The sequence below is a fragment of the Antechinus flavipes genome, chromosome 2 (genome assembly GCF_016432865.1).
Source record: "Antechinus flavipes isolate AdamAnt ecotype Samford, QLD, Australia chromosome 2, AdamAnt_v2, whole genome shotgun sequence".
Classification (NCBI taxonomy): Eukaryota; Metazoa; Chordata; class Mammalia; order Dasyuromorphia; family Dasyuridae; genus Antechinus; species Antechinus flavipes.
In genome coordinates, this window is record NC_067399.1 from 410552301 (window position 1) to 410624389 (window position 72089).

General features: G+C 35.8%; 1 protein-coding gene across 3 annotated transcripts; it reads right to left on the reverse strand.

The window, feature by feature from the left end:
* Positions 1-11727: 11727 nt before the first annotated feature.
* Positions 11728-33460, reverse strand: SLU7 (SLU7 homolog, splicing factor). Of its 3 annotated transcripts, XM_051978834.1 has the most exons (17): positions 33370-33460; positions 33038-33238; positions 25669-25850; positions 25421-25574; positions 24919-24999; positions 24441-24605; positions 23903-23971; positions 22283-22330; positions 19371-19502; positions 18431-18528; positions 18177-18244; positions 17666-17805; positions 17155-17316; positions 13932-14036; positions 12953-13024; positions 12549-12662; positions 11728-12030 (listed from the first exon to the last, which is right to left on the reverse strand). In XM_051978834.1, the coding sequence occupies exons 3-17, from the start codon at positions 25836-25838 to the stop codon at positions 11851-11853; spliced, it is 1758 nt and encodes a 585-aa protein (XP_051834794.1). In that variant the 5' UTR covers positions 25839-25850; positions 33038-33238; positions 33370-33460; the 3' UTR covers positions 11728-11850. The 3 variants fall into 3 exon arrangements, with proteins under 3 accessions (XP_051834794.1, XP_051834795.1, XP_051834793.1); XM_051978835.1 differs by lacking the exon at positions 33038-33238 and having other exon boundaries at positions 33370-33456; XM_051978833.1 differs by lacking the exon at positions 33370-33460 and having other exon boundaries at positions 33038-33353.
* Between the last annotated feature and the right edge of the window lie 38629 nt (positions 33461-72089).

The window sequence follows — 72089 nt, forward strand, 5'->3', positions numbered from 1 at the left end:
AAAGGGCTGCTACAAACATTTTTGCACATATGGATCCTTTCCCATTTTTTATGATCTCTTTGGGATTCAGGCCCAATAGAGACATTACTAGATCAAAGAGTATCCACAGATTGCTCTCCAGAATGGTTGGATCAGTTCACAATTCCACCAACAATGTATTAGTGTCTCAGTTTTCCCCCTTCCCCTCCAACATTCATCATTACCTTTTCATGTCATTTTAGCCAGTCTGAGAGATGTGTAGTGGTACTTCAGAGTTGTCTTAATTTGATTTCTCCAATCAATAGTGATTTAGAGCACGTTTTCATATGATAGAAATGGTTTTAATTTAGTCATCTAAAAATTGTCTGTTTATATCCTTTGACAATTTATCAATTGGAGAATGGCTTGAATTCTTATAAATCTGAGACAATTCTCTATGTATTTTAGAAATGAGGCCTGCAAAATTCTTTTAATGACTTCAAACTTCTTTCTGAAACAAAGGCCTGTTTTTTTAAATACCAATCTTCTATCTATATACCAGTAGTTATATGACATAGAACCCTACAGAGTTTGAATTATTAAAAATGCTCACCAAAAGCTCAGTGGAATGGTGGGTACACAGTGAGGATGAACAGGCTACAACACATTATAAACAAGCAGCTCCATAAGAAAAATCAAAAGCAAAGTTGGAGAAAGGTGATTGAGACTCAATCTTTAGAAGAGCAGTCCATGATAATAAAAATCAAATAATTCTATAATACTAGTTTTTCTCATCTATTTATCATTCCATTTAACCTTTAAGTAATGTTTAGTATGGGAACAGCTAGATGGAACAGTGGATAGAACACTGGCCTTGGTGACAGGAGGACCTGAGTTCAAATCCAGATTCAGATACTTAATGCTTATTAGGGCTTCTGCTAGGGAAAGATATATTAGTAGGAAGTGTTATAGATATAAAAGAAAAGTGTATAAAATATACCTAAAACAAACAAAAGCCAAAAGTTCAGAGGGTACCACAAATAGCAATTTTGTTATAATCTTGTTATTTAAAAACATGCTTTTTAAAAAAAAAAGCAAACTGTATATAATACAACTTCACAGTTTTACTGTATGATTCACTTTTTTTGTTCCTCTTTGGAATGTTTGTGTTTGCTGATGACTGTTAAGATCACAATAAAAAAAGATTTTTAAAAAATAAAAGGTGTTGAATCTCTAAAGTCTCTTTCAGCTTTGACATTGTACTATAAAACAATGACATGAACTTCTGGGTCTATTTTCCCTTTGGGCATCATAGCTGGTTTCTTTCCAGGGACAGATGGTAGAGTGTGGTGTGTTAGTTGTTCTGAAAGAACATGAACCATTGGAAAGAGTACAGGTACATACAGAGGCAAATATATTGTTCATCCTATGTATAATGAAACACAATATACAAATACCCAATACATAAATACCCCCATGAAGCACATCCATATTCATCCATGTATCATCCACATATCATCCATCCATACAAATGCACGGTCATCTTTGTTCTTCTTTTCATCAGAATCTCTATCACTTTCCATCTCCCTGATCTGGGCACACAATTAGCATAGAGCAATAAAAGGACCAAGAATTTATCTGGATTTTGAAAGCATTATTGCATCATGATGTTAACAGTATCCGGCTGCCCTGATTGGGAAGCAAGGGCTGGATGGGTGTCTGTGCTGGACAGTTCCTTTTCTTTTTTGAGAGGCTCCCATGGTGTAGAATGGGCTGATACTGAATTTCACAAGATGGCTGCACAACAGATGTTAGCCAGATGGCTTTGTTTGGCAGCCAGGGAGAATGGAATGCTGGTTGTAGGGGAACAGAGTGTAGGGGCAAAGGCCAGCTCCTGTTACAAGATTTTTTTCCTTTTTCTCTTCTCTGCCATCAAATTAACCATTACTCTAACCATTACTTGTCAGACTAAGAGACTCCTCAAATCATATCTGATAGTTTTACAAGAAAACATGCAATGATAGTGGACAGATAATTAGACTTGGACTTGGGTTTGGGTTAAAATCCTGATTATTATTTACTAGATGTATCTCTTTGGGCAAGTCATTTATTTTGGGGTTCAATTTCCCTATTTGCAAACTGAAGGAGTAGACTCAATGTAAGTCATTCAATAAACATTTAAGATGCCTACTATGTGTAGTATGATGTAGTCTCATCATATGTGCCAGTCCTTGGGTTAAGTTCTGAGGATATACAGAAAGGTGAGAAAAAGTCCTCCTAAAGAATATCATAGAATTACATAAACTCAACATTATATTACATCAGAAATCATCTAGTATAGCCTTATTTGATTAGGAATCTCCACATTATAGAATTATAGAAATCTTTGAATCATTGATATAGACTTGAAGACAATCCAGTTCAATCTCTTTATTTTAGATATGAGGAAAAATGAGGACCAGAAAGTTGAAGTGATACATGATACAGATATAGTCATACAGACTGTAAACATCAGAGGCAGGATTTGAACTCGGATCCCCTGACTCCAGAATCATTCCTCTAGCCTTCAGAAGTTATCTAGTTCAACTTCTAAATGAGCTATTAGTGGCCAAAAAGTCTCTTCTAAAAGACTTTGAGAAATGGAAAACCTTTACCTATCAAAAGAGTCATTTTCAATTTTAGAACAGTCCTAATTATTGTGAGTGGGGCAAATAGGTGATATATAGTTGATAGAGAACTCAGTCTGGAGTCGGAGAGATCTGAGTTCACATATGGCCTCAGATACTTACTAGAAAATCACCTAAACCCTCAGTTTCATCATCTATAAAATGGGGACATAATGCAGAAGGAAATGGCAAATCACTCCAGTATCTTTGCCAAGAAGACTCCAGATGGAGTCATGTAGAATTAGACATGACTGATCAACAACAAATTATTGTGAAGTTCTTTATAGTTAGCTAAAGTCTATCTCCATGGAAATCTACCCATTATTTCTAAGGACAGTCCTTTCAGGCCAAGTGGATCAAGCCTGATTTCCCTGTAATTGCAGTTAAAATGCTTGAGTATTGCCCTCAGTTTCCTGTTAAGGAAGTTATCTCTTTAGTCTAATACATTCCCAGCAGCTACTGTTGATTCTTCTATATTATGATCTCTAGTTCTATCTTCCTGGTTATTCTCAGGATGTATTTCAGATTGTCAATATCTCCTTCAAAATGTGATAACTAAATAGCATTACTATTTGAACATGCCTAGTTTGTTTAACATGGATCTTTCTGCAATCCCTAGCACATGGGTCAAAGTAGTCTTCTTGATGAATTTTCTGTGTTTTTAAAAGTAGTGCCACAGAGCTGTTTGCTCTCTTTCCATCATCTTTTTCAGCTATGTTCCTGGCTGCTGTGCTCAGAGTGGATATGCATGCCATGAACTGAGCCAGTGACTTTAGCTCCCAGAAGAAGGACTGGAGGGATTTGTTCCTGCTTTGTGTTTTATTTGTCTTCAGTTTCAGATGCTGGAGGTGCTCCTTACTGTACCAGGAGTTTGAGCCATGGAGCCAGATTTTAAGCAACATGGTGCAGCAGCCAGCCATCTCAGCAAGGAAGCCCTGAAAAGTCAAAATGCCTAGGATTCAAATCCCAGAGGAAGCTTCAGACTTGGAATTGAGACTGTGCTGTATACAGATAAGGAAATTGAGCCCCCCCAAAAGATAAGTTACTGACTTGCCCATGTTCATACAGTTGGTTAAGTATCAGAGATGGGATATGAATCTAGAGACAGTGTTCTTCTCAATTTTTATAAGCGACCAAGTTAAATAATCTGCCCAATTTAAAAGGGTAGTAAGCAATTTGAATTTTGCCCTCCGATCTTCCAGTTCCAGTGCCTATTCCACTATACCATTTTGCCTTAGATGGGCTTTCACGTGACAGGTAGGATTTTTTTAGGTATAGATTAGTTCTCCCCTTTGCCTTCCTTCAGCTCCAATTTTATTTTTCTCAAAAAACTTCAGTTCTTTTTTTCCAGACAGCTGTGACTAAGACCAGTGTTTTCAAAGACTTGCTTTTCAATATGAGCCTTTGATGCTGCAGTGTTCTCCAGAATGAGATCATTCCAGATGTAATCTCATGGATGTGGCAACACTGGGGAGTATGAGAAAAGCCATGCAGCTGTTCAGGCTTCTCTGCCCAAGCCTGACAAGTTTCAAAGCTGAGAGTCAGTAGAGGAAACTGGTAATTTCAATACCATTAGGGAGAAGGGACTACAAGGCCCTTTTAGTTATGTCACAGGGAAAACAGTGAATTTATGATTTATCTTCATTGAGGTCAGGATAACCTACGTCTTTTGTTAAGGATCTCTAAGCAACAGGTAGAAGTGACTCAGCTTCTTAGCCATGTAGGGCTAGGTTCAAATGATGTAATAAAGTTTTCAATTTCCATGATTAAGAAAAGTTTTCTCACAAGACATAAATTGGACTAGGCCAGTTTTTGGAAAAAAAGGGAATTAAATTAGATCCAAAATTGAATCACAATATGGCGTCAATGGGGTTCACTTAATTCCCACAATTCCCTCCCATAATAGCTTACTTAGGCACTTACCATATGATTCTTGAAGTTGTCAAATTAATCATTCTAAAGCACAGATCACATTATGTCACACACACTTCCTCTCTCTCTGCACTCCCTAAGCATCACACCCCCTAAGCAATGAGAAGAAACTAACAAGGACCAGTATGGAATTTCTGGGAATTGTGTCTGAAGCAGAGAAATAGTCCTGATTTCTATTATCTTCATCCCCAACTTATGTTTGAGTGATATTTACTGTTTTGTTCTAGGTAGTACATATGATCCAAAAGGAAATGAATAAAATCTTGTTTTCATTGAGATCTCCATAGAATTGGAAAATATACCAGAAATAATTTTTTTCAATTCTTATTTTGCAGATGAGGAACCAAGGTCCCAGAGAGATACAATGTTTAGCTAGGATTCACAGAGAAAGTTAATCAATTTTAAACTTGTATGCAAAATTCAAATGAATACCTAATTTCTCATTTAATATCCCTTCCACTAAATTTCATAACTCCACCATATGTCATTGACACCCAATACTAGCAAAAGGAATACAAATCAGAATGAGGGTTTGTAATCGCTGAATTGAATCCCTGCTTAATATTTTTGGTAAAAGGTAAGGAGGATTTCTTTGGCCAAGACTTGTGAGCCATAGCATTCATTTGGTTGAGAAGTGGGAGTGGTTAAGGTTGAGCCTACAGGGAAACATTATTCCTGTTGCAGAGACCTCTAGACCCAGCCTTCAAAGGAGATGAGATGTTTATAGTGCTTGCAAATGCTGTCTAACTTCAGATTTGAACATGCCCAGGCTCCAAAGTACAGACACTCTCCTTGAGAAATCACAAAGACCACTTTTTGGCAATAAGTCCTTTGTAAGTAAATTAGCTTTTGTAAAAGGCAAATCCTGCTTTTAATCTTTCTTTGATTTTTATTCTCTGTAGATGTCATTACATTTGTCTACTAATAAATCAAAGAAATCTTTTTAAAATGACATTTTATAATAAACTTAACCAGATTAAGAAATGGAATCAAGTAAACATAACAAGGAAGAGAATCATGCATGAAACTACAAATTCTAAACCATTTAGCTGATAAAAGGAATATTTGAATGGAAAGTTTTAAAAAATATATCTTAACTCCTTGTCCTTATCTCTTTTCTTTCTGTATCTTTATCAAATTTTGATTTTATTTTTATGTGATCATAATTAGCATATACATTGCTCTGTTTTGCTGTCTTGGTTTTGCATCAATTTAGATAGTTTTGTTTTCTTCATATCTGCCATTTATGGAACAATCATGTCCCATTACATTCATATGTCATGATACATTAACTGCTCTACAATTGTTGGACACAGAGGCAAGTTCTAGGATTGTGTGTGTGTGAGAGAGAGATTACAAATAGGGTCACTTTAAATATTTTTACAAAAATGGGAGGATCATAGGTTACAACTGGAAGAGATCTAGAGGTTAAATTTGCTTCCTCTCAATTTACAGATAAGGAAACTGAGGCACAGAGTTTGTGACTAGCTAGTAATAGTCTGAGGCATGATTTGAACCCACTTTTTCCAGAGTCCAGTTGCAGAGCTCTATTCTGTTATGCTATGCTGATTTTCTAAAGGTCTCTTTTTTCTCCTACTTCCCCGAAACTCTGTCTCCCCACCCCCCTTTAATAACATCCTTAGGATGATGTTCCAGCAGTAGGATTTATGCCTGGGAGGATATGTATGGCCAGTTTTATAACTTATTGCATGTGTTGTCATTGTTCTTCAGTGTTTTAGGCATGTACAACTCTTTGTGACCCCTTTTGGAGTTTATTTAGCAAAGATAATGGAGTGCTCTTTCCTTCTCCAGTTTATTTTACAGAAAACTGAGGCAAACAGGATGAAATGACTTGCCCAGTATCACACAGCTAGTGTTCAAAGGCCAGATTTGAATGAATGAATCTTGCTGACTCCAGAGCTGGCATTCAATCCACTGCCACCTCTCTGCTCTGCCCTCCAATAAAGTCCTCTTATAGATTCTGGAAAATCTTTGAATATTGGTTTATTGACCGATGGTATATCTGTTTTTCAAATCTACCTGGCTATGTCTGGAGAGTCTCACTAGTAAGCTGAATGGAGGATCATGACTTGTTTTACCATAGCTTTCTTGAAGATCATCTGCTAACTTAAAAGAGCTGCTGATGAATTCATAAACACTGAGAAATGTTGCCTGGGATTATTTTCCATAATTAAAAAATCTATATATCTATTCCTTTTAGAAAATTGTATATAAACTCTGTGTTCGTCATGTAGATTATGTGTATGTCCACATAGATTTATCTAAATGTGGCTTGTAGGAAGGCAGGGAGAATTTGGGACTATTAATCTGACTTTTTTTATGTACAGGAAGAAGTGCTGGATAATAATTATATCTATCTATGTCCCTAAATACAAGGGGAAATCATTTTATTCTTAGGTTCAAGTTGCTTTCCTGGTTGTTATCCCTTAAAAGGAGATGCAGTCTATAGTCCAAGTCTTGGTCCCTTCCAGCAATGGCTAATTACATACAAAATCATTCTAATAGTGATGAGCATACCAACAGAAATTAGAATTTTTTATAGATTAGGATATAACAGAAAATTCATAGATTCAATTAACTCTCCCATTGGTATTGAGATATATCAGCTTCACCAGGAGAATTCCTAACCTCACCCAAAGGGGAAATTCCCTCACTTCTCTCTGGAGGCAAATTGATGTGGTTTAAGTAATGAATTATAACGGGGGAGAAGGCAAGAAGTCTTGTGAAGCAGCTAGTGAAAAAGTTCAGGTGTCTGATGTTTATTTTAGTGATGAGACAGCAAGAATAAAAAGGGGATGGATTAAAGGGCCTGTTTCACATGTTGGATCAGCATCACTTCATAACTCATTAGGTATAAGAAGTGAGGGAGAAGATAAAGGATACATCTGGGGTTTACAAATGGGAAAGCAGCTGACAGAAATGTCAAGGCTAATGGAAAGATAATGAGCATGGTTTTGAACATGTTGAGTTTGAGATGCAAGTTGAGATGCTCATACAAGTGCATATATCCTAAGGTCGTGGTTGTGTTCTGCATATTTTGTTACACCCAAGGAATTTGATATTTTTTAAGGAAACATTTATTGAATATTTAATCATAAAAGACATTTTTATTTACCAAATTTAAGAAACAGAAACCTAAACTTAACACACAAATTTTACTTTTAAAATGAAGCCACAGCACACACATTTGAGACCTTAGCTATTTTTAGCCAAATGTCATCTCTAGTAATTGGAGCTCAAAATCTAAATTTTATAAACTAAGTTGGAATTGATGATATAAATTTGATGCTACAAGTATTAGGTATTTCTATTCCAGCCTATTTTTGATCTCTTATGTAAATCTGATACCTTTAAAAATTCATTTTGATTAATTTAAAACAATGAGCTATTGCTATCATTTTCCACTTAACTCAGAATTTGATTGGAAAAATAGTCGTTTTTTAAAAAGTGCACTTGTCTATATTAGTTTCTGAACATTTTTGTCTTATCTCTGTTCAAATCTTTATTTATTTGAATGATAGCTGTAACACTTTCCATTAGGCTGCTACTTGAGGCTTGGGGATGCTCATGATTTCAGCTTGACATCTTCAAGGGGCTGTTTAAATTTACAGGCTGACTGCACACCTGTTAGATTGGCTAAAATGACAGGAAATGATGGATGTTGGAGGGGATGTGGGAAAACTGGGATAATGATACATTGGTGGTGGAATTGTGAATAGGTCCAACCATTTGGAGAGCAGTTTGGAACTATCTCAAAAAGTTATCAAACTGTGCATATCCTTTGATCCAGCAGCGTTTCTATTGGGCTTATATCCCAAAGAAATCATAAAGGAGGGAAAGGGATCCATATGTGCCAAAATGTTTATGGCAGCCCTTTTTGTAGTGCCAAGAAACTGGAAAATGAATACATGCCCATCAGTTGGAGAACGACTAAATAAGTTATGGTATATGAATGTTATGGAATATTATTGTTCTGAAAGAACTGCTCAGTAGGATGATTTCAGAAATGCTTGGAAAGACTTACATGAACTGATGCTAAGTGAAATGAGAACAACCAGATCATCATACACAGCAACAAGACTATACGATGATCAGTTCTGATGTGTTAGGATTCTTACAAGGTGCTAAGTAGGTTGTCTAATTTTAGCATGGTGCTTAGCAATTCTCTGGTTCACTAATGTGCTTAGTACTTGTTAGAGTTCTGCAAGAATTCACACCTCCAAAAGAACATATAAAAGGACGAGCCCACTGGACGTTTCGAGAGATTCAGAGCCAGGATTCAGTATGAGATTCACAAGTCCAGGAGAGTCACAGGTCAGAAGAACAAACCCACTAGAGGAGGAGGAGCCCACTCTTAGAGGCAAGACAGATTCATTCCATATTCCACTTTTGTGCTGGCTGGAGGCTTTGGATTCGGAGGGAGCTAGAAGCTGAAGCTGAAGAGACAAAGGATTAGCAGCTTGAGCTCTCAGAACCAAGGAGAGAGACAGGCCTCTAAGAAAGCTAACTGGGTCCCAGGAAGGAGACAAGACTTAAAAGGAAACAATAAAAGATATGGACTTTAACTCCTGGCTGAATTTGAGGTGATTATTACTCTGAACTGAAACTAAGGCTGCCTCCAGAAGCCCCCCAAGAAACCTGCTCCCAGAGAACATGATATTTTAGAGAAGAGAACATTATACTGATGGACATGGCTCTCTTCAGCAATGAGATGATTCAAACCAATTCCAATTGTTTAGTGATGAAGAGAGCCTCTACATTCAGAGAGGCCTGTGGGAACTGAATGTGGTTCACAACATAGCCTTTTCACTCTTTTTGTTGTCATTTTCTTGCATTTTATTTTCTCATTTTTTTCTGGTTTGATTTGATTTTTCTTATGCAACACAGTAATTGTATAAATATATATGCATACATTATATTTAACATATATTTCTACCATGTTTAACATATGTTGGACTACTTGCCATCTAGGGAAGGGCGTGGGGAGAGGGAAAATTGGAACACAAGGTTTTGCCAGGCTAATGTTGAAGCATTGCCCACACACGGTTTGAAAAATAAAAAGCTTTAAAAAAAATAATAAACTTACAGGCTGGCTATCCTCAGGGTTCTTTGAGGAATGTTTCAAAAGAAGCCCTGATTTTTTGCAAATTTACCAAAAAAGTGACACCTGCTGGCCAAAAAGATTAGGTGCAATTGATAACAGTCTAATAAAATTTAATTCATGAAATCATAGGTTTGAAACTGAAAGGCACCTTAGAGATCATGTAGTCAAATGCCCTCATTTTGCAAATGAGGAAACTAAAGCTCAGAGAAATTAAATTAATTATTGATCAACATATAATTTAGTTCATTGCCAATTAAAATTCATTGTCTAAAAATCACTTTAACTATACTTAGAGGATAAAGATTTTAAAAGCTGAAAGTCTCAAGCCCAGATGATGGATAAGAGAATCAAATTTGGAGTAAGATCTGAGCACAAATTTCAGTTCTGCTACTTTAAATTATATGGCTATATAACTGGGGCTCTGCCTATTCAAGAAAAGTGAATCAAATGTTAGAGCTCCATTGTTCAGAGTCTCTGCTTACTTAAAATCTTACCATCAGGAAAGTCAGGAACTATCTTTATTGCTATAATTTAATTATCAGAATCATCAATAAACAATCATTTCTTGATTACCTACTTAGTGCCAGATTCTTGTTGATTTCTAGGTTAAAAAGTGACCTCCAAATTAATTTTTAGGTTTAAAATACCAGATTAAAAAATTCCTGAAAAGGTAAAGTCATAAAACAATTACAAAGTTCTTTATTTTTTGGGGAGAAAACCCCCAACAAATTCACAACACATATTTATTTGTTATTATTGGTTAACAGACTTAGATACACTGTTGGTAGAACTGTGAATTGGTCTAACCATTCTGGAAAATATTTTAGCTTTATTGACTCGTTCATATCCTTTGACTAGACATTCTACTATTTGAAATATATTCCAAGGAAGATAGAAATATATCCAAATATTCTCAGCAACATTTTGAATGTTAACAAAGAAGTAGGAGAATAGATGCTCTTCAATTTGGGAATGATTGTAGAAACCCTGACATGAATGTTAATGGAATATTATTACATCATAAAAAATGAAGATGAATTTAGATAAACATGGAATATTTGCATAAATTTATGTTAAACTAAAATATATAGGACAAAGAAAGCAATATGCTTAGTGACTATATTGTAAATTTTTTTAAAAAGGAAGCTGAATTCTAAATAACTACAATTAAAAAATGCTGGTTCCATGGTTCCAAAGAACTGATAACAAAACATACTTCTTTTAGAGAAGTGGGAATCTATGGGGACCAAGTTTCATTCACCTACATGTGATCAATGTATTGCTGTTTTGGCTTAACTTTTTAAATTCTGTAATGGGGGGAGGGGGAGTGGTTTCATGCTATGGTGAAGGGAGGTTCTACCTGGAAATGTGGTAAAGAAAAAAAAAAGGCATCAATAAAATTGTTTTTTCAAAAGGTGTAGCTAGGCTTAGGGCCTGGGAAAGGATACTTAGGTCCACCCAAGACAAGAGTATAGTGGAAAAGACCTTGGATTCGGAACTTAAAGGATTGAAGTTTGAACTTGAGCTCTGCAGCTCTCTAGCTGTGTGACCACAGACAAATCAATGAACTTTTCTGAGCTTCAATTTCTTTCTCTGTAAAAGGGACGGGATTGGACCAGATGATCTCTTGGGTGTTGCTACTGTACATGATGACCAACCACAATTTCAAAGGACTCATGATCATACATGCTCTCCACCTTAATACAGAGAGCTAGTGGACTCAAGTTTCTTTCTTCCTGCACATGACTAATGCAGGAATTCATTTGGCTTGATATATTTATTTGTTACAAGCCTTTTCTTGCCTTCTGAATGGATGGAACAGAGGGAAGAAGTAGAAAGAAAAAAATTCAGAACTGAAACAAAAATAACACTGAAATTATAAACACTAAGCCTTTAAAATAAATAACTTCCAAGGGGAAAAAAAATCCACGCCTACTGATTTCTCTGAAAACAGCTTGCAGTGAATGTAAGTTCTAGTAAACACCTCCATCATATTCTGTTTGCTGGTTTTTCTCTCTAGAACAGAAGAGGTAATGGACTCATGAAAGAGGTCCAGAAATTTATTTAAAAGATAGTAAGGAAAACAAATGAAGTTTTTTCCATCACTGTTTATCAAGAGAATAAAAAGAATATATACAATTTGGGTGAATTTTCTTTCAACTCATATTATTATTGTCCAAGAAAAGAAGCCATGGGGTCATCCGGCCTCTGACGTTTCATCCTATAGGCCTCCATTTCCTCTTCAGTAGGCTCTCGAGTCTCATGCATGCTATTGTAGGGCCTCTTCCTCTCATCTACTTGCATGATTTCCTTGACATGGAGAAGGCGGGCCTCCTCAGCATTTAATGCCTATAGGGAAAAATAAAATAATAAATACTGGCATTTTTAGCATAAATCTATTTGCCTAGTAGTGGCAGCGCAGAATGGCTGCAGCACTGGGCACTGTGACATCAGAAACCACTCTGCTGGCAGAGCTGAAGGAATTCTTCAAATTCTAATTGGAACCAATTATTATTCAGCTTGCCCCATTGTTTTAGTTTGTAAAAGTTGATTCTCATTATGAATTTTTTCATTTGTTTTAACCCTTTTAGTTAATTTTAATGTATTTTTATTAAATGACAAAGACTAAACAGAATTTGTTTCTCTGATATGTTTTCCTAGGCTTGGCTTCGGATAGAAAATTACACTTCAGAAGTACTTACTTCAAGGCCAACAAATGAGATTTTTTTTAGACAGTTTGGAGAGATTGGGAGAATTTCATTTGTAAACATTCTAAAATTTCAGAAGTTAGACCTTCACAAAAAGCACACTCCTTAGGAATGAAGTTTAGGAGTTGCTTCATGGGCAGTTATGCAAAGGCACTGTACCTTTTTCAGTTTTTCATGTTTCTTCTTTTCTTCACCCTCACTATCAGAACTACTCTTCCTATGCTTCTTCTTCTTTTTCTTCTTCTTCTCCTCTTTCTGCTTCTCTTGGTGAAGCTTTGAGAAAGGATTAAGAAGTAGGGTTAATAGTATACTGAAAAAACACATGATGAAGCCAAATAATTTTGGTTTGAATCAAGTTGAGGAGGTTCCTTAATCTTTCATGAATATTTATATGAATTACTGCACATATCTGCTTTGAGAAAAGTGTTTTGTAAATTTTAAATTGCTGTATTAATGTGAACTGTTATCATATGCTCAAGAGAATTAAATGTTCACTTCTACCATTTATTTACAGATTGTAAAGAACATTTTTACCCTGTAAAATGAACAGAGCCATGACCTACCTCCATTAGAGTTTTTGGTCTGCTTGTTTGCTCTTCTCCTACAGTATCATCAGGAATATATTCATCTGCATTCTGTTTAATTAAAAAGGAAAACAAACTGCATTCAACTGGTATATCCTAATGAACAAACATCATGAGAAAAAGGAACTACCCACATCACTGTCCATCTAAGGATTATGTTTTTGATATGTCTGACTTATAGCTATTTACCATGAAATAAGCTGGGACTATAGCCTGGGTGGACATACATTATTGAGCAGAGGGATCAAACTCCTGCCTGTGTGTGGCTGTAATCAAATGAAAATATATCCAGGAAATTTTTAACAAAATAAAAAAATATATAATACAAGACAGAAAATGTTGGTTTGTGGTTTTCTAAGTCTATATGGAATCTACAGGAATCCAGATCATTCTATTTGAGCTTGATACCTCTGTGTTAGGACTGACCCTGCCTCTTGTATATATGACTGCAGCAAAGTTACAAATACTTTCATAGCTTCATAGCTGTAAAGTATGGACACTAACACTCATATCAATATGTTTTGGAACTGCAAAATATTAATCATGCCATTACAATCTTAGCTAATTGTATATTATATAGCCTTAGATCAGGAGAGAGACAGGGATTGCACTTGTTTCAGTGGCATAAAGAATTACTAGGTGAGGAAATGCCTTCTATCAATCCAAGTTGGTTTTGTCTTTACAATTTAATAGTCTGAGAGAGTTGCTTATGGGCACTGAGAGGTTAAACTTGCTTAGGATCACACAGTCAGCATATTTCAGAGGTAGGACCTGAACCTAAGTGTTCCCTGCTTCAGACTTGACTCTTTGTCCACTAATATCAATCTGCTTCTTTTTTAAGCTCATAAAGTAATTTTCTAGAAAAAAAAATCTAGAAAATGTAAAGACAGGCAATAAGAAGAGTGACCCTAACATTTAGTAATCAATCTGTAGTATTTCTAGAAAAAGGGATACTCACAGCGATTTCCTTCCCAGCTTCTCCAGTACAGTAGGAAAACTTAACAAAGGAATGACAGCACTTATATCCCCATCTACCTTCTTTCCAATAGGAACCCCAGATATGCTGTAGATGAGAAAAGACATTATTGAAAAACAAATGTATCATCTAATAAAACTTCATTAACTTGGGCTGGACTAAAATTAACTTATGCTTAGCAAACTGTTTCTATACCCGTGGGAAAAAGTAATAATATAATCAAGATTTTACTGAATATCTGAAATAGCACCAATATTGAAAATATTCTCAAATACTTATAAAGCATTCATTCTAACTTCTGTGAACCTTAGTTTCTCCATCTATGTCTCTGCCATCATAATCACTGCTAAAATCCCATGATTACTGTTTTGGCTCTCATCCTCCTTGACTGTTCTACAGCATTTGATATTACTGGATCACTTCTTCCTTCTCTATACCCTCTCTTCTCTAATCTTCTGTGACAATACATTCTCATGATATTTTTTTCCTTTCTTCTACTTTGACCATTGCTGGCTCTCCATCTTTTTAATTCCTCTTAAATGTGGGTACCCTCAAGGTTCTGTTGTTAGCCCTCTTTTCCACTCTCTAGATGATTTCATCCATTTCCATGGTTTCCATGAACAGTTCTATACAGATGACTTTCACAGAAATCACAGACTTTTGGAGTTGAATGGGATCACAAGAGATATATCTCCTAGCCCAAATCACATCAGAAAAGAAAAATACTATTTTGCCAAGTAGTCACCCAGCCTCTGCTTAACTAGATCTAATGAAGAGGAATTCCACTTTCATTTCATTTTTCAATCATGCTCATCATTAGCATGTTTTTCCTTATATCAAGGCAAAATCTGCTTCCTGGTACTGCTTATATCTCTATCATTTATAGCCAAGGAAATAAATCTAATTTCTCATCTATGTGATAGTTCTTCTTATCCTTGAACACGATTATGTCCTCCAAATTTCCTGTCAGTTCTCAACCTCAAGTACCATTTTTCAAGTCCCCATCTATCTCCAGGTTACTAAAATAGATTTCTAACTGGTCTTGTATATCACCTTTCCAATACATCCTTCACACTGCTGTCAAATAACCTTCCTAATGTATCACTTTGAACACATTACTCCTCTATTCAAAGATCTTTCCTGGCTCCCCATTTTTTCGAAAAGGAAATGATAAAAGAAGATAATTAAGATAATAAGATGACTAGAGATGGCTGCATAAGAATTGGAAAAGGATGTTTGCTTTGGAGAAAAAAAGATGTACAGGGACTATGATAACTGTGTCCAAATATTAGAAAATCATGATTTAAAACAGAGAATGGATTTGTTTTGATTCTCTATAAAAGAACAAACCAGGAGCAATGAGCAGAAGTTGCAGAGAAATAGGCTGTGTGGCCTGATATAAGTAAAAATCTCCACTGATTAGCTAAGATTAGAGATGTCTAAAAATGTAATGAATTGCTTGGGGAGATTCAGCAGAAATAAAACTAGCTAACATTTTAAGGTTTGCATAGTACTTTGCATTATGTCCTCTTACTGGATTTTATCTTGTGAAGTAGATGCTATTATTACTCCCACTTTACAGATGAGACAACTTGCCCAGGGTAGGTCACACAGTTGAGAAGTATACAGAGAATGATTTAAACTTAGGTCTTTCTGATTACGGGTCCTGGGTCCTATTCAATATGACTTCTTTTATGAATCCAGATTTTATGAACTTAGGTTATCTAAACTGAACTGAGCCTCATCATAACACAACCTTTCTATCAATCATCACATTCAGCTCTATCTCATACCTCTCTTCCTTTTCACAGATGAATTCCCAGAAAAAATTGTTAACATCAGTTGCTTCTACTTTCTCTCATTCTCTTTTCTATCCTTTGCCATTTGGCTTGTGACCTCAACATTCAAATGAAATTACTCTTTCCAAAGTAACAAATGTCCTGTAACTATAAAATTTGATGGCTTTTTCTTAATGCTCATATTTTTTTGGTCACTATAAAGCATGACAATTGGTTTTCTTATATATCTGATTGCTCCTTCTGTCTTTTTTGATACATCTTCTCCATATCATGCCTCCAATTGTGGATATACCTTCTGGGTCCTCTTCTATTCTCTTTTTATATTTTTTATTAGACAATCTCATCAGTTCTTTTTGCGTTAAATTATCATCTCTTTGTAGAAGACTCCCTGATCTATGTATCTTGTTCCCAAATTCTCTTCTGAGTCTAAATGTCTTTACTTTAACTATCTACTGGATATTTCAAACTGGATGTCCTGTGTCCTGTGAGCATCTCAAACATGATAGGTTCAAAACTAAACTTATTACCCTTCTTTCTAAAACCTACACTTCTTCTAGACTTCCTAGCCACGAGTACAAATCTCCTAGATTCTCTAAACTCAAAAATTATATTTAAGTCCTTATTCTTCCACACTCTACATATTCAATCAATAGCTAAATCTTTTAATTACTATCCACAGTATCCATAACATCACCTGTCCCCTTTTCTCTATGTTTTAATCCAGATATCGCACCCTCTCTCTGCCATTTTATTTTTTTGTTGAGATTATTACAAGAATCTCTTAATTGGTCTCCTTGACTCAACTCTCTCTCCTCTACAATCAAATATCCTTCCAAATGTCAAAGTAAGTTTTTACTAAAGCACAGGTCTGACTACATTACTACCATAACTCATTCAATTACAATGGCTTTCTACTGCATCCAAGATCAGATGCAAGCTCCTTTGTTTAGTTTTAAAACCTTTTACAACTCGACCCCAACTTTATAAATTATTTTCCTTTCCACACTCTACAGCCCAAGAAAACTGGCCAAACTGGTGTTCCCTAACACATAACATTCCATCTCCTGTCTTTGCATTGGCTATTCTTCATGCCTGGAATATACTTTCTTATCTCTACCTATTATTTCCTCTGGCTCTAATGCTGTTCTACATCGAGCCTTCTCTGATATTCATAGTCAGCAAAGATGTCAGTAAAGTGATGGTGTGATTGGGCTCTTAGACTAGTAAGATGGAAAGAGAAGCAAAGTTCCAAATATGGTATAATAATTAAATTGCTGGATAGGATAGTCTCTACATTTCATTTTCTAATAGGAGTTAATGAATTTCTTAAAACTACAACTGATATTCTTAGCATTATAGAGACATTAGATAAAATAGATAAATGTGAAAACATAGTTTGAGCTTACTGTATGATTGTTGATCCTGACATCTTCCTCATATTTAGAGCAGGCAATAGCTCTCTCTTGTCCTTTGATGATTGTTCCATGTCTTGAATATTCCACATAGTCTTCTGTTTGAGCTAAGAGTAATTCAGAGGGGGGAGCATCCAGATGTTCTTGACCTCCATACTAAAAAAGAAATTATGCCTGGTGAAGTATGCTCAAAGTTTTTATTCAAACAGATATTTAAGTCACCTTATATAAATTGGTAAAATCTAAAAAAAAAAAAAATTATTGAATTCTTCTCAAAAGAAAAAGAACAATGAAAAAATACAAAAGACAGAGAAAGGCAAATAGCACTGGATTTTTACCTACTTAATTGAAGATATTCTAGAGTAGGATAAAAAATTATAACTGGTAAAAATACTGACAAAATGAAAACATAAAAGCTAAGTTTATTAAAGTAAAAGTTTTTAGAATTTTGCTAACATGAATTTTTCTTGACAGTGTTATTAACTTCGATTTTGGCCCAAATTACCTTCTCTAGGATGCTTTCTTTCTGTTGTTCTTTGAAATCTTCTTTCTTGACTTTAAATGATTTATACAGTAACTCCAGTTTTGTTGGATCTGCTTGGAGATGCACTTCAGACCCTTTGTCATAAGCTTCCCAGGCAAACACTAAAATGAATGAAGATATTGGAAAAAATAACTTATTAGCTAAATATTGCATTTAGAAAACAAGAACTGAACAATTACGATGTACAGGCATAGCTAGGTGTCAAAGATGACAAGGTATGTAAAAGATGAAAAGGTATCTTCTAAAGGGCTTACAATATAGTTGTAAAAAGGGAATAACATTATATTTTGAATATTTACATGCATTATAGTGGTACTGGTATACATTTGGCTAGGATTATCATTTGACTTGAACTTCAAAAGTAAAACTTAAAATTTTCTTTGGCTAGTATTTCATTCATTAAAAGAAAGCAAGTCTTTTCTTATGAGAAAAACCTAACATCGTCAAGGTTTAATTTGATGAAAATACTTACACTGTGTTTGTGCCATTGAAATGGTATCTCCAGTGTATCGCACAAAATTGTCTCCTGCATAACTAACTCTACAAGAAAAAAACAGATTATTTAATAAGGCTGTCTTCTCTGAAAGGTAGGCTGCTTCTTTCCTGATCTAGTCATAACATAATATATTAATTTTAATGTAAGAGTTGACGACTTATCTCACCTTCAATTTGAAATACCCACTTACCCTGCAAGATACATACAAAATCAACTTTAGACATACTTACTCATCAGGATTCTTTCCTGCATTGGCATAGGGATTCTCTCGCATTGCTCTTGTTTTTGGATCATAGTAGGCAGAATTGGGATCTAAGTTTCTCAAGTACTAAAAAAGAGAAAAAGAAAACACTAATAGTACCATTTAGTTGTTCAGTAAGAACTTTTCAATTAAGTGGTGTGCAGCTGAAAAAAATCAGAGTATAGAATAGGTACAGCAAGATTGTGTGATAATCAATTCTGATAGACCCAGATCTTTACAGTGATCCAAGGCAATTCCAAAAAACTTTGTATGGAAAATGCCATCTGCACCCAGAGAGAGAACTATGGAAGTTGAATGCAGATTGAAGCATACTGTTTTTACTTTTTTTCTTTTGTCTTGCTTTTTTTTTTCTTTTTAAATGATTTTTCTCTTTTGTTCTGATTTGAGTTGGGTTTTTTTTTTGGTTGTTTTTTTGTGACTTGCTCAGGGTCACATAGCTTGTAAGTATTAAGTATCTGAGGCTGGATTCGAACTCATATTTTCCTGACTCTAGGGTCCGTGCTTTATCCATTGTCCAGCTGCTCCATTCTGATTTTTCTTTCCCAACAAGACTCATATGGAAATATGTTAAAAATAAATGTACGATTATAATCCATATCAAACTGAAGGGCGAAGTTTTGGAACTCAAAATCTTGCAAAAGTGAAACTTGAAAACTATCTTTACATGTAATTGGAAAAATGTGCTATTAAAATTTAAAAAAGACCATCAGAGTATAGAATGTGCAGCACTGAGGAGGAAGAGATATGGCTTAGATAGAGGCCTCAACATAGTCACTATTCTAGGTTCTCAAAACTCTTGCCTTGGAAATGTTCTTACTCCTAATAAAAAAAATAACCACAACTATATCAAAATTAATTCTTAATTAGAATCTTTAATGAGATATGAAATAAAAGAACTTAGAGCTTACTTTAGCAATGTCTTCTCTAATTCTGAGATTCCGGACAGTAATTCGTCTTTTAGAGTCAAAATTTTGTCCAGGCATATCAATGTCATCTGCATATTTATCTTCATCTTCATCTTCACTGTTATGGTCTCTTTCCTAAAATAGGACAAAGTTAGAAAATGATTAAGAAAAGAAGGATCAGGGTTTTATTTTAGGTTTTAGTGGGTCCATATGAACAATACCAAGTTAGTATCAACTAATCAAAAATAATTATTATAGTATCTAAATAATTTGTCGCAAACACTGTAAATACAAAGATAAAAGTGAGGTAATCCTGACCATCAAAGAATGTACCTTCTAATGGGAGAAACAAGACGTATAAACATAAAAGAATACAAAATACAAGTGTAGGAATCACACAAGTGATTTTATTGGCAAAAGTATCTCAAGATGAAGAAACTCCCTCCATCATTGCAGATTTACATCTTTTCTCTAACTTATAGCCTAAAAATTTGGTTAGCAGATATTTTGGCTCATGGCCTAGCCACCTTTTTTTTTTTTTTCCCCTAGGAATAGTTTTTAATATTTTTAGATATAATAAAATTTTTATTTTAAAATGAAAAAGTCATCTTAGCTTACTGTGCTCCTTCCCCATCGCTGCCTTTTATAACATCTACCATTTTTCAAAGCTCAAGTTAAGTACCACCTTCTAAATGAGGCCTTTATTGAATCCTGGCCTAGAGCACTAAGAGGTTAAGTGGCTTGCTTAACTTGCTTGCTTAAGAAACACACTTGAACCCAGATCTTCCTGGTTCCAGGATCACTTCTTTTTCTACTATACTACATGGTCTCTCTTAAATTCAAAGTATATATACACAAAGTAATTTTTTTGTGTGAGGATAACCTGGTCAGTATCAGGTTCCCTAGTATCAGGGAATCAGCAAAGGTCTTATTGACCTAAGCTATTTCAGAAATGGGAGATAAAGACACAAATATGGCATATAGATTACTGTAAATAAGATTTAGCAAGCTGGCCAATGTGGCTGCAGTACAGAATATCTGAAGAGAAACAATATGTACATGGAAGTAATGGGTAATGGTTTTGAAAAGGTAGTCTGAACATGGATCAGAAAGGGCTTCAGATGCCAAAAAGAGGAGTTTCTATATGATCCTAGAGGCAATATGGGGGCCCCTGGAACTTTGTGAGAAGGAAAATTATCTTGTCACTGTACTTTAGGAACATCACTTTGGCAGTCGTGTGGATGAAATCTAGAGAAGGAAGAGATCTGAGACAAGAAGAACAATTAAGAGACTATCTCAATAGTAGACCTGATCTGGGCTTGACTAGGTGGTAGATAAGGGGAGAGCAAGGGAAAGATTAGAGAGATTCCTGGAAATAAGATTGACAAAATCTGGTAACTGATTGGATAAGAAAATGAAGAGTGAAGAATAAATCTGAATTGTAGATCACACATGATGCCTTCAAAAGAAATAGAAAAGAAGAGAAAACAAATGAAATCTGGGATAAATATAACAAGTTCTGTTTTTTTAGTTATGAGATTCTATGGGACATCCAATGGATTGAGATATGTACAGAATATCCAGGTGGAGATAATCCAGACAGTTGGAGAAAAAGAGTAAAAGACCTAGTTGACTGGATAATATAACTTCACAATGGATTCAATCAACACAGTTAAATGACTTCCTTTAGCAATAATCAACAGTAGGCATATGGGACATGGAAGGCAGATGGTGAGGAGTAGTCAAGGATTAAGACCTAGAAAGGAATTAGTGGTAACAGGACAATGGGGCAAAAGATTGAAGAGGACATGGCACTGTAAAGTTGAACCAATTAACTCAAGAAATAAAAATTTGAAAGGAAGAAAGTGAAACTAGAGCAATAGCTATGATCTGGGAAAGTAGGTAGAGGTCTGGTGAGAACAAAGTCATGGGTTAGCAAAAATGAGACCCAGAGAAGAAATGGAAGGGCAAAAGGTTATAGCTAGAAGAATTTCCTAATTATGGAAATGAAACTCTTGTGGATGATGACACTGAATTCAAAGGTATGACCTTCTGTATGTGTGTATGTGTGGGTGCTAAGATGGAATGAAGTCAGAAGATGACAGGGCTGAGTATGCTGATGGGAAGTGAGGGTGTTTGAGGAAATAACATGTAAATCAAAATCCCTTAATATAAGGTCAGGTGTTGGAATAGAGAAGAATACAGTAAACCAGGTAATTAATGTCTTGATGAAGGACAGAAAATGATCTGGGGAGCAGGAGAAAACAGTCACTAGGGATTAGATCAGCTGATCTATTGGGAAGACATGAACCTTAAAGGTACAAAAAAGATGTGCCTACACCAACTTGACAGCAGGGATCCCCCTTTCTCCTCCCATGACTCCAGGGTTGACTGTATTGATGAGACTTCAGAGATGATACATTTAATACCAGGCATAAGAGGCAATGTCTTCTGGGGTAAGCAGGTTTCTGTGATTGCAAGATGGAAGGAATGTGAAAGGAAGTGGCCTAAATGATCTAAGTGGAGCCGTAGGAGAGAAAAAATTTTTTCTGGAAAGCAGGGGAGTGAAACGGGGTATAATGTTGTTTAAGGAGAACAGCAGAGCAAACATCAAGAAATCCATGATCTGGCTGGATCTGGTGTCCTAGCAGGATGGCTAGATGAATGCAACTCAGTTTAAGATCTGGTCATTTATAGGGTGTTGAAATGCTGTTTGATTTCCTCATATTCCAATCAACAGATAGGGAAGAAAACAACAAGTTAATATTTTTCTTAAGAAAATATAGACCAGTTACCACCCTACTTAGGAAATCTAAAACTACAGGTATGAATGAGAGACAATCTCTCCCTTGAGTTAACAGTAACTATGAAAATTCAGTGTAGATACAGTAATTTCTGAGACAAAAATTTCCTACCGTTTGAGAATTTGGTTCTTCTTCCCCCCACTGATGTTTTGGGGAATTCTGTATTAAGAAAAAAAGATTTTGTAATTTCTGAAAGTAGACATGTGATTACACAAACTATTACATTTCTAATATTAATAATATTATCTAATCATATTAATATCTACTGAGTCCTAAATTAGAACCAATAAGAATTCTAAATAGAACTATCATTACACATATTTTAACTGCATTATATTATGAACAATCAATACTATTTAAAATTGTTATCCTGAGCTAAATTATTTAAGTCTATTATTTAGACTTATTTATTAAAATTCTGTAACTCTCCCATGCAGGATTTATAGAAAGATAAGCATAAGAAATATAAAGAAAGAGAAAATAAATATCGCTTATAATAAGCACCAGTATAGTAAGTACCCAATAGGTGAGACTGAGGAGACATCAAAAAAATTATTACTCGATGCATGTTATGCTGTTCAGTTGCTTCAGTTGTGTCCAACCCTATGAGTCCATTTGGAGTTTCTGTTTGGCTGTTTTCCTTACTAGAGGGATCTGCCATTTTCTTTTCTGGATCATTTTATAGATTGGAGACTGAGGCAAACAGGGTTAAATATCATCCAGGATCACACAGCAAATAAGTGTCTGAAACTGGCTTTAAACTCATGAAAATGAGTCTTCTTGATTCCAAGCCCAGCACTATATCCACTGTGTTACCTAGCTGCCCTCCATGTATATAACTCAAATGTATACAATCAACTTATTGATTATCAAGTTTAAAAAGTTGACAGTATGAACTGAGTTTAATCATTGTACAGGCAGGCCTTATAATCATTAAAAGTTATAGTTAACTCAGATGTAATAGTTTCTAGGTTTAATTGTAAGGAATTTCCAGCATGTTTGTTAAAGATGACACATGTGGCTAGCTAGTGCTACCATATTCCTTTCTCTGCTTGGAACTGCTGCAAGATTTAGAAGTTAATTAAGGCAAAAATATTGAAAAGTTATCAAAAAATACCATTCAAAGATTTTGATAGTACTCTATATAGCTACAAAACAAAAAAACTCAAAAACCCATCTCATAATCTAAATGCCCAAATAAGATAATGGTTAAATACATTATAATACAATGATGTGATAATTAAATGATGTTTTAACTGAGACTTAGGTATATTTAAAAAAAAAAAGTTCCCTTTTCCTCTTTCTATTAAGTACAAAAAAAAAATTTACTTCAGTGGCTCCTGAATAAAAAAGGAGTTGGAAATTTTGTTTATTTTATAATTAGCAAAGAGTATAATTTCCTCTTTAACATTTTGCTTAATAACTTAAATGTCTATCTATGTTGCCAATTGTCTATTTTCTTAAAGTCATTGTTAACATACATAGTAATAAAAAATGCAATAATAAAAGCTATGAGATATTTTTCTTGTTTTCCCAAGATGTAAGGATTAAAATTGGTTCATTAGGTGCTATGAATACTTTGCAAAGTACTTAAAAATGAAAGCTACGATTTTATGTACTAAAAACAAAACTTGTATGAAGAGTAAATTGTGGGCAGTTTACTTTATAGAAAGGCTAACTAAACTTTTGTCAAATACATTTTCTTTGAAGTTAAGATATTCAATTACTTACCACCTGTTCCATTAACTTTCCTGAGGCTAATTCTTCCTGTAACTTCTGAGCTTTCAATGTACGTTTAGCCTAAGAACAGAAATATTTTATAAATCACAAAAAAAATGCAACCTTGTGATAAGCTGAAACAAACAAAAAACATATAAAAACATGTAAGTAGCACTTTTACTATTTTCAAAAGTCAGATCATATGATTTTCTACCTGTCTAAAAACATTATGATTATAATTACAAAATGAACTACAAGTGTAGGCAATTTCTAACTTATCTTCATCTATCAGTTCCTCAATTTAGACACTAAAATAAACACCTAAAAAAAGAAAAAACAAAATAATCATGCTGATTGAATTTAATGTCATTTACTAATTGGGTAAATCCACTATTACTACTACTAACTTAAAAATGAAACATAACAGCTATATATAATCTTAGACATATCCTCTGAGTTCATTCTGTTTCGTTAATACAGAATGTGGAAGAGAATACAAAATGTATATTCATTCATTAAGGATTATGGAAAATCAGAGAATTTTACTCACAAGGTCAACTTTGGCATATTCTTCCACAATCTTCATATGTTCCTCTGAGTTGTAACCATTCCAGCGATCCCTTTTACCATCATAATCAAACATAAGTTGAGGTTGTATATGTTCATCTGGTGCTATGTTAGTTCCTGTGAATTTGGCACCAACACGCCTAGGTCTCTGAAAAATAGATACAATTATTTAAGAAAAGATAAAATAATGCTATCAGAAACTTTCACCTCATCTTTCTCTTACATAGATTGGAATGACAATAACACCCTACACAGAATAACTGTTATTAACTTTGTCTGACCAATGACCACTTTTTGTTCATTTGGAATTTTCTGATGATTTTGATCATATTTTCTCAAAACATACTTCTGTTCACTAAAGAGAATGTTACAAAAACCATTTTCACCAATTCTCAAAAAAAAAACAAAACAAAAAAGACAGAATCTTTGGCAATATTCATTGCCTTCATTATAAAGCTTACCTCAAAGCAATCTTTTTTTTTGTGTGTCATAGCCCCACAATTTTCACATGCTCCTTTGCGATATTTTGTAGTCACAATATTCTAAAAATGCAAACAAAATATAAAGAATTAATTCTATCAAGATATATATTGTAAAATAATGTTTTTGGAACATACGCTTCAATATGTCTCTCATAACAATGGTACCCTAAAACACTGAAATATCCCATATGATAAAAGTAAAATATTGTTGGAAAATTATTAATTTGGACAAATTAGAAAAAAAATCCTTAAAAGAAAAACAATCTGCTTGAAATTTGAGGCATTTACTATGAAGGAAAGTCTGAAGATTTTGGCAACATGACCGAATAATGAAAGCCTATAAGCTTTATGAAATTTATAAAATTTTATCAATTTTAAATTTCCAAACATGATTGTTTTTTAATTATTTCTTAAAAATATTTTAAAGGGGGCATATTAGGTTTATGATTTAAAATTTTTCTAATACCCATAGGTCACATACCTCCTTTACACCTCTCTTATACCATTCTCCAGATGAACTGTACTCTTTTTGTTTCTCAGGTTGGGGTCTCTGATGCTTTAGTGTGGGTCTTTTTGATGGATCTATATACCATGGCACAGAGGAGATGTACTGAGGAATATGAGGATTGATATCTCTATGATGAAATAGAAGTTAGAAAGTTTAACAAGGGAAAAAAATTAATGTAAGTTTAGTATAAATATACCTTTCAAGAAAACTTAAATACTTACTTTCCTTCTTCATCCACTTCAGCTGGGGCATTACCCAGCTTTCTCTGTTCTTCTAGCTCCTTCTTCTTTCTCCAGTCTTCCCTTGTCATTTTCTTTGGCTCTTCCAAACCCATGTCACTTGATCCCCCCGGGGGGCCAGAATTTATTGCTTCTGAAACAGCAGCCGACATGGTCCTAATTATCTACAAGGAGGAAAAATAACTTAGATTTGATGGAGATTGATTTTTATTTTATCATTGTTTAAGCCACTTGAGTACATGCCAATAATTAATAATCCAGATTCCTTCATACTAGTAGCACAGGTATATTGATGGAAGTCTTCCACTGATTTCACATACCTACAATACTTATTATACATGTATATAAGTATATATACATATGTATGTGCATACAGACAGGTACACACACACACACACACATGTGTATGTGTATCTGAAGCTATAAACCTGTACACAAAGTCACTACGAACAATTTAGAGCGTTAGAAGCAAATTTAGAGATTATCTGGTTGAATGCCTTTATTTTACAGATGAAGAAACTGGGATCAAGTGAGGTTAAAACACTTGTGCAGAAGGCAGATAGCGAAGTTGCCCTGAGGAGTCAAGCCTGGTGTTCTGAATTTAAGTCATTCTCTCTCTTTTTTTAAGTGTTTTTTTATTTTTTATTTTTAATTTAACAAACACCAAATAAAATAAACAAGTCCAGTTACAAAGTAAAACAAAAAGAGGACTGTACATAAAATAGCAAATGGGGTGTGTATGTGTGTGTATATGTATTCTGGACTTCCAATTATTCTGTGCATTTAAACAATGTTTCAATGACCCTCTTTTCTTTATTTTTGTTTGCTACATTTTTTCCCTTATGTCATTCTCCTTAAACCAAGCTGTCTTCCTCCTCTAAATTGAGGTACCTCTCATATGCCCCTCTCGCTGCCCACCCTACGAAGGCTTAGCAATGATTGTCTTTTTTTTAACCAATGTACCAAATGCACACTTAGTCCTGACTATGGTATCTCTGTGACTGATGCTGACAGAATAGAAGGGTCAGAGTAGTGAGAATCCTTATAATAATTTTAATAAACATTTCATTATTTCCCAGCACGTGTAAAACTATGTATAAGGAGCTGGTAGAGGCAGTATTAGAGACATAAAAGAAAAAGACTGTGCTGTCTACATCAAAGAAAGTCAAATACTAATGAAGGCCAAGAAGGAAGAAGTAATGTACAAGCATGAGAGATGGCTTAAAGAAACAAAATGAATCAGAAATATTTTCAGAGGTCATCTTGTATCTGACACTTGTATCTGACAGTGAATCCCCTGCTGCAGGAATGTCAAACATTGTCCACAACATTATACATGTTGGGTAGTCAGCCCAAAAGAAATTAAAATATAATTGTGAAATATTTAACAAATTAGTTAAAATACAATAGAACATAATGTTAATATGTAGTTTTTGAAATCCCTATGAGATCCCAGGGATCCTTAGATTAATGACCTTATTTCTACATCAACAAACTGTAGGCTAATCTTGAGTGAGGGAAAACCAATGACAGGCAGGGATAAGAAAGTATAGCATAAAATTAAGGAAGGGAAATAGTACAAAATAAAGCTGTGAATATAAGTTGGAGCCAGAAGTCAAATAGACCTTAACCATTAGGCTAAAGAATCTGCATTTTTGTGGGCAGTGAAAACCACTGAAAAAAAGGATCAAAAGTGTAAAGTAATATACAGGATGATTATACCAAAACAAATGGAAAGAACAATAACAACAACAACAACAACAACAACAACAAAACCATCTGCATACTGTGTAAGTATAATGTTATCTTCCTCTCATATTTGTAGAGGTAGACAAATTAGGGGGGGTGGGAATATTGTATAAATTGTTAAGACATGGTTTTCAATCAATAAGCACTTATTTAAACACCTATTAGATATCAAACATTGTACTAGGAACCAGGGCTACAAAGACCAAAAAAAAAAAAAAAAAAAAAAATCAAGGGTTGGCTGATTTTGTTGAACGGTTCCCCACCTTGTTCTTTAATCTTTGTCCCAGAGGATGTGTGGGAGGAAAATATTTGGAAGTTAAAGTGATATAAAATAAAATAATAATTAAAATTAAGATTTTAAAAAGTCAATAGTGTATATGACTTGATAGCCACAAAGATGTGATATTTTGGGACTAAGTTTAAATGAAGTCTAGTCTCTAAGAAGATGAAGTGGTAGTCTCTTTGTATTGTCCCCTGTTCAGATTATATCTGGAATACTGTTACAATTCTGAAGACTATATTTTAGGAAGACTATATTGACAAACTGTTCCCTAAAAAAGTCCTGATCCAGTGACTTATTACCAAATAGTAGTGACTCTGGGTTATTTAAAGAGTAGCCAGAGAAGCTCAATGTCTGGCAGATTTATCAAATTAGAAAAGCTTCTCTAAATACAGTTCTAGCAGTAAGTTCCATCTGCTGTTATAAGGACAAATTTACCTAAGTTCAGGAGGAACAGGAGCAGAAAAGGGGACAATGGCTACTAAGTATCATATGAGTTTTAGAGAATCTAAAAACATTAATTTAGCTGCTAGCACTTTCCAAGTATGAAATCTTTGTCCAATAATAATAAACTGACAAAATACTGGAAAAACTGTATCATTCATAATGTCACTCATGTTATAAATTAAAACCACAAAAAAATTGTTTATGAATGGAAGGATGACTCACAGATTTCTTTCTCCTTAGGGAGGTGATACAAGAGTTAGCTTTATAATGTAATCAGAAAAGAAACATTATTTCATGAGGCAATTTGCTATATTGCTTTGCTGTGTTTATTATGAGCACTTGAAAAAAAAAGACCACAAATATAATTAATTATGTGGGACAAATCTATTTCAGGAGATGAAGCAGTAGAAAAAGCCTATAAAAAATTTAAGATCCTTGAAACCAAATTAACATATACTTTCATGTACAAAGAATTCAAAGCAATGATGGGCACTGAGCAGAATGGCAAAAAGTCTCGAAAAACATGATTCAACATTATTAATCAGAGAAATGCAAATTAAGACAACTCTGAGATACCACTACACATCTGTCTGATTGGCTAGAATGACAGGGAAAGATAGTGCAGAATGTTGGAGGGGATGTGGGAAAACAGGGACACTGATACATCGTTGGTGGAATTGTGAACACATCCAGCCATTCTGGAGAGCAATTTGGAACTATGCTCAAAAAGTTATCAAACTGTGCATACCCTTTGATCCAGCAGTGTTTCTACTGGGCTTATATCCCAAAGAGATACTAAAGAAGGGAAAGGGACCTGTATGTGCCAAAATGTTTGTGGCAGCCCTGTTTGTAGTGGCTAAAAGCTGGAAAATGAATGGATGCCCATCAATTGGAGAATGATTGAGTAAATTGTGGTATATGAACATTATGGAATATTATTGTTCTGTAAGAAATGACCAGCAGGATGAATACAGAGAGGACTGGTGAGACTTACATGAACTGATAATAAGTGAAATGAGCAGAACCAGGAGATCATTATATACTTCAACAACGATACTGTTTGAGGATGTATTCTGATGGAAGTGGATCTCTTTGATAAAGAGAGCTAATTCAGTTTCAATTGATCAAGGATGGACAGAAGCAGCTACACCCAAAAGAAAGAACACTGGGGAATGAATGTAAACTGCTTGCATCTTTGTTTTTCTTCCCGGGTTATTTATACCTTCAGAATCCAATTCTCCCTGTGCAACAAGAGAACTGTTCGGTTATGCACACATATATTATATCTAGGGTATACTGTAACCTATTTAATATGTAAAGGACTGCTTGCCATCTGGGGGAGGGGGTGGAGAGAGGGAAAAATCGGAACAGAAGTGAGTGCAAGGGATAATGCTGTAAAAAGTTACCCTGGCATGGGTTCTGTCAATAAAAAGTTATTTAAAAAAAATTAAATTAAATTAAAAAAAAAAAGAAAAATATGATTCAAGATTAAGAAATTAAGAGTCTAAAGGCCTAGAGATGACAAAGAAACTTCACGTTTACATACTATGAAGTCCTTTAATAAGAGACTTAAAAGAAATTAGATATAATGAGCACCAATCAAAATAATAAAAAAGAAACTATTATCTTTGGAAATAACTGGTTTAATGATACTGTAGTCAATTCAGCATCAGTTATTTGTATTCAATAAGATCATCAAATAATGAGTTAAGGTTAAATTGACATCAAACTAGAATAAAGAATAAAGATAAAAAGATGTTGCATTCCAGGGGTCTTTTTATATCATGGACCCTTCTGGCACTCTGATAAACCCATGGACCTCTCTTTGCAATAGCAACAATAATAGTTAACATCTATATAGAGTTTTGCAGATATTATCTTATTTTATCTTCATAATTCTGGGAGGTAGGTACTTATCTCTATTTTACAGATGAGGAAATCAAGGGAAACATAGGGTTAAGTGACTTTGTCTGAGTCATGCAGCTAATGAGAATCTGAACTCAGGTATTTTTGACTTCTAGTACAACACTTAATCCACTTCAACATCTAGCTGTCTTTATAAAATAAAATACAAAGGAAACAAAATATATTAATAAAAGTACATAATTTTCTCCCTATACAACTTCATAGACACTCCCCTCTTCTAATCTATCTAAAGGACTCAATGAAGGTTCACAGGCATCAGATTAAGAGTTCCTGTCATATATAAGTTAGAACTTTGCAAAATAGATCTATTTAAATTAACTACTGACTCTAAAAAAAATAGGTAAAGGAAAAACGAGGAATAAATCTGTTGGTATCTTTTATAGTGTCTATTCTTATCATTAATGATAGTTTTGGATCCTATCACTAAGTAAACGGTATGCTATATGAGGAAGCAGAAATCAAACTTATAAAGACGAGTTTAGGAAAAGTAACTGGACATGAATAAACAATACACTACAGAGGAAATCTATGCTTAAGATAATACAAATTTAAAGGTCCTAATCAATCAATATTGGGAAATGCAGGTATTGTTAAAAAAAAAAAAGTGATCAATACAAATTTTAAAAAAGTTTAAGGCAACCAAAAGATGTCATTATCTATCAATTCATATACCTATTTTCTCATATCTATAAAATATTTATGAAAATGACATGCACAATATCAAAAGTTATATTTGATGAATGTTTGAGAAAGGAATAAATTAGACTTTTATAGATTATTTCCTATAGCTGAACACACCATTTGATTAAGGATGACAAAATTCTATTATGACGAATGACTATATATAAAATAACAATATTTGGCAGCTTCAATACTTCTCTAAAAAGGTATCTCCTATACATATATTATTCCATATATATATATATCTATTATATATGGAATATAATATATAATATATATTCCATCTGATAGATAAAATCACAGAAGATAACTTTGTTCAATAAGCCTCTTAATATAAAAAGAAAACAGGGTAATAGGAAAAGATGCATGACAAGATGTTCATCATTGTTTGCAGGATATATTTTGAGAAATGCAGATGTCTGGGAGATTTCCTATATGTGGTGAGATTCTCCAGATTAGTTGTCAAACATGGGTCAACTACAAATCACACCCCATTTGAATGCTACTAGAACCAGATTAAAATGTAATTGGGGAATGTTTTCTAAATAAATAAAAATACAATAAAGTAGATAATATAACATTTTAAAACGAAGTCAATATTTGACCAGAGGGACTGGATTAATGGTATTAATGGTATCCATTTCTATTTGAGTTTGACACCACTGCCCTAAATTCTCCTGTTATAAAAGAAATTAAGCTTATAGCAACTTGTCCTGGAACACTGAAACCTTCATGAAATAAAATTGGTTTGGCAGTTTATAAAGAAAAATCAAGGGAATGAAAAATTCTTACTGGTCCTATTACAATGGATAGTTGGATTGAATAAATCTCTAAGTATCTACATTCTGGAAAAGTACTGCATATAAGACAGTAGGTGATGCACAAAGATGCAGGATTGTGGACTGAATTACTTTTGGGAAATTGCAATTTATTCAATAATTACCAGCTAATACCTTGTCACAAAAACCACAATTTATAAAAAAAACCACAATCTAGTGATCTTATATAACTTCAAATCACAGAACACTACGATTGTTAAAATTCTGTGTTGTAGACAAACCAAAGAAACAATGGGAAAAAATATGACTGGAACATCTACGTCAATGTGATACTCATCCTTCTTAATGAGCTGGACTATATCTGGGAAATGGTAAACAAAGGAGCAAGATTTTAGAAAACTTGGGTCTAAGCTCAGCTATGCCAATACATAGGTCAAATAATCCTGGGAAAATTCCCTCCTTAAGCCACTTCTTTGATTCTTAATTTTATTTAAGAATTAGGTAAGACTGGACCTAAGCACATCCCCAAGGTGTAGTTAGTCATACAGCTTCTGCTGCTCACCAGTTCACATGATTTTTCTTTTCCCATCTCTGTGTATAGGCATACATAGGCTGCCCTTCATGCATGATATATACTCCTTGCTCAATTCCACTTCTCTTCTTTCAAAGTGCTGTAAAGTTTGCAAAAGCTAACTTTGTTATCCTGAATTCTGAGGACCTCATATTATCCTCACAACTACCCCCATTTTACAGATGAAGAAAATGAGGCAAACAGAAAGTTAAATTGTTTACTACAGTTAACAGCTTGATGCCAGATCTGAACTCAGGTCTTCCTGACTGGCTATCTTCCATGCCTAAAATACCCTCCTGTTTCCTCCCTGAAGTCCTTTAAATCACAATTAAAATGCTACCTTCTATAGGAAGCTTTCCCCAACTCCTCTTAGCTCCAGTGCCTTTCCTGTTAATCATTTCCTTTTTATCCTATACTATATACAGTTTGCTTTTATGTATCTGGTTTGCATGTTGTAGCCTCCATTAAAGTGAGTACATACAGTGATACAGTACACAGCTTTGTCTTCCTGATTCAAATGGGACTTCAGATACTAATAAACTGTATGAGCTTGGGCAAGTCACTTAACCCTATTTGCTTCAGTTGGAAGTCACTCTAATATTTTGCCCAAAACAACAATAACAACAAACCCAAGGGGTGTCAGGAACGATTCACAGCTTTTGCTTCTTTTCGTACCCTCAACTCAGAGGGCCCCCTTCCTCTCAACCCCCTCTCCCCAGTTCTGGACCTCTGAATGTAGAACCTGGAATGGGTTCCAGTGTAAAAGGCACTGACTCTGGAGTGAGAAGCTGTGAATCTTGTCCAACAAGGCTTCCTGACAGCAGACCTGACACTATCCACTACGAACCTTAGCTGTCAAAAGATCTGAGTTCAAATCCCTACTCGAACATTTACCAGCTCTACATCTGCCAACCTTACCTGGTTGATGTGTTAAGTTTCCTCAATAGCATAGGGGAGTGGGGAGCAGAGCGTGGGGAAGTTTATTCCAGATTCCTCGAGGATTCCCCCAGACCCACGACGCTAGGAGGCTCGTCTCCTCACCCCGGGTTCTCCACGGGTCTTCAAGCCAGTTCTTTCCACTGCCTCATGCCCAATTCAACCTTCTTGCCCCAGAGATCACTGGGAAAAAAGGAAGAAAAGCCACCGGTTCGAGGCCCTCCGGGCCCGGAGCAGAAGCCGGAAGCTCCGGGATCAGCTCTAGTAATCGCCGTCCCCCGATACCCTCCCCCCGGCAGCTCAGGAACAATCACCTGGCGGAGTCCCTGCGTCTGTCGAGCGGAAGACCCCAGAAAAATGACTCGTTGCAGTAGTCGTCACCGACCCCAATCAGGACCCGGAAACACTTCTACGGCGGCCAAGCTTTGTTTACATCCGGGAACATTCGGAGGCGTCCCACAAGCCACTGGGGCTAGGTATTTTAAAGAGACAGCAACGATGTGTTTGCACTCGCCGCCAAGGCAGATGCAGACATGCGCAGTGACTTTGAGAAATCTTCCCAAGCCCTCTTCCTCCTCCCCTTTCCCCGCCATCCTTTTCAGAAGTCCGCAGACTGAAATTTAATTTACTTAGTACCAAAAGTTCGCTCTCCTTGAAAGCTCAAGTATAATTTCACCAAGAGTGTGCTTAGTTCCCTAGTACTGATGCTTACTAGTGTTAATTACATCAGGGAAAAGAGAACCTCGCTTTATTTGTAATTAGGTATTAAGTACCAATTGGGGTGCTAGGTTTATACCTGCCGTGGGACATGCTTTCCTGGAGCTGTCAGGCAAGAGTCAGCTCAAGGGTTCTGCAAAACTAACAGGTCAAAAAAAGTCTAACGTAATCTGTGGTATTCCACATCCAAGGACCGACCCCTCGCTTCTGTAAAGGAGCTAAGGGAAGTATCTTCTTGAATTTTTACTTTGGGGCCACATTTAGTCATAATTTCACTTCTTCAGTGCTGATTCATTTGTTGTTGGTCTTCCTACTTATATTTTTGGTAATAATTGAAAGCCATTTCCTGTCATTCTGATCTATGTCTTGGACCCAGATGGCCCTGGAAGAGAAATCCACTTTGCCCAACCCTCATTAAAATCCAAATCACGTGCTTGCCTTAGAATCACCCCCCAATCTCACCATCCTCTGAGAAGGAAAAACAAACAACATTATTGTATTGTATGGGCTGCTCGGTGGCTCAGTGGATAGAACGCCAGGCCTGGAGTCAGAAAGATCCTAAGTTCAAACTCAATTCCAGATACTAGTTTCCAGGGTGACTCTGGGCGAATGAATCACTTACGTCTGCTTGCCTCGGTTTCCACATTTTTAAAATGACACGGAGAAGGAAATGGCAAACTATTCTAATATCTTTGCCAAGAAATCCTCAAATGTGATCATGAAAAATTGGATACTACTGAACATCGACTTTGTACGTATTGCTCTGTTGGTTCTTACTTCACTTTGTATTGGTTCACTTTATGAGTTATGCTTGTTTGTATATATTGTGTTGCTAGTTCTTATTTTACTTTGTTTTGGTTTACTTTATTATGAGTTATGCTTCTTTGTATTAATCATGTTCATTCTTTCTGCACAGCAATATTCTGTTATATTCACTATTTAGCCATTCCCCAAATTGGGCATCTACTTTTTTTAGTTTTTTTTTTTTTTTTTTTTTTTTTTTTTTTTTTTACCATTAAAAGGGCTGCTATAAATATTTGCAGTTATATTATCCTTGATAAATCTGAGTTGGTCCATACTTTCCATTGCTCATCTCTTTTTCCTCTTATACTTGCACATATGCATCTATACCACCTGTTGTTACATGGCTCTGCATCATCATCTTTCCATAGAAAATAAGCAGCTCTTTCCTCTTTATAGACATTTACTCTTTTTTTTTTTTTGGAGGGGTGTTGCCCATGCCCCCTTCCCTTTTTATTTGTATAATTTGGCTTGGGAAAATTGAGTTTAAAAGAAAACTTTAAACCTTGAGACTCCAACTCCCCTTCATATACCGTTGTGTCACAGTGAAGGATAGCAAAGAAAAACATTGTCCAGGGGCTTGCTTCCCTATCTGTATCCTTGCCAGGGTGATCCCTCCCTCCCTCAGGACTTTGAGAATTGTCCTATGCCTTGCTATCTCCTCTCTTTGACATCTCCTGTCCTTGACAAGACAAGGAGATATAAGAATACAACTTAAACCTTAATAAGAACTTATATCTTGACAGGCTTGTCATTCCCTGGAATTATGCCTCCCATCCTCCCAATGTCCTTGCCTCCCTCATCAGCCTTTGTTTCCCTGTTCTGCCTTTGAAGTGTTTCCCAAAGATAACAACAGCTCAAGATGTTAGGCTAATAGCATACTCAGCTTCTATATTCTGCTTGCAAACCCTAGTTAGTTAAAACACTATATAAGCTCTGCGCTTCAATTTCTCTGGTACCATATGCTTTGGAAACATATTCCCATGCAGTTGGCTGGTTTGTTAAACTCTCTACTTTAAAATTAAACCAGTCTCTACTCGCCTCAGTTTATCTGATACTGATGTGGGTTGTGGTACCTTTAAGAAACTAGATTGATTTATTCCTCTCTGATTCCCAACCCCATCATATCAATTCAGGAAGCTAGGACCTTTGATTCACAAATCCTGGTCAAAAGCATCCCTTTGAATTCCAATAGATCTGGGCCTGTCCCTGCCCCCACCCGGATCTGAGCCAACTTGGGCTGTTCCAGCCCCCATTCTAATGATCTGCTCAGGTTTCCCAACCCCCACCAAGCAAACTCTAATCCTAACTGAAATCCAGTGAGGAGCTGGACTCCATCCATAGGCCCATTTAGCTAAATCTCTCATTATAAAAGAGTCAAGCTGGAGCCCTCTCTTCAAAGAGGGTCCAAATATGTCAGCACCATGCATGCCTGGCACTAAGGACTCTCTGTCCCCTGGAACACTTTTCTGTGCCCTCCTCTCTTTATCCTCACCTATTTCCTTAACTATACTTTAACCTTACTTCCAAACCCCATAATAAACCTCTTTTATCAATCTAGATGTTTCGGGCCTGTTAATTCCTTTACAGGGGACTCTTGTGCCTCTACTAGACCTCATTTAACTCTCCATCCTTGTGCTGAATCCAATGGGATTGCAGGGGAGCTCTATTCGACTCCCTGTACTCCGAACCTACCACTAGACCTCAATTAAACCCTAATTTCATTTAGATACCCATATCTAGATCTCATCAATACTACAGGGGGAAAGGGAGGAAGCACTTCATATCCATTATTTGGCTTTAACTCTTAAATAGTCATTTTTCCCTTTCTTTCTTATGTCAAATTTGTCCACTGTGAAATTCTATGAATAGATTAGGATTACTCTCTATTTCTTCAGACACTTCTTTTTTTTTCCTTTTATACAAAGCTCTTATTTCATTAAAACAACCATTACCTTAACAGCACTTATTTCTTTCTGATAATTTGAACAGGGGAGTGATAATTCTCAAGATTCTTTGCTTTCTCTTCTGGGAGGAAGATCAGTTTGTACTTTGAGAATAGATAGTAGTTTTTAAAAATTGTTTATACATAAAACTGCAAATCTCTTTTACATAGTTGGTTTTCTTTTTTAAGTATATAATAAATTCAACACATAACTTTTAAACTATCTTTATTTCATTTTGACCTTTTTTTATTCTGTATATTTATTTTAAAAATGCTTCAACAATCCTCTTTTCTTTTGCTCTTTTTCCTTCCAATCCTTATTCCTAACCAATATTCTTCTGAATGGCATAAACTGAGATAAGGAAAAGGAAAAAAAATGTGTTAATGACTAGTATTCTTAGTTTTTTGGCTCTGGTCCCTAGCTAATGGGAGAAAAGCTCAGGAGTGGTGGTAGTGGTGATGGAGGCTTCTACTTAGGGTCTACATAATCTTGTGTTGTGCAGTTTGCACTTTGCACTTCTCTACTGATACCTTGTCTGTTGGGAATTGCTCTTTCTTTCCAGATTGTAATAAATCCTTTTTTGCTTTTTACCTTGAGAGTCTCTGATTTTGATTTGGGTAAGGGTCACTGTCCCACATACTCCCAACCAGTATTTTCTGTTCTCACTGAAAAAAAGAAAAAAAATCGTTTGTAACAAATTTGTATAGTCACATAAAACAAATTTCCACATTAGCTATGTCAAAAATAATGTTTCTTATTCTGCAACTGGACTATATCACACACCTCTGTCAGGAAATATAATGCCTCAGTTTCCCTGAATTATTAACTATGCCCTGAATAAAATTATTATGGCCACACACTCCCTTCCTGACCATCAGGATTGAGAGAAACTCTGACCACTTTACATTTCATAGAATCATAAACTCCAGGTGGCTTATCTCAAATTCCTGCTAGGATTTGCCCTTAACTCCCCATTTCCTGCTCTTGACCTTATCTTGACCCCCATCTTGTCAGGACTAAGTTATGATCCTTTCCTAGAATTATGGCTTGTCCACTTACCCAGTGTCCTTCCCTCTCTTGCCTTTGTTTCCCTATAGCTGGAGCTCTATAAAAGTCTCTGGAATTAATTGTTTGCTGCTGAATATTTTGAGATGAGTCCCATGCAGCTGTCTGGGGGGGGGGGGTGGAGGGAGGGAAGGGGGGAGGAGCGGAGAGGGGGTCAAACATCTTTTGGACATGAGTCCTGTTTGACCGGCTAGCCCAAATTCTTCACTATTAAAATATTAAAAACCAATCTCTGTTTGCCTCAGTTTCTCCAGAATTACATTTTTGGAGCCTCCTCCCCCCACGAGATATAAGATCTGAGAGCAAGATTAGAGATTGGAGAACAGAAGGTTTCAGTGGCAGACGTTGAGCTGGCTGGTCCTGGATTCTTTTAGGGAAATGGGCCCCTGGTTTCTTCCAGAATCCCGAGACTAGTTCCAAATGTAGTAAAGACTTACCACCAACAAATCTCTATTTCAGTTACATGGAGAACCTGGTTTGAAACTTCACCCTGCAAGGTAAGTTTTATGTCTGGTCTGATTGCTAGCAAATCTGGGTCCCCAGAAAAAGTTAGGCTGACAAGCCACACAACTCTAGAAAGTGCCAATGGGATGCCATGCGACACTATCTGATCTGGGTGCTTTCAGGCACAAATCTGGGTGCTTTTTAAGCACAACTTGGGTTTGGGTGCCTTCGGGCACAAATCTGGGTGTTATTAGGCACAATTTGGTTCTGGGTATTTTTCTGTGTGTAAAAATACAGGAAAATACATCTGGATGTTCTCTAAATGCAGGGACACACTTGATCTGATCCCTTCACTTCTACACTGGAGTTTGGAAGCCTAATCAATCTTCCAAAAGGCTCAATTTGGGTTTCTGGAAGGGAGAGATTGTGGATCTGAATACTCCTCTCATGGCATCCCTGAGATATTAGGAGTTTTCCACTAATTTGTACTTGTTAAATGTTATGTTTGTGCAGCCTATGCTTGTGACTTATCTGTCTGTTGTGTTGATTTAAGGAATTCTGTTAAGTTTTAAGAATAATGATTAAGAAATTTGGCAATTGGTCATTTCAATATTGCAAGAGTGCTTAGCATTAAAAAATGCTTTGTGAGTATTAACTCCTTATTATATTGTGAGGGATGTAGAAGACCCTTACCCAAAATGACTACTCAAAGATCACTCAGAAGAAAGCAGAAAAGTTGTTTATTAAAACCTGTGGAGGATGAGCCATCCCATCACAAGATAAGAAAGAGAAAGCTTGTGGTAGGAGGGTTAAAGAAGTAGTAAAGAGACATAGTTTTTATACAAGAGATTACATCACAAGTAAGAGAGCATTGAGAAGGGGAGGGGGAAGCATCTAATTGGTTGTTGCTATTCGGAGATATTGGAATGGAAGGTTTCTGTTTCCCCTAAATCTCCTGATTTCTGGGAAACAGAAAATCAGGCCTTCATGCTTAATCAAGCAGATAGTGGTCAAGATAATAGACTAAATATCGATAAATGTCAAATAATGATAAATGTCATCAGCTCAGGTTCAGTAAATATGTTTATAGCTGCCCAAGGCTCAAGTAAATATGGGCCTGCACATATTATATAGGTCATAGGGGAAACACAGAAATAATGAAAATAAAATAGAGAAAAAGAATTCATATATTCCTTTAAGTTCTTCACTTTAAGTATCCACACAGTACTTAATTGTAACCTGTTTGCACTAATTTGAAAAAAAAAAAAAAAAGAAAGCTTGACTACTTTTAAAATCTGGCAGAAAAGCAGTCTTTTTGAAAACCTGTTAGAAGAGAAAAAAAGGGGGCAATTAAATCTTATCTGATTCAAGTTGCAGCTCTGAATGGGGGGGAGGTAAGAGAGAGAACAAAAGAAGCTGATGTCAATTGCTTTGAAGGAAAAAACTCTGGCAAAGTAACAGCCTCCATATCGAATCAAAGTTCTGCTAGTTAAAATATATATATAATGTATTTTATATATATATATTATATATATAGTATGTATTATATATATGTGTGTGTATATGTATATATCTATATACATATATGTATGTATGTATGTGTGTATATATATATCTATATAATGTATATGTGTATGTGTGTGTGTGTATATCTATATAATGTATATGTGTATGTGTGTGTGTGTGTATACAAATATATATAAAACCATAATGGTAATTCAGTTTGTCTGAAACATTTAATTAGAATTTAAGGAAACTGAGGCATACAGAGATAGGCAGCATCATTAGTACTCTAGAATTGAGATTGGTCACAGAAAGTTATTTGCTATTGCAGAAAAACAAATATTCTACAATTTGTTAAGGCCACTGCTTTTAAAACTTGCTGAAAGCAAGATCCTCTATTTTTTTCTTTTCTTTTCTTTCTTTTCTTTTCTCTCTCTCTCTCTCCTTCCTTCTTTTTTCTTTTCTTTTCTTTCTTTCTCTTTCTCCTCTCTCCTTCCTTCCTTTTTTCTTTTTCTTCTTTCTTTCTCTCTCTCCTCTCTCCTTCCTTCCTTTTTTCTTTTCTTTCTTTCTTTCTCTTTCTCCTCTCTCCTTCCTTCCTTTTTTCTTTTCTTTCTTTCTCTTTCTCCTCTCTCCTTCCTTCCTTCTTTCTTTCTCTTTCTCCTTCCTTCCTTCCTTCCTTCCTTCCTTCCTTCCTTCCTTCCTTCCTTCCTTCCTTCCTTCCTTCCTTCCTTTCTTCCTTCCTTCCTTCCTTCCTTCTTTCCTTCTTTCCTTCTTCTCTTCTAATAGTTCTTGGGTGGTTAATTCTTCTCAATTACTTTAGTGCAAAAATAACAAAAAAATTCTTCAATTCTCCTCACCTTGTTAGCACCTTCTCACCTCATTAGCACTTTGACAGAAATATCCAATTTCCTCTCCTTGCAACCTACTAACTTTCTTTCTTTTCCTTCTCCCTTTCTTTTCATTTGAATTATTCTTCTTCAGCTTTAGTTCTCTTTCTTCCTTAATTCCTCCAAAGTTTCTTGCCTCAAATTTTTATCTTTGACTTTCTTTACAACTTCACAATTTCACATCTTCATAATTAATTCACTGTGTTTTTCAGTCCTTACAAAAGCTTGCCTTCTTTCCATGTTTAAACATCTGCTATCATCACCAGTTCAGAAATGTTGATTAGAAACCTTATTCCTTCTTCCTCTGATATTTGGCAAAAGTATTCTTCCAACTAGAGGGAATATTCCCCACTTTTCCAGGAACAGATATGGCAACCCAATTTCTTTTTAATGAAATCTCTTAAACATTGAATGTTTAAAAGAGCAATTAAATGGTATTCTTCAGATCATCTTGATACAGGAGGGGATCTTCTTTAAAAATTCCTGGATTTATTCTAGTAGTCGATAATTTTCAGTTTTGAGAAGAAAACAAAAAAGATCCTAGCAAGATTATATTTAAATACACTGTGTAATTGATTGAATTTTCTATTTTGTTTCATCAATCTGTTTTTAAAATTGTTATAAAAATCATCCATGCAAACATCTTTATTTGAATTTCATTTCCACTGTTGATGACTGTTCATGTGTGTGTGTGTTCTAGTACAACCTTTGCACAACTTTTCTTTTATTCAAGGCCAGATATATCTTATCAGTTTTAATTTATATGTTCATTTATATAATTTGAAATCTGTTAGGGAAAGTTTCTCTTTGTACTAATTTCTGACAAATTCTATTGCATAGTTCCTCAAATATTGCCAATTAATTTTCTCATAGTAATGTTTTGTGGCTTTATCTAAATTAGTTAATTAATATTTTATGGCTTTTATCTATTTAAATGGCTATGAAATTGCTTTTTGGAATTTTGATTGGTGTTTTATTAAATCTATAAACTAATTTAGAAAGTTTGGGCATTTTTTATTATAATTTGTTCAACTTAATGTTGTATTAAATCCATTTATTTGACAAACTCTTTTGAAGTTTTCTTTATATATATGCATATCTTAACAAATTAACTGATGCAAATTAACAAAATTTGCTAAATCTTGTCATTATTAAAAATATTTCTCTATCCATTTGTCTGATTTTTTTTTGGTGATAGCATGATTTTTATGGATTTATTTTGTGCTCTGCTATTTGCTAAAGTCATTCATTAATTTATTTAATTTTTTGTTGAGTGTCTTGAGTGTTATAGCTATAAAATCATTCATGCAAACATCTTTATTTGAATTTATTTTCACTGTTTGACTGTTCGTGTGTGTGTGTGTGTGTGTGTGTGTGTGTGTGTGTTCTAGTGCAGCATTTGGATCATTTTTCTTTTATCTCCTGTTCTTCCTACGTGTATACCTCATCTTTTTTTCCAATTTCTTGGATGATATTTTATGATACGTCTTGCATGCAGAACATTTCACACTCACCATACATTTCTTGATTGTCCTCTTATTTTAATTCTTTGGAGATCATGGTTTCCTCAAAAATGAGTCTTTGTCTAAGAGAATAACTTAGAATTGTCAAAAAACACTCCACAATTTTCCAGATTTAACCTCACCCTTTCTTTTTATTCAACTTTTTCTCCATCTTCAGGATTTAATCTAAGACATATGAGCTAAATAGAGTCCCTGTTGACTTGCAAATCACAGTGTAAGTACCTTTGTTGTACACACTGCTATATGAAAAACAAATGCTATCCCAGAATACACCACTTAGTGACTTGTTTTAAACACAGGCTTCTGGTATGGTGCTTTTGGAGAATTTTGGGAGCAGGGAGCTTGAAGAGAAAAATTTATTCTACTTCCTGGAACATGGAGTAGGATTGAACAATGCTCCTGGTCTTGGGAAAGAGGTTGGATGTTTGTAAAGAGATGGCTTCAGTGAAGTTTGAGAAAGTAGCTCCATTCTGACATCACAAACACAGTGGATTATCATTCCTAAGCAAGTGCAAATTCCTATAAGCAGGGGATCCTATAAAAAGAAAGAGATTAATAATATAAATTGATCCCTAGACCTCAAAAGTAAAGAAGAAAAGGGGGATGTGTGTTACTGATACTTAGGAATGAGTCTTTTTTCTTAAACCTGCTTATAGAGACACCTATTTCTCTGGTAAATGGTCTACTAAAGGAATACCTTTCTAGCTCTTTATGACATTTACAATAGCTTGGACCCTAAGCAATTTTTATGGATTTTTTTCCTATGTAGATTATTATGCTACTTTTTTTGAGTGATTGTACTTCTCATTGAGGCACTCATTCCCTAGGCTTTATGCCCATTTTCAGAACAATACTATCTACTAATAGTCCTGTCTATCTGTTGTTATTGTTCAGTAATTTTCCAGTAGTGTCTGACTTTATGAGCCCAATTGGTGTTTTCTTGGTAAAGATATTGAGATGGTTTGCCATTTTTTTCCCCAGCTCATTTTATAAATGAGTAAACCGAGGCAAACAGGGTTAAAATAACTTGCCCAGGGTCACTGAATGAGTAAGTTTTTGAGGCCGATTTGAATTAGGGAGGTGAGTCTTTTTGATTTCATACCCTATATTCATTCTATCTACTATATTACCTAGCTGACCTTTATGCAAGTTAGTAGAAGTTAAATGGAATTGAGGCCCTAATTACTGTTAGCTAAAGATGGGGGAAACAACCAATGGGAATTAGGTGGTATTAGTGAAGAGTTACCCCAATCCCAGAATATTCCTAGAGACCTTACAGGGAGATAATAGTGGCTTGATTCTGGGATAGTGACCCCAGAGATATGTTCATTACATGGAGAATACTAAAATATGTAGATAGCGTCAGAGCTCCAAAGTGGAGAAAAAGAATTACAGTTTTAGTGGTAAATCTACCTTTCTTTATCTCCTCCCTCTCTCTGTACTCCATATGTCACTGACCTTCTGTCTGGCTTCCTATTTCCAAGAATGTAAACATACCAATGAGAAACTGTTTTGATTAATAACACTTTATTTTAAGCTGACAGTCAATCCTAATTAAGCAGAAATGCAAACAGACTTTAAAGAAGAGAGAGAAGCTCCAGAACTGGGTACTCACTCTCCCTGAGAGGAGAATAGAACGCAACAAGGGGAGAGGAAGAAAAACACCAACAATCATAGACTCTCCTCATCTCAGTTCTAGATGACATTTGTATGATGTAACTTCTCTTTCCCTTCATTGTCCTCTTCTCATCATTGTGCAGTGGTGCTGTTGATCCTTAGTATTCCCTACATATTTCTTTTCCTCACTCAATTTTCCTCCTTTCTCTCTTCATCTCTGCTTATCCCTGCCTGCATATTTTCTTTTCCCAGGTGAAGGGAAAACAATGTTGTTTCTTTAAGACACAATCCCTCTTTAGTCCATGAATCAAAACAGACTAAAGAGTCTCCCAGCCAGCAGAACTTTATGCTCAATATGTATTTCTCCCTGGTAACAGTAACAACACACATATGAAGAAACTGAGATTGTTAATGTAATATAATGTAATTGTGCCCTGATTATGCTGATCTAAGGATACTAAATTTCCAAAGGAACAGCTCTACCCTAAGAGGATAATACTGAGATACTGAAGAAAGAAGGGAGGGTCCACACTACTCTGTGCACTCTTATTAGGGTTTATTGAGTTAATTGAGGGAGTTTAAAGGAGTTTACTCACAAGCTCAACAGTCCTGAGTGGCAGCAGGACAAAGTAATGGACCTACCTTTAGATCAGGTAAAATATTATATAGAAACAGAACAAAAAAGGCATGATGTCAGAGATGGTCGAAAGTCACATGCACATCTTGGAGCTTCTTTATTTGTTTACATACTTTCAACGTAGCATATATTAACTGGAGTCATAGGTTACATTCTCACACTCTACCTACAGTTACTTAGCTAAGCTCTCACATCTAATTAAATGTCAGAAAAGAGAGATGAAACATTCTGACTTAGTGTTAATTTTCATTACTTCATACTACCTCTTAATAAAAATGGTATAACTTTTTAAGGCATAGTTTGTGGGGATGGAGATTTGGTGGTGAAGGTGAGAAAATTAATTTAATACATGGTCAAGAAGAATTCTATGTTAATTTATTTTTAGAGCTTCAGCCTTCCCATTCAGACAAAAAGGTCAATGCTCCTCCAAAGATAGCTCTAAGCTGCAATAGTTTTCTACTATACTCTTCAATTAAGAATTAGGAAAAAATCAATCCATGTATAGTTTAAATAACTTTCATCTAATAAAATTCACAATTTTTAATTTGAATGACAGGAAAAATAGCTAGAAATAAAATATTTGAGCTTAATGAGGCATTTTAAAGATTCTCTAATAAAATTCTTTCATTTAGCATGTAATAAAATTGAGGCCCAGAAAAGTTCTTGGAGAGTATAACTAAATAGGAGGAAGATACTGGGCTGTGATTCAAGGCATGATTTTAATCTCTCTGGACAGGATTTAGAAATAAAAATTGGATGAGATCCTGGATAAAGACTGAAAACAAAAAGATTCTATTTAATGAATAAAAAATTAAACATCAGTAAGACAAAATAAAGCAAAAAAAAATCCCACATTAATATTCCCCTACTTCATCATTTTTATTTAATCTGTGGTCTTCAAACACAAGTTCAGGACATAGATTGCGAAACACATTTTGCCAAATTTGAAATATAAGGCTGGGAAATTACAGAAAGAGAAATGAAAACAGTTGCCCCCTTGACAAATGTAAATATTTAATTGGAATTATTTAATGGAATATAAAAATCCACACTTGTTTAAAATAACCAAAACATTTGATGGTGAAAGATGAAAAGCTAACATATTTCTCAAATACATGACCTTTTTTTTGGTAAAGCTTCTTCTAGTCCTTTGATTTAATATTCTTTTCAGTTTTTTTCTTATAATTTATTAATTATAGCAGTCAGATAAATAACAAATAGATTTAGAGCTAGAAGCATTTTAAAGGTGAACCCTCTCTTATTTTATATAGCTATTTGCTGCATTCTATAGGATATGCTGCAGAACTCTGCCATATGTATGTAACTAATTCTCTGCTGAAGAAATGATGAAATAGTCCCTTATTAGTCATCAAGCAGTAAGAGCCAATGACTCATTGGCTCTTAAAAAGAGAGTGAATGGCCTCTTCTCTTTTCTTTCCTCATTTCTATGGAGTTAGTCAGGATTACTAGAGCCTTCCTTTGGAGGGATGAGGATAGGAGAGGTCCTTTCTCTCCATCAGGGCAATAATGCTAAAGTATGAATACAGAGCAACTAAAGTAAATGTGTTGGTTTAGGAGACCCTGACTGTCTTTTTTCCTTTGTTTTTCCTTACTGCAATAAATAATTGAGAAACAATCCTGAGATGGACATTTCTAGCCTTGGAGACAATCCTCTATATTTCAGATCTCTAGGCTTCCTGAATCAATTCTTTAGTCAGAGCTGACTGATAGCAGGATGAATTTTCCTCTACCACATCCTTTTTATAGAAGAATATCAGATGACCCCAAATAATGTAGAGGAGCTTCAGATACTGACCTGGGTTATCAGAAGTCATGGACCTAGAGTATATTTTTCAGACAACACAGAACCAAGGTGAAATGTAAACTGCCTCTTCAGCTATTACACAAATTGCTTCATATCCTGATATTTAAGTCTCAATATAACAGTTGACATTTTACTGTTGTGACCTATGAGTTTGTTTATATGTTGTTAAAACTCACTGACAAAATAAAAAATGATTTTAGCAATTGCCTGAGAATGAAGGGGGATTTTTAAAGATCAAAGGGAAGGGTAAGTATGGGCTCTAGAGAAAGTTCAAACTCTAGGGTTAGTGCTCTTTCCATTTTGTCCAGAGCCACACAGTTGATCTTGTGAAGTTTATACTTTTAAAATTCAAAGGCTTTTTTCCTTTCAAAGGATGAAAAGATCTTGACTACTCTTTTTTAGTCAGATTTTAGTTTTTTTGCTTTCTATTAATAGAGTCAGAGAAAATCTCTTATTTGTTAGTCCTCTGTTATTGATTTTACAAGATGGCTTCCAGATATCTCTAATTCTGAGATTCTGTCATTAGCTGATTCCTAGTTCTGCATTGTCTCCAAAATACCCCTAGATACATGGTGCTGCCTTGCCTGGTTTATGTCATTATCAGAAACAAGAGGAAGCGGCCAATAGCTGTGCGTGTGTGTGTGTGTGTGTGTGTGTGTGTGTGTGTACAGTAATGTTGGAGAAATTGAGGCAAGATAGAGATTAGAGAGTTTTTAATATTTTATTTGGATTTCTGAGAGGGAGAGATTTACTGGGATCAAAAGAATCCATTTTTGATCCCAGGGCTGAATGAGACTTTCATCTCAAAGAATCCAACAGCAAATGTGAGTTCTTAATGACATATATATGACTAAACTCGGGTAGACAAAAAGGAGTGGGGTCCAAACTCTGGTGAGTGGAAATCTCCATGCAGGGAAATCAATCCAGTTCTGACAGGTTGGGGGCAGGACCATAAATTCTAACAAATTGGGAGAACTTAGGAATTGTCCAGCTAGAGCCAGGAAGTCTGAAACTTAGAATTATAAACAATGCCAATTAGATATCTGATGTAGGACATGTGGCTTCTTATCTTCTGGAATGTCAGATCTCCATATCCCTAATTATTTCAGTTCTAATGAGCAGAAAAGAGGGGTTGGAACCGGGGAAACTGAGGCAGCAAAACTATATATATAATTTTTTTTCTAAAGGAATGTAGTTTTCTCCTTTTGTCTTAATAAAATCAATTTAATGAGCAGAACCAGGAGATTATTATACACAGCAACAAGACTAAATAACGATCAATTCTGATGGACATGGCTCTCTTCAACATTGAAATGATTCAAACCAGTTACACTTGGGCAGTGATGAAGAGAGCCATCTACACCCAGAGAGAGAACCATGGGAACAGAGTGTGGAACACAACATAGCATTCTCACTCTCTCTGTTATTATTTGCTTGCATTTTGTTTTCTTTTTCAGTTTTTCCTTTTCTTCCTTCTTGATCTGATTTTTCTTGTGCAACAAGATAACTCTTTAAATATGTATATATTGGATCTAACATGTATTTCAACATATTTACAAGAGTATATTGGACTATCTGCCAGCAAGGGGAGGGGATGGAGGGAAGGAGGGGAAAATCTGGAACAAAAGGTTATTCAAGGGTCAATATTGGAAAAATTACCCATGCATATGCTTTGTAAATAAAAAGATTTAATAATAAAAAATAAAATAAAATAAATTTTAAAATCTCACCCAAGAGACTATAATTTAGTTAGATAATACTACCTGCATTTTAATAAAATTCTTCAATTTTTGCTTTTAAAGGTATGACCCTTTTAGGATGAGGATTAAAAGGGGCAAGCCAAAACTGAGCCAGCAGTATCCAGCCAACTCAGAGGCTAAAAGTTGTGAAGACTATATCTGCTTGTCCAGAGAAAGCTCAGAAAATCTACCACATCCACCCATCCAACAGGGATAAAATACCAAAGAGCCCATTGAAGAGCCATGAATGATTTTTCTGGTAGTGGACAAGCTACCTGCCTCCCAGGAAGGGAACAACCAAGTCCAGCAAAGATATAGCTCTACAGCTGAGTGATCTGCCTGAGCCAGTTTCACATTGGAGTGACCTATTCAGCTTGGACAGCTTGCATTGGGAAGAGGCACGACAACTGAGGATCAAATTCACTCATCACCTCACAGTAACCTATAGGACAGTGACCTTCATTCATACCTCACAGTGAATTTTAGGATTCCTCAGAAAAAGTTAGCATGCTGAGGCCTTGAAATTCTAGAGTTATGAGTTGCCTTGGCCATATGTGTCCCTTATGTATAAGCCTTGATACCAACATACTATAAATTCATGGTAACTCCTACCCCTACAGACTTTTTTGTGGATTTATGAGAGAGCATACTCCTGTTTTTTGTTTTAATTTCAAAAAATGCATTTTAAGTATTTTGCTTCTTATACCATTTGAGCAAATGCTTAAAAAAACTAATTAAGTTTACTGGCTGATTGCTAAGGAAAAACACATCATTGGAGACTAATGTGTTACAGTTTTAGAAAAATAGTCACCTTTCTGGGAACCAAACTTTTGGGGCCAATGTAAATTAAGGGAGTAAGCCCAGAGAGGGTATGTCAAATTTTAATTTTCATGGCAAGAAAAGTTTTTCAGTTACCATTCTTAATCATTTATCTTACTGTCCATTATGTTTTTCCCAAGATCCCAAAGAGAGCTAAGTATAGTAGATACCAAAACAGAGGATATGAAATATTGGAAAGAACTGAATAGAGTTCATGATAACAAAAAGCAGACTTTTTTTCTCCTCTTTTTTTTTTTCCCCATGGAAACCCAGTTTTATAGGCTCTGTTAATATTCTATTTAAAACTTTAATGATTGAGTACTTGCTGTGTACATAGCATTATTTTGGATTCTAAAAGGGCATTATTAAGTAGGAAAAAGAATCTGACCTTTAATTAGTCAGCTGAATAACCTTAGGCAAGACACAACTTTTATGCAAATCACTTAACCCCAGATTCTTTAGTTGTACATTGGAGATGATAATATTTATGTTACTTATAAAAATTATCGTAAAGATCAAAAGAAATAATATTTGTAAAGTGTCTTGAAAACCTAAAATGTTTATCTATCTATCCCTATATGCCATATACCTAGCCAGCTATATAAATTATTTTTTTTCTCCCTGAAAATCTTTTTAAAAATGCATCCTTAGATTATTTTTTGGAGTTGTATGTTCACTTCACCATTGAACTTCTAAGAATGGAACTATTTTCTGCCCCTGCAACTTTTTCCTCTGATTGGCTGGTTCCTCTCAGAATTTCTGTTTTAAAGAAGACATCTAGCCCAGCCATATCTAAATCCACTCCTAGATGCACTCTTGAGTCTATACATTTTTTATCAAATCTTGTGAGTGCCTTCTGCTCCTTCCCCCATTGATGTTTCTTATGAATTATTTTCTCCCATTTAGAGTCCCCTACCTTGAAGGTGGGGATTATTTTTTTCTAACTGTATTTGAATTCTCAGTACTTTGAACAGTACCTGGCATGTAATATGTACTTCATAAATATTTCTTGCTGGTTTTTAAAAAATGAATGTAAGTTGATGCAAACAATCAAAGTAGTTTCTAAAGTAAACACTTAATATAGATTCCCCTACTGAAGTTAACATTTTATGAAGAGAACTACTGAATCTCAGAGTTCATTTGGTCCCACAATACCTGAACAAGAATTTATAACATATCCCAAAACGAGACATTCAAGCCTTTGCTTTGAAATTTCCAGTGTATGCCATGCCAATCAAATTCCTAAGAAATTATTTTATAAAGCTAGAAAAAATAATAACAAAGTTCATTTGGAAGAACAAAAGGTCAAGAATTTCAAGATTAATGAAAAAAAAAATGCAAAGGAAGGTGGTCTAGCTATACCGGATCTAAAACTATATTATAAAGCAGTGGTTATCAAAGCCATTTGGTAATGGCTAAGAAATAGACTAGTTGATCAGTGGAATAGGTTAGGTTCATAGGACAAAATAGTCAATTACTATAGCAATTTAGTATTTGACAAACCTAAAGACCCCAGCTTTTGGGATAAGAACTCACTATTTGACAAAAACTGCTGGGAAAATTGGAAATTAGTATGTCATTGACACACAGCTAACATCCTATATCAAGATAAAATTGAAATAGATTCATGATTTAGACATAAAGAGTAATATTATAAGCAAATCAGAAATTACCTCTCAGATCTGTGAAGAAGGAAGGAATTTAGGGCCAAAGAAGAACTGGAGCTCATTATTAAATACAAAATGGATAATTTTGATTATTTTAAATTTAAAAGTTTTTGCACAAATAAAAAACAATAGAAAAGATTAGAAAGGAAGTGACAAACTAGGAAAAATGTTTACATTTAAAGATTCTGATAAAGGCCTTGTTTCTAAAATGTATAGAGAATTGACTCAAATTTATATGAATTCAAGCCATTCTCCAATTGATAAATGGTCAAAGGATGTGAACAGATAATTTTCAGATGAAGAAATTGAAGCCATTTCTAGTCATATGAAAAAAATGCTCTAAATCACTATTGATCAGAGAAATACAAATTAAGGGGCAGGTAGTTGGTGTAGTAGATAGAGCACAGCCCTGAAGTCAGGAGGACCTGAGTTCAAATGTGGCCTCGGACATTTAATATTTCCTGGCTGTGTAACCCTAGGCAAATCATTTAACCCCAATTGCCTCAGCAAAAAAAAAAAAAAAAAAAAAAAGAAAGGAAGGAAGGAAGAAATATAAATTAAGACAGTTCTGTGGTACCACTGCTCACCTCTCAGATTGGCTAAAATGACAGAAAAGATAATGATGAACGTTGGAAGGGATGTGGGAAAACTGGGACACTAATACATTATTGGTGAGTTGTGAACTGATTCAACATTTGGAACTATGCCCAAAGAGCTATTTAACTGTCCATATCCTTTGATCCAGCAGTGTTTCTATTAGGCTTGTATCCCAAAGAGATCATAAAGGAGGGGAAAAGGACTCACATGTGCAAAAATGTTTGTGGCAGCCCTTTTTATAGTGGCAAAAAAACCTGGAAACTGAATGGATGCCTATCATTTGGAGAATGGCTAAATAAGTTATGGTATATGAATGTTATGTAATATTGTTGCTCTATAAGAAATGATCAGCAGGATGATTTCAGAGATGCCTGGAGAGACTTAAATGAAATGATGCTAAGTGAAATAAGCAGAACCAGGAGATCATTGTACACAGCAACAGAAATATAAGTTGATTGATTCTGATGGACATGGCTCTTTTCAACAAAGAGATGATTCAAGCCATTTTCAATAGTTTTGTGATGAAGAGAGCCATCTGCCCCCAGAGAAAGGAGTGTGGGAAGTGAGTATGGATCACAACATAATATTTTTACTTTTTTTCTTGTTTACTTGCACTCTGTTTTCTTTCTATTTTTTTTTCCTTTTTAATCAGATTTTTCTTTTGCAGCATGATAATTGTAGAAATATGTATAGAAGAATTGCACATGTTTAGGATATATTAGATTACCTGTGGTCTGGGAAGGAAATGGGGAGGAGGAAAAAAATTTGGAACACAAGGTTTGTAAAAGTGAATGTTGAAAATTATTCATGCATATGTTTTTAAAATAAAAAGCTTTCATAAAAAAATAAAAGAAAATCTCCAGTGTAGGGAAATCCATTTCTTCTCAATCAGCCCATCCCACTTTTGAATAAATCTACCTGTTTTTTTTTTCCTATCATTATATTATATTGCCATGACTGAATTTATTGCTACTACAAGAAGCATCACTCACATATTTTAAGTGTTTAAACCAGATAAATATGCCACTTAGGATAATTACAAAGTTTCTGGGATCATCACGCAAAAGAATAATGTCCCTCTGAAACATTTTGGTTTTTCTTTTGATTGGATGGCACATTTTATAGGTTTTTTAGCTTTTTCCTAAAACAAAGTTACAAAGAAACAAAATATTATGAGACAGAATAATTACTCACCTTTTTTTTTTTTTAACATTTTAAGTTTTATAAAATACTTTTATCATAACAATCTTGGGAAGTAGGTGCTAAACGTACTATTTTCTCCATTTTATATCAATAATCAAAGTCAGCCAATAACAGTGGAAAAAATGTTACATTTGGCATGAGAGGATCTTGGTTTGAATCTTTCCTTTGCCACTTCTTTTCTTTTTTCCACAAGACAGTTGGGGTTAAGTGACTTGCCCAGGGTCCCACAACTAATAAAAGTTAAGTGTCTGAAGTCATATTTGAACAAGAGGTCTTCCTGCCTGCAGGACCAGTACTCTATACACAATACCATCTAGCATCTCATTTATTTTGCCAGTAGCCCTGGGCAAGTTATTCCCTTTCTATGCTTCATTTTTCTTGTTTCTAAATGGAGGAATTTGAGGACTGAATGATCTATAAGCTTGATTTTATTTCTAAATTAATGAGTATATGAACCATCTTCAGATATCACAACCCTAAGACTCTTCATTATCCTACTTGTTCACTGGACATTGTGGAGATTAAAAGGTTTGAAAGACATGGTTTCTGGGTAATTTAATTATTTTATTAATAAGGCCAGCACATTTATTAATTAAAAAGATGGTCATTTGGTCACCTCTCTTTAGATCAAAGATAATCATGGCAGGCTCAATTTATGCATGTTTCTAAGACTAGCTATTTCCCAGGGTGGGAATTAATCCTGACTGGTTAACAATGAGAAAATAAATATTAAATGAAGGGTTGAAAAATCATGTCATGTCACCTTTGGACAATGAAACCCAGATCATCCCCAACCTTGGGTTATTTGTACAAAAAGATCTATCCGCATCCAATTAGGCAAAAGGGTCTGTCTCTACCTAAGTTTGATTGAATGGAATTCATCATAGACTAGAGATTACTTGTAAGCTTGGGTAGGGTTGGATAGAAGGGAAGATCAATTCCACCTTTAGAGACTAAGGTCTTGAAAATAAAAAAAGGAGAAACTTTAAATCTCCCCAAATCATTAGTTATTAGCAATCATTTTTCTCAACTTTCTCTGGATTCTCAATGTCATTTCTAAAATGTGACATCTAAAACCAAACATGACACTATTGGTGTGGTCTGAGCAGAGGAACTAGTGTTTCCCTGGTTTGGAGCATGGGCCTCTTTTCATGCAGACTAAGCACTCTAGGCTATCATATATTATTTTTGACTCATGCACACAGCTGACCTAACCTGCCTCTCCTCTATCTTTTTCATATGAATTGCTATCTAACTATGTCTTATTCCTCTTGTATCTGTGCAGTTGATAGTTTAACCCATATATAATACCATGTATAATGGTATTTTGTTTTTTCCCAATTGTGTGTAAAGATAATTTAAAACTTTCATTTAAAGAAAATTTTGAGTTCCGAATTTTCTTTCTCCTTTCTTCATCTCCTATCTCCCTAAGACAGCAAATAATTTGGTATAGTTATAAATGTACAATCATGCAAAACATCTTTCCGTATTAGTCATGTTGTTAAAAGAAAAAATAGCCCAAAAGAAAAAAAAAAAAAGAATGAATGAAAAGTAGTATACTTGGATCTGTATTCAGACTCCAACAGTTCTTTCTCTGGAGGTAGATAGTATCTTTCATCATGAGTCCTTTTGAATTGTCTTGGAGCATGATAGTGCTGAGAATAGTTAAAAGTTATTCACAGTTGATTGTCCTACAATATTGTTACTGTGTACAATGGTCTCCTGGTTCTGTTCACTTTAGTTTGTGTCAGTTTGAGTTAGTCTTTTCAGGTTTTTCTTGAGATCTATCTACTAGTCATTTCTTATAGCATAGTAATTCTATTGTAGTCATGTATGAAAATTTGTTCAGCCATTATTCAATTGATGGGCATCTCCTCGAATTCTATTTTTTTGCCACCATAAAAAGACCTACTATAAATATTTTTGTACAAATAGGTCCTTCCCTCTTTCCTTTTTTTGTTTTTTTTTATACTATCTAGTAGGAGTAGTGCTAAATAAAATATCTCATAATTGTGAGGTAGTACCTCAGAGGTGTTTTAATTTGTATTTCTCTAATCGTGATTTAGAGCATTTTTCATATGACTATAAATAATTCTGATTTCTTCAATTGAATAGTGTCTGTTTATATCCTTTGATCATTTATCAATGAGACAAAAGTGACTTGTATACTTATAAATTTGAGTTAGATCTCCATATATTTGAGAAATAAGGATTTATCAGTCACCTTTGTAAAAAAATTTTCTTCAGCTTTCTGCTTTCTTTTTAATTTTGGTTGCATTGATTTTACTTGTGCAAAAACATTTTAATTTAATGGAATTGGAAAATTCATTTTTACATCTTATAGTGTTCTCTATCTCTTGTTTGGTCATAAAGTCTTCCCTCTTTATACATCTGACAGATACATTATTCCCTACTCTCCTAATTTGCTAATTTCCTTTATGTCAAAATCACATATTCATTTTGACCTTATCTTGGTACAAGATGTTGGTCTATAGCTAATTTCTGCCATACTGTTTCCCAATTATCTTATCTGTTTTTGTCAAATAGTGAATTTTTGTCTCAAAAGCTGAGATTTGGGAGTTTATCAAAATTTTTCTTTTTAATTTACTCATTAGATTCAAGCCAACATTCTAACCTGTTAAGATTGTTCTATGCTTTTTAGATCTGAACTTTATCATTATATTAGCTATGGCTTCTAGCTTTGTGCCATCTGCAAATCTGATAAACATATTTATGTTTTTCTCCATATCACAGATAAAAAAGCTAAAAAGTAGGAAGCTATTAGCAGAGCATAGATATCCATGGGACCTACTACCGAACACAATGATCCAACACAATTCTGAAGGAGTTATGATGAAACATGCTATTCATACCCAGAGAAAGAACTGATGGTGTCTGGATGCAAACTGAAGAATACTTTTTAAAAATTCCTTTATTTTTTTTTAGTTATTTTTTTTTGTGGGGGGGAGATCTATGTTGGTTTTTTCATAATGTGACTATTATGGAAATCTTTTGCCTGACTACACATGTATAATCTATATTGAATTACTTATATTCTCAATGAGGGGAGGGAAGAAGGGAGGAATCTGGAACTTAAAGTTTTAAAAAGGAGTATTAAAATTGTTTGTATATGTATCTGAGGAAAAATAAAATACTAAATAAATAAAAATGAAATGAAATGAAAGACAAATAGTCCCACCTCTCCTTTCTTTTATATTTGGGTGGGATAGAGTAATTACTTACTGAAACTAACTTATTCAAAGACAAGCAAGCACACATAGGATTGTAATCTGCATTACAATTTGATCATGTTATTATATCCCCTGAATTGCTAATTAGTTTATAAAATTATGAAATGAGGAAGGCATGCCAGATTCTTTGGATACTTTCTAGGAAAGGCCATAATGACACTGGGAAGGGAAGCTTCAATCACACTTTATTAAGGCATAGAGGATACTGGGGCAAATGGCACAGAAAGTACAGAGAGGAGTGGGGGGAAAGGGGTTGGAAAGACAGATGGTATGAGAAGAGTAATCGTGTGATGGAGGTCAGACAGCATGAGGAAGAGAATGGAGAGGATGAGAAGTATAGCTAATCACTCTTATAACCATGGATTAGAGTTTGGAGTACTTGGCATCCACATAGAGACAGAAAAGTCTTTATGAGGAGAGAGGGGAGTAGGATGGGAGTTTGAGGTCTCATTTTTGTAGGATTTTTTTTTTTTTTTTGGGAAGAAACTAACTTTTATCTATGCTAACTTGAAGTTAAATTGATTAATATATTCAGATCATCTCAAACTTCTCAGTAAAACAAAGTTAATACATTCATATCATCTTGAAATTATCAGTAACATTTGGGATTCTTCTGGTCTTACTGTTGAGGTTCAGAAGGGACCCCAAAAGGCTGGGGTTGTAGAATGATATGATGAGGTACCTCAAAAAAATTTGCAGACTTGACTCCATCTCTAAGTCAAGGTGAAAAGTTTATTGTAATTGTAATACCAATTGAAGTGGGCTAAGTTCCCAAAAGATTTCTCAAAGATCTAGGAGCAAGGAGATAAATTTATTCAATTCTTCATGTCATTGATGTGTAAATTTTATGTGTTAATTTTCCAGGGATGTCCATGTTGATACTGAGATTGATACATGCAGTGCCAGAACTACCTCAATATTTAGGAGGCTCCAAAGGAAAAAGTGGGAGAAAAGAGGTGTTAGATTGACTACCAAACTGAAGGTCTCCAGAGCTGTTATGCTGACTTCATTATGGTGTGCCCATGAAATGTGGACAGTATACCAACATCATGCCAGGAAACAGAATCACTTCCATTCAAATTATCTTAGGAACATTCTGAAGATCCCTTAGCAGGGTAAGATACCAGACACTGAAGTCCTTTCTTGAACTAAACTTCCAAGCATTCAAACTCTACTGCAGAAAGCACAACTCCATTGGACTGTCCACATTATTTAAATGCTAAATGCGTGCTTCCCAAAAAGACTATTTTATGGAGAACTCACATAGAGCACGTGCTCACAAGGTGGTTGTGCTGGGGTACAGCTCCTAGGAGAAAACATAGCAGGGGGACACGCTTAGGGTGCTTTAGTTTTAACAGTTTGCCTAATTCTAAAATCCTCTGGCCTTAGGATAGTCCTACACACATTTCTGACTGTCAAATAGGTAATCTTCTCAACAATGATAACCAAATCCCTTAGAGAGAAGTCCTCAAACTTTTTAAAAAGAGGGCCAGTTCACTGTCCCTCAGACTGTTCGAGGGCCGGACTATAGTAAAAACAAAAACTTTGTTTTGTGGGCCTTTAAATAAAGAAACTTCATAGCCTTGAAGGAGGGGGATAAACGTCCTCAGCTGCCACATCTGGCCCGTGGGCCATAGTTTGAGGACCCCTGGAACTTAGACTATAGTAAATAGACCAATCCTTAATTCAACCTTTAGGCCATAAAATTAACATATTAATGGCTTGAAGTACTAGATAAATTTGTCTTCTTGCTCAGGTACTTTGCTAAATCCTTTTGGAATTTAGCCTGCTTTAATTGGTATTACAATTACAATAAACTTTGTCCCTTGATTTGGAGATGAGTTCAAGCCTACAAATATTTTTGAGACACCTCATGACACCGGTCTGCAACCCCCAACTTTTTGAGGTTCCTTTTGAACTTCAACATTTGGTAATTCCATATGGGGAGAGTCTGGCCTCCTCTGGCTTCATTCCCTCTTTATCAAGGTAAACCCCCCATTTTTTGTCTCCCTCAATCTCATAGCTGGGGTACCCCAAGTAACTGGGAGAAGGCTTGTCTGAGTCATCTTGAACTTCATGTTCAATAAATTTTTCCTGACTGGGGACACCCAGACTGGGAAATTCTTGCAATTTTTGGCAAACTTCCTAGGGAATGTTTGCCACCTTTCCAACTGCTCTGGGATGTCAGAGGAGACAAAGGGATGGCTTTTGGCAAAGAAATTTTATGGCTTTTGGCATAGATGGGACATTCCTCTTTCATGTCATTTTTTCTGTGTCTGCATCTATGTGCAGAATGTTTGTGTCATGTTTCTTCTGTGAGCTAGATTTTTTTTACCTGGAAAGATTTAAAACACAATCAGTAAGAAAAAAAAAAAAACTTTTATTCTGTAATTAGAATGCTGGGAAGATTTCTTGACATCCTTGACTACCACCTTAAAAAAGGAAAAAAGCCTAACTTTTCCCTGCAGATCTCAGTTCTGGCCAAGCTGGGGGCTACAGAAATAAAGTTAGTTAATTAAAATTAAAATAGTATCTTCACAGATTTTCAAAGTTTTAAGAGCAATGATTAAGAAGTTTGGCAGTTAGTCATTTTAAGATTGCAAGAAAAATTCCTGAAACACTGGGGATAATTCCAGGAATTCTGAAAGAAAAGAAAAAGAAAAAAACATACTAGGTAAATAGCAACTTTTTGCTAACCTTTCCTTGCCGCCTATCTTGTCTGGAGTCCCCTTCTACTCCTTTGGGAAAGCACTCCAGAAGATATTAAGGGATGCTCTTCACTCCACTCTTAGGAGTCCTGAGTGCATTTCAGTTATGGGGATTGCTAACAAGATTGATACAATCCAAGTCCCTCTGTTTGGTAATTCCTCTCATCTCAGAACAGATTAAGAAAAGATAATGCTAAATTCTGCTTCACCTGTAGAAATAGGGGAAGTAGCAACAGCAGTGGGGACCCCACACAACCTTGCTCAAATACTTCCCTAATCTGGTTTAGGGGAGTGGGGGTGGTCGAGTGGGGATAAGGCCCATTGATGGAGTATTCCCAGAGCCCTGACACCTGAAATTACTATCAAAGGGAGATACTGGAACCAAATCATCCAAGCCTTCAATGGATTCTGTCCAGCAACTGCCTGGAAAAAATCTGGGTGCCCCTGGAACTACACAGCATAGCAGTATGGGATGAGAAAGATAGTCAGCCTCCGCATTTGGTAAGCCCACTATTTTCTGTTTCAGTTGTGAACATGTATTAGCTATATAATTTATGGAAAATTATTTTATTTCTGTCCAATTTTCTGATTTGTAAAGAGAAATAGTAATAGTTGTGAAGATCATGTGATTGCAAAAGTGCTTAGCATAAAACAAATACTATATGAAACTGCTATTTTGTATATGACTGCTTCATATTTGATAACTTTACATGAGTTTTTAGATATGATCAATATACACAGTCAATATTAAGATAAATGATTTTTGTGTGTGTATGTAAAGTAAATTGGTAGCAAATTCAACTAAATTAAGGCCTCCCCAGTACTGAGAGGATAGTGCAAATACAGGAAAGAGTCTCTTTCTTTTTCTTCCCCTTTCCCTCCCTCCCCTCTTTGCAGCAGGGATACATAAAAGAAGGGTTGAGAAGGAGAGAAAAAAAATACATTCAGCTAAGTGAAATTTGTTATTTGAGATATGATAGTAAAAGTGATTTTTAAGGAGCTCTAATCAAAGCCCACTTCAAACAGCTTGCTTTTGGGTTATCAAGAGTCAGATTTCTGAGGGCCCTGTTAGTAAAAACTGGCACCTTAACCTTTTCCTGGCTCACAAAAGAGAAATGGTTTATGTGAATTGGAAAATAACCAAATGGCAATTCAGTTTGTTTGGAACATTTAATTAGAATTTAGGGAATCTCATGAACTAAAGTTAAGCCAATTTTAAAATCTGTTCCATCTCAGTTTTAAGAATTGCCTTGTTTTCTCCCTAAAACAAAAGGGAAACTTATTTAAGGTAATAGAAATCCTCCCTGGACACTTTCAAAGCTGCAGTGGCTTGGGAAAAGAATAAAGCAGTTTGCTGCTGCATGAAAAACTCTGGCAATAAACAGCCTGCTTTTGAGTTATCAGAGTCAGTCTTCTGAAGGCCCTGTCAACTAAAAGAAGGTGAAGTTTACTTAGTCTTGTTAATCCCATTTTATAATCTTTGTAAATGTAATCTAGAGAATTAGTATTTTCACCTTTGCTAGAAAATTAAGAGGAAATTACAGTTAAAACTATTTGGCTATTAGGAAAATTCTAAAATTGTTAACTAAGTTATTTGGGGTAGTGTTCTCTTTTGGTTTTCTGGAGGCCTCTGGGGCAGCCCCCTTTTCAGTTGAGTAATCACCACAAGAATAGCCAGGTGTTAAAGTCCAAATCCTTTATTATCTCCTTCACAATCTAGTTTCCTTGCCTGGGGCCTGGACCAGCTTTCTGAAGAGTCTTTCAGACTGGCCTTGATCTCAGTAAGGGAAGTGCAGGAGGCCAGGCCAGTCCCCACGAGGCTGATGAAGATGGAATGAATCTGAATCCGAGGGCTTGTGCTCTTTCAGCCTCCAACCACCACAAAGGTGGATGATGGAATGAATCTGCCTCTGAGTCTCTGTTGGCTGTTATATACTCTATTATAATTACGTTATCATAGATATGAATCTTGTAGAATTATATTAAATACTAAATACATGTTCTGAACTAGAGAACTATTAGTCACCATGCTAAATTAGATAACCATCATCTTTATCAATTCCACTAACTTAACACTTTGTAAGAATCCTTGTTTCAGAGTTCTGGCCCATAACAATTAGGAGTTATTGCCATCTTGTTAAACTTAAAATTGGTAATTACTGTGTGTGGAACAAGAGGGTTGAGGTAAAAGCCTTATCAATTCACCTTCTTTTCCCCCCTTCATAGAGAGGGAGAAAGTATCAAACAGCATAGCCCATGAAAACATTAAGAATAGCTGGAGTTGGTAACAACAAACAGTCCCTTCCCTGGGGTCTCTGTCAATCCCCCTTAATTTGTAAGCTTGCCAGTTTTCTTGAAACCATCAAGGTAAGCAAGGTCATTATCCCTGAGAAATAAGCCTGCTTAGGATGTATAGTTCCTAAACAAGGAAGGTGTTTACTAAGAATCTATAAGCTTGTTTACTGATTAATCCTTTGTACCAGAATAAGTTTAAATATATAAAACATGTTAAACAAAATTTCCTATGTGTATAAGTCTTGGTAAATTTTAAAAAATAATGTATCTAGCCCTAAGCTGTGATTAGTATAATTTACTATTAGAGATAAAATTGTAACTATATTTTTGGGACTGTAACTGATATTCTTTTGAGTTTTGAATTTGATTGCCTGATTATTTTCATAACCCACCATTTGAGAGAAATGTCGTAAGTAATTCAGAGGAATGCCTTCCTGAACTGTTATAGATGGACATCTGATCTGGGCAAGAGTTAGGAGGACAATCTTAGCCTCTGCTCAAGGTTGGATCCTCTGACTCAGTTTCCCAGTTCTGCTTCTTTGTTTCTCATCGATTATTCCTCAGTCTGGCTATAGGGTTGAATCGTTACTACATGATTAGTTCTGAAGACTGAACTAAGGATGTTTTATCCTGTCATGTATGTGCTCTCAAGCTGAAGCCTGAAGGACCTGTTTTGATGCTATTATAATCATGTCTCTGCTTTTTCTCTTATAGCAAATTTCTATAATAAGAGCAAATGCGGAGCAGCTAGGTGGCGCAGTGGATAGAGCACCAGCCCTGAAGTCAGGAGAACCTCAGTTCAAATCCAGCCCCAGATAATTATTACTTCCTAGCTGTGTGACCCTGGGCAAGTCACTTAACCCCAATTGCTTCAGGGTAAAAAAAAGTGCAAATGGTCAGTAGAAGCCCAAAACAAGTATTCCAGGGGACACAATGATTTTCTACCTTAGATCTTTCCTTTGCATACCATTGCAAAAAGAGTCACAATTTTTTTTTGTCTTTGAAGGGGCAAATCCAGGAGAATATAACCCCCACCAATTAACATGGGCAATGATGTCCATAACGTGGAGGTAGGTCAGGGCTCCCATGACAGCCCCCACATATTTGGGCAGGCACTGGCTGTCCAATATGTAGATGGTATCTTGAACTGCTCCCTAAGCTGAGAAGCTTCTCTGGCTGCAGTCATAAAAACTCTAGACATTCTGATTTCCTGGAATGATGATTTCTTTGTCTAAATGCCCACACTGCCTATCAATCTGTTAAGTATTGGGGTCATGAATTAACTCCCATCTCCCTTTTGCTCACAGTGGAGTGAAAGCAATCATCACTCCCTGAACCTTCCTCAGAAAAAGCAGCTGTGTACTTTTCTGCACATGGCTGGATTTTGTAGAATCTGGATACCCAACTTTGGTTATTGCTAACCCCTCTATGGTTCTATTAAAGGCCCTGACACAAATTCCCTCGAATGGGTCCCTGATCAGGCTGAGGTCTGTAAGACCCTGAAAGCTGAACTGCCCCAGCCTTAGCCCCACATAAAGCCTTTTACTTTGTGTGTTGATCAAAGGTATGGCCAGGCCCTAGGGATCTCTACTCAGTTTCTGGGACCCTATCCCAGACTTCTTGCTTACTTCTCAAAGAAACTTATTGTCTTTAGGGTGACCCTCCTGTCTCAGAGCTAGCTCCCACAGCCCTTCTAATTGAGGAATTCTCTAAGCTCATCCTAGACCAACCACTGGATGTTCTAATCTCACCAGGTTCAAAGAATTTTTGTCTTCATCAGAGCTTTAGAATTGGGGAAAGGAATGAGAGTGAACATCTATCCAAATATGCCTTTCAGGTTTTGCATGCTCATGGGGCTATATGGAAAGAAATGGGATTTTTGACAGCGAAACTAAATAAATATCTCCATTAAAAATGCAAGGGAAATTCTACAATGGCAAGCTGTTCATGGACCTAGAGAGGTTTTTGTTATATTTTGTAAAGGACACCAGGAGGGGGATTCACTTCAGACCTTTAATCCCCCAACTCCTCAACTCCTATACTCCTTCATAGCTCACAGGAACACATCCTTTGCTAAAGAAAGGGGGTGTTCCCTTTCTCCTTCTGGTGGTTTCAAATATTTTCAGGCCAACTTCTAATCCCAGAGGTCAGCCAGTGGAAACTTCTCTTTGCCCTACACTAAGCTACTCATTTGGGGAAAAAATGCTCGTCAGTCCCTAGGGAAACCTATTTTCACTGGTTTGGGATTCAAACTGCCTAAGAGGGGAAATGATGGGTATAATTCCTAGGGGGAAACATAGTAGTGATGGGGTCCCCTGAACTTAGTGTGCTTTTGTTCTAACAATCTGTCTGATTATAAAGTCTTCTGATTTTTGGATAATTCTACAAATTTTGTGACTGTCAAATAAATAATCTGCTGCTCAGTAATAACCAAATTCTGAGACAATAGTGAATAGACCACTCCTCAGTTCTACTTTATAGGCCATAAAATTAGCATATCAATGATATGAAGAATTAGAAATGATATGAAGAATTAGATAAATTTGTCTCCTTGCTCCTGGTTCTTTGCTAAATCCTTTTGAAACTTATTCTACTTCAATTGATGTTACAATTACAATAAACTTTGCCTCTTGATTTGGAGATAGATTCAAGCCTACAAATTCTTTTGAGACACTTCATGTTACTGATCTGCAACCCCCAACTTTTTGAGGTCCCTACTGAACCTCAACAATCAGAAAAAGTGATATAAAAACACTCTCAAGATTTCTCTTAAGGACTTTAGAATTGATTGTATGTCATGGTGATGAGGCCTAGATTTAGGGTGATCAGGGAACCAAATGATGAGATTAGGATTCCTGGTGGTCAGGGAGTTAGATGATAAGGTTAGTGGCAGGTTCGGAGTTCAGGGAACCAAATGAAGAGGTTTGGCTCCCCTATTTCCTTGGGATTCAGCGCATGAATAGGGAGTTTTGGGAACCCCCTTCTGGCAGCGCAGGGATTTTCTGTAAAGGAATTTACGAACCTGAAAACCTAGATTGGTAAAAGAGATTTATTGGCATTGGGAAGGCAAGCTTTGCTATGCATGAATAGAAAGGCTGAATTCCTTAATGGCAAAGTCCTGACAGATATAAAATAAGGTCCCTGTAGAGAAATATAAAGTCTCATTAGGTAAATAGATGAGGATAAAGAGAGGGTAATGCTGAAAGAGAATATCATCCCAGCGGGCAGAGGTTTCCATGGCACAGCATGCATAGCATAGTATGTATGTCAGGTCCTCTGCAAGGAGTTGTTCCAAGTTGGCTCTTTTTATCTACAAGCTGGCTTTCAGCTTGAGCTGGAATTTGAATAGAATTGAATGAATCTCTTTAATTCAATAGAAAGCTTACTCAATGGTGAGTGTTATCAATGGGGTTGGTGTCCATCTCTCAGGATCTTTTACCGAGTTCAGAATTCAAGGAGAATCTGTCCTTCAAGGAGTTTTAGAGCGTTTCGGGGCTCCCCTCATCAATGAGAGACACTAGCACATAATTGCCCAGCATGGCATATCCTCATCAGAGAAGGTGTTGAGCAAAACTTTTGTTTTGTCCTTTGTTTTCAAAAAGGACTGTGATATCTGAAAAGTGATGCCATTGTTGAGATTGGGAAGGGACCCCAAAAGTTTGGGGTCCCAGACTGGTGTCACGAGGTGTCTCAAAAGAATTTGCAAGCTTGAACTCATTTCCAAGTCAAAGGGCAAAATTTATTGTAATTGTACCAATTGAAAGGGTCTAAATTTCAAGATAATTTAGCAAAGAACCTGGGACAAGGAGACAAATTTATCCAGTTTATGTCATTGATATTCTAATTTTATGACCTAGAGGTAGAACTGAGGAGTAGTTTCAGGAATTTGGTTATTACTGACCAGAAGACTTTAGAATCATTGACAAGATTGTTAGAACAATAAGCATCCTAAGGTTAGAGAATCTCAGGATCACTAATATATCTTCCCTAAAGTTTAAGGGAAGAAATATTATTATATTCCTAGGCCAGAAGACTTTTATAATCATTGACAGAACAATAGCATTCTTAGAGCAGAGGGCTTCAGGATCACAGATTCCAAAGGCAGAAGATTTAGAATCACTAGCAGATTGTTAGAACAGAAGCCCCCTAAGGTTAGGAGACCTTAAAATTATTTCTGTGTCCCCTAGAAACTATATTACATCACCATGACATGCAAGTGAATTGGAGTTAAGTGAGGGAGGACTGTGCAAGGTCACTTGCCTCACTTTCCAGAGTCATCTGGATTTAGATATAAATCAGGACAACTAGAGATGGCCCTAGATACAAAGAGGACTTTGGCCTTTTTAAGCTAAGGTCTTCAACAAATCTCAGTTTGACTGAGGCTGCACTAATTTAATGATTAAAGATAGGTAGCAGTTGAGGCAAAGAATCTTCTTTTTTACCTAGTTCAAAAAAAGATCTAAATAGGTAAATAAACAAAAGAATGAATCTGGGAGGGAAAGATGGGGGTTTCTGGTCAAAGCAGAAATGACTGCTATTTACATTGTCTGAGTCAATCAGGACCCAAACAATTACCAAATGGGGCTTGGTTGCTGGTGGCCAATTAGAATCAGATTGGTTCATGTGTAAGGCCTGCTCCTTAAGGAATAAATCTAGCCCCAAGATATGTTGGGAGGGTTCAGAGGTGCAAAAGAGAAAAAAATGCTTTTAAGAGTATCAGTAGGTAAGAGTATGATGTAATGCCGAAGAAACTGAGCAAGACAAGAGATTAGAGACCAATTCAATAGTTTATTAAATGGAGAGGAATATTGGGACCAATGAATCCATGGTTGGTCCCAGGGCTGGACGAGACTGTCATCTCAAAGAATCCAGCTCCAAAGTACTCAGAGGGCAAGCCTTTTATGGGATGACAAGAACAATGACACAATGGGGGAGGTACCTGGGTGGGGATAACCTAATGGGGGAGGCCCCTAGGATGACACAAAGGAGGGAAGTTACTGATATTCTAATGACATCTAAAATGGATAAACCTTTATCCTGTCAAACATTAAGAAGGAATGTCTATAACCTAAAGATATAAAACCTTCATCTCATCAACCATTTAAGAGGGAATGATTATAGCCTGGGGTTTTGAGGCAGAGCCACTGAGGCAGACCTAAAGGTCTGCCTCAGTGGCTCAGTACCCAATACTTGGGGATGGACTCTTTAGATGATAGTCTCCTCCAGCCCTGGGACCAAGATCCATCTGGTCCCAGTATTTCTTTCCATTTAATAAACTATTGAATTGGTCTCTAACCTCTGTCTTGCTCAGTTTCTCTGGCATTACATTTTGGAGGCCCCAGCGAGATATTGAGAACTGAGAACGGGACTAGGGGTTAGAGACATTTCAAGTCTCCACTTTGGGCCTGGAAACAGTTGGGGATCTGGGTTTTATCTTTCTTGGAAAAGACTAGCCCTCTGGATTCCTCCAGAGGCTCCAGGAAGAGAGCAGTTCACCAGCTGGGGCCACACCTGACAGTGAATACTTTCGATTCCGCCAGGAGAGAGTAAGTGTTAGCACCTGGATTCTCGGAATATTAGAATACACTTGCTTGTGCTAACACCTGGGCTCTCAGACTAAGTTCTGAGAAGTAGTGTCGAACTGCATACAGCGTCTTCTAAGACACATCTGGTTCTGTGTGCCAGTTGGCACAACTCTGGGTATTCCAGACTATAACCCTGGGTGTCTTTTAAAGACACCATTGGCTTAGCCTTGTGTGTGACTAACCAGACATGGTTATCACTGTTGGGGTGTCCTTGAGATGCCATTGCTTGATTCTTGATTAGTATCTAACTGGATGTGGTTGTCACTATTGGGGTGTCCTTTTATTGGAGTGCCATTTGGCTTGGTTGATTAGTGTCTAACCAGATGTGATTGTCACTATTGGGGTGTCCTTGAGGCACCATTTGTCTAACGGGACACGGCTGTCACTATTGGGGTATCCTTTTTAGAGCTACCATTTGGCTTGGTTGATTAGTGTCTAACTGGACACAGGTGTCACTATTGGGGTGTCCTTTTTGGAGGAACCATTTGGCTTGGTTGATTAGTGTCTAATTGGACCCGGTTGTCACTATTGAGGTGTTCTTGGGACACCCATTTGGCTTGTTTCTTGATTAGTATCTAACTGGACGCGGTCGTCACTATTGGAGTGTCCTTGATACCATTTGTCTTGTTTCTTGATCAAATCTTTCCTTGAGTAGATGCTTTGCTTGAGGAAATTTCCTTTAACATCCTCCCGCTCTCTTCCCCCCCCTCCAGACTAAGGAGACATATGGCCATTCTGGGGACCTCACCTCTCTCGGGGGTCCCAGGCCAGCGCTCTCTTTGATCTGTTCTGGGGAGATAACTGGAGAAAAGAGGAGCTGTGTCTGAGCCCTTCTCCCACGCCACTGTTAAATGCAATGGAGTCTCTAATGGTCAGGCGCTAGCTACGAGGAAAAAGGTCACTGAATTGGGGTGAGTTTAGAGAATGTCTCTACCTACGGCTGCTCCTCCCTGGACAGGGATAAGCGGTCTCTCCCACAGGTCTTGCTCTCCCAGCAAGATTTGGGGGCTTAGATGAGCTGCCCTACCCTCGCAGGGAACTGCCAGAGGAGCCCTCGCCATTCAGACACACCACACTGGGTAAGATGGCATCTCTTCTTCCCCCTTCTTCCATCGAGTGGGGAGTGTATAAAACGGGACTCGATTTCCCTGATTTGGTCATCCTGTGTTAGAGGAATGCTCCGCCCCCTCCCCATCACAGTTTTTTAACTGTAGAAGCCTCAGACTTCCGCTTCTGCATGCTCAGGGGGCTGTCTACAAAGACTGGGGATTTTAAGACGCCATTGGGCTTGGTTTTAATGTTAGTGTCCTACTGAATGATGTAATTGTGTAGTCTAAGTGTGATCAGTGTTCTGTATGGCTTGTATGTTATTGCCTGTTTTGTGGCTTAAGGTTAAAAAAAAAAAAAGGCTCCATTTGGATTATGGGAGAAAAGACTGGAGCAGACAACTTCCCTCAGGGCTATTCTTTCCAGATAGCCCCTGGTCTGTGTTAAATGTTAAATGGCTGGTGGATAGTCTTTCTGTGTTATTTTTTGTCTGTGTTAAATGGCTGCCATATTCTGTGTAATTTGTCTGTTTTCTTAATTTAAGAATAGTGATCAAATTTGAGAATTGGTTATTTCAATACTGAACTCCAGCTGGAGAAAACATTTGATTAGGAATTTAATGATTCTAATTGGGAAATGAATTGGTTATCTTTAAGTATAAGATCTTAAAGGAACAATAGCTTGTTATGCTTTAAATCCAGCTCTGCTGGACATGTGGGCTTTATGGAATTTCCCCCACCCACCCAACCACCCACTGATTTCTGCTACTTTAAATGTTGGGTAGGGTAGGGGTCTTTTGTAAAGATTTAAACTGCCCCCCCCCAACTGCTTCTATTTCAGCTATTGGAACATCTAGTTAGCCTGGAATGAAGTTTAGTTCAACTTCCCTTCCCCCCTATCTCTTTGGAGATGGAGTGGGGGGAAGGGCAGTCACATGGAATCCTCTTCTCCCCCCTCCCTCTAAATTATTATTATTATTTTTTTTAATCAAGTTGTAGCTACCTGGTTCAACCAATAAGGTTATGGTAAATATCTGTTTAGGATTTGTTACTAGAGGTAAAATTTCTTGGGTTTGTAGTTAATATGCACTGCATTTTTTCCTCCTGTAACTGATTTCTATAATCAGAGCAATGGTCAATAAGAAATTGTTAATTCAATTATGTTATATCTTGCTGTTTCCAATCTGGTTATTTGTAATCATTATATCCTAAATATTTGAGCAAATAAGTATTTAGTCTGGTCATCTATTGGTTACTAGATATTGTGTCTAGATATTCAAGTTTTTTTTTAAAGGTTTATAACTAATGAGAGGCCACATCTTGCAGCAGTCCTTGTGGACCACTATTCTAACTTTTCTTTGTTAGATTTGTTTTTATTTCTAGATTTGGTCAAATTACAAAAATATTGACTTACTTCTGGGACCTACATCAAGCTTTGATTGTCAGCACGCCACACTACATACACCCATCCTCTTCCCTGGACTGAGCATCTTCTGCCCATTTTCAGCAAGAAGCAGCTTTTGAGAAAACCATTGCCCCTTTTTCTGATGTAATTTGGACTGATATGGGGGAGTGAGAAAGTGGCTGATTTGTTAGAATTTTAACTGTATTACTGTGTGTTTAAGACTTGGGATGGAAATTGTTAAACTTGTGAAACTATTGCTGTTATGTTTGAGGGACTTTTAGTCTGTTATGCATATGACTTATATGTGGGATGGTTATTTGATAATGTCTTTCCAAATGGAAAAAAAGGGAGGAAGAAATAGGAATTGGGGAAACTGGTGTATTTTCTTAGGCACTTCTGCCCTACCCCCTAAATTACTAGTTCAGATTTAATTGTAAGTCCTTTACTCCTTGCTTAAATTTACTAGACTATGATTTGCTGGTTGTGCTTTAACTTTGAAATCCCTTATTCTGTTGGAATTGCCCTGGCAGACTCAGTTTTGGGGATTATTTTTTAGAAACGACCAGAAATTGGATACCTGTCTTGCAACTGGTAGTCTCTCTGATCTGTTTCTCCACTCCTATTACCCCAGGTCCTTAATTAGTATTTCAGCATACTTAAAAAGGACCTTGTAGTTGATCTTGGACCTCTAAAAGTTTGGAGTTTGCCTGTTTTGGTCTAACTGTGCATAATCTGATCAGAAATCTGTTTCTGCAGCCCTGTTTATTCCTCTGGGCAGGGACAGGTGGAGCTACTTCTAGCCTCACCCTTCTCCCCTGGAGTGGGTTGCCCCTCGGAGTGGGTTGCCCCTCTGAATGGGCAGCACAACTGTCTTGAGCCCTGCTGCTCTGTAAGAAGAGGTCAAGTCATGCACAAATGACCACAGCTGTCCATATGCTCCCCAACTGCAGAGGATCTGACAATTTGATTGTCAGAAATAATTGAAATAAGGAACTTTGTGTATTCCCGATTCCATCTGGGGTTATCAGGGAGAGACTTGACCTTTCCATAAATCCTTGCATTGTTCTAGCTTTATTTTGATTTTTATTTGGTCTATTTACTTCACATAGAGTTGTTCAAAATTATGGTGCTAAGACCTTCTAGAGAAAGGTAATTCAAAGATTTGAATAGTTACAAGAGAAAGAGTGGGGAATGTTGTACCAAAGTTCCCTTTTAATGTTGTGACCCAGTTTCTCCAATTGTCCTATTTAGTTTATTCTGTCTCAGGTTATAAGCTTTCCCTCTTACATGTTTGATGAGATAAAGGTCTACCTCAGTTGCTCTGCCCCAAAACCCCAGGCTATAATCATTCCCTCTTAAATGGTTGATGAGATGAAGGTTTTATATCTTTAGGTTATAGACATTCCTACTTAATGTTTGACAGGATAAAGGTTTATCCATTTTAGATGTCATTAGAATATCAGTAACCTCCCTCAACTGTGTCATCCTAGGGGCCTCCCCCACCATTAGGTTATCCCTACCTAGGTACCGCCCACATTGTGTCATTGTTCTTGTTAGCCTATAAAAAGCTTGCTGTCCCAGTACTCAGTGCTGGACTCTTTGAGATGATAGTCTCGTCCGGCCCTGGGACCAAGATCCATCTGGTCCCAGTTTCTCTCTCTGTTTAATAAACTATTGAATTGGTCTCTAAACTCTGTTTTGCTCAGTTTCTTTGGCATTACAAGAGAAGGCGGGAAAGAGGAAGGGAGGAAGGGAAGGAGAGAGGAAGAGTACCTACTGTACTCATGTAGATCTAAACTCTGCCTCTTTATAGTTTAGGATCAAATATTATTTAATTTTCATCTTATCTTTATAAATGTCTATTTTTATGTGTTTTGTGATATACTAATTATATATCATTGACTATCATGTATATTATTTACTAGTAAATTTATATTGGGGATATAAACTCAGACAATTTTAATTAAGAGAACTATATAATTGTTTGAAGACTGTTGATCTAGCACATCTTTACCCATTTACAAGATAGATCCTTCTATAAAAATAGTGTGAGAAACTTTAATACTTTGTTAAAATCCAGGTAATCTATATCTACTGATACTATATCTTGATTCATTGATCTAATAAACTGTGAATGAAAACAATGGGATTAATTTGATGTCCTATTTTTTTTTAATTCAATTTTATTTTTTTCAATTAAGACTGGTTTTCTTTACTTTTTCTACCTGTCTCTCCCCTGGAAGTAAAAAACAAAACAAAACAACCAAGACTTTGTAACAAATGACACAACTTTTTTTTTTTTTCTTTCTTTCTTTTTTTCTGAGGCAATTAGAGTTAAGTGACTTGCCTGAGATCACACAGCTAGGAAGTATTAAGTGTCTGAGATCTGATTTGAACTCGGGTCCTCCTGACTTCAAGGCTGGTACTCTATCCACTCTGCCACCTAGCTGCCCTTGACATAACTTATTTTTGATGAAACCACACTTTTTCTTAATGAGTATTTTTTTTCTTGGATATTTGCTGACCATCTCTCTCTAATAATAATAATAATAATTATATATATATATATATATATATGTATGTATGTATATGTTTATACATATATATTTATTATAGCTTTTTATTTACAAGACATATGAATGGGTAATTTTTTCAACATTGACCCTTGCAAAACCTTCTGTTCCAACTTTTCCTCTCCTTCCCCCCCATCCCCTCTCCTAGATGGCAGGTAGTTCCATACATGTTAAATATGTTAAAGTATATCTCATATTATATTTTATAAATTTTTCAGGAATAGAAATTGAATTCACTGGTCTCTGATTTGAAGATTGATCAAGTATTTTACCAGTTTTTCTTTTCTATGTTTCTTATGAATCTCAGGTTGCCTGAGTGGTCACAAGTTCAGGATATACAGTATGAAATATATTTTGCAAAAATTGATGCACTTTGGAGTAAAACAGAGAAAAATTTAATTTTTTTCATTGAATAAAAACCTTCAAGCTTATCTCAAATTAAAAGAATATTTGATGATGGAACATTAAAATAATACTCCTCTATTTCTTTATATTTTAGTTTTTACAATGGAGGTCATTACCCCCCATTGTAAAGATATAGCAAAAAGAGAAGTACAAACTTTTTTGGTAACCCTTGGCCGGTCTCCCTTTTACTATTGTAATTCCTATGAAGAATGATCTCAAACTTAATGTACTTTCTAAATTAGAGTGATTATAGCAAGTTTATATCCAAAGGCATAGCTGTTTGATGAGTATGCAGCTCTCAGTTACTAATATTTCTTAAACTGATTCTTGATTTCTTAAACTTATGAATATTTTTTGTCAGGAACCAGTCCTTTTTCTATGGCTCCAAGATATATTATGGAAGTATACTTGATAAAACTTGGCAACTGATCAAATATAAAGAGGGAGTCTGAGACAAAGAAGGAAAAGGGTCCTACTCTCAAACTTAGGAAAGTCTGGAGGGAGGGATTTACCTTCAAATTTTGAGGTCTGCTTTAGACAAACTAAGTTTTACATACTGTTTAATTATTGAGGTGAATTTATCCAGCAAGCAGTTGGACATGAAGGACTGGAATTCTAGAAAGATTATGACTGGATATATATAGGGAATCATCCTTATAGAGAAGATAACGAATATATAGGAACAGATGAGATCACTAAGAAAAAGAACTTAGGGAAAGTAGAAAAGGTATCCTATGGAAGAATTTTAGAGATGCCCATTATAAACAGTAGAGACA

Bases quoted from the DNA above. Each gene is read 5' to 3' on its own strand.
- SLU7 (XM_051978834.1), bottom strand. From the start codon at position 25,838: ATGTCGGCTGCTGTTTCAGAAGCAATAAATTCTGGCCCCCCGGGGGGA. The intron at 17,317-17,665 runs GTAATTTGGGCC...TTTCTTTTTTAG, and splicing joins AAGAAAGCATCCTAGAGAAG to TATGGAGGTCAAGAACATCT. The intron at 12,663-12,952 runs GTAGGTCATGGC...CCTTTCTCAAAG, and splicing joins GACCAAAAACTCTAATGGAG to CTTCACCAAGAGAAGCAGAA.